Below are 72089 nucleotides of genomic sequence, written 5' to 3'. Positions count from 1 at the left end.
CCCTGTTTCATTGTGTAATCACCTTAAGGCGTGTGAGGAAATATACCCTTTAGAGCATCTAAAATAAGAGTGACAGAGAAATATATATATATATAATAATTGTAAGAATACTATCGTGAGTATCCACTGCTACGTTACTCTGTGTCAATATTTCATTCCGGTAAGCGGGGTATTCTACATCTGCTAGTTAGCAGTGGATACTCACGATAGTATTCTTACAATTATATATATATATACATATATATATATATATTTCTCTGTCACTCTTATTTTAGATGCTCTAAAGGGTATATTTCCTCACATGCCTTAAGGTGATTAACCGATGAAACAGGCAGTGAAACTAAATAATTGAAGAAACAAACTCTATCATACTTAAATACGGACTTTTGGGTATATATCATTCCACGAGTGCATTGGTTTTTGGAATTATGCCAGAATACCCATACTAAAAAAATACATCCACCTTCAGTCTCTTATGCTGCTTTTAACCTTAGAGACTCCTTCAGCACATTGGAGATTTGTTGTGCAATGTCTGAAATCCGAAGCTGAGCTCATCTGTGCACTTGACACAGATTTATTAGTCTCATTTGTAGGTTGTGAACCATTATATCACCCGGTAATGCTTGGACACTAGGACCCAGATTTTCAAACGCCTTGCTCTGGGTTTAAAGAAATGACACAAACCTGGTGCAAAGTTTTGTAGAGGGTATTATTTTCTAATGCCAATCACGATTTGTTTTTAGAAAGTTGTCTAAAGCAAAGCAAAGGAGTGCATACTGCTACTTTACATCTAGACGGTGTTCCATGGGTGGTCCTTTGGCATTCCAATGGAACCAACCATAGGCTTTGAGGCAAATCACTACCTATTATCATTAATAGACAGAGATTTGTGCCAAAACATGACACTTCTTTGAGGAAGTTGCAACAGTTGAGCAACTATTAAAAGTTCCTACATTTTTCTAACTTTGCATGTGTGCTCCAATATACAGCACACAAACAAAATGGGAAAAGTATTAAAGCTAATTTTTATACACTGATAGAATGATCTTCTCATACAAAACCTATGCTTGGCAAAACTCACACACCTCTGAACTACAGTGTTAAAGTGTATACGTTGGTGACGTGGTATATGCAATGTATTTGTGTGCCTTCAGGCCTACAATTTGGTATTTTAATTGGTATGCATAGTATGTAATTATTTAATATGGATGTCATATGGTTAGTTGTTGCATGACTAGTATGGATGAAGTGTGATATGACTGAGTAAGAGTGATTTTTAACAAATGAGGGGTGGGATTGTGAATGATAAGGGAGTAATGTGTTATGAAAACATTTTGGTTTTGATTAGTTCTGTGGCCAATTTCATTGTTCTAAAAATATACATGTATGGAAATTGATGTATATGTTAAAATAAATGAGGTATCAAAAGATACACCAATTAAATATTTTTTTCAGAAAACTTTATTCAGTTCTATGGGTTATTTTATGTGGTGGCTCAGATAAGAGAACCTAAGTATTAATATTGATAAGTTGTACCACTATTGAATTATGAAGTTGGCAGAATATTCCTTTGTACTCCTAGTTTGGATGTGACCAGAGCTCCAAATGTGTACAAAGTACATAGGGACCATTCACATTTCGACCAAAATAACTATCATATGGATCACACAGAATTTTGAACATTTTAATGTGAGATTTAACACTGAATAAAAGTCAGTTCCATTACCAGTATTTAATATGAGTTGTTGTTGCAGGAGGAGGATTTAGGGGGGGTGGGTTGGGCCCACAGCACTCAATTATAGGAAACAGCATTAATTTTTCCTCAACAACCTTTGATACAGAGCAACAGAAAGCAAAACACAAAAGGGGGAACAAAGGAGGAAGAGGAAGATGAAACAAGCATTTGCAATGGAAGGGGTCTCACATTTTCTCCAGTTAGAGCTATTGGCCTTGTAACTTGCCAACTGGACTTTTCTTGCCACGTAAATTGAAAATTAAAAGTAAAACTTTAGTCGATATAAGTGAGCGGCTTCAAAGCGCCAGGGCTGCCATGAGCATGAGTGCATAGGAGAGACACAAAAGGAAAAAGAAGCTCGCTCCCAGTCAAACATATTGTCAACATGCAATTATCCATGTAACAGGGTCAGTCTGCAAGATGAGAACAAATCCTCTTAAAGGAGGTGCAAATGTAAAGAATTTACCAATGATGACAAAGGATTTTCGAAAGGCAGGCCCACGAATGAGTGAAAGTGATGGGCATGAGGTGGGCATGGTAAAAGCCTGCAATACTCAAAACAAGTCAATGCACTAGCGCACTGACCTAAAAATGACATTATGTAACGTAACTGGTGCTCTTGTAAAGCGCTCCAATAACTTTGTGTTAAGTTTTCGCTATATAAAACTGTAAAAAAAAAAAACACACACAAGTAGCAACTTTCAAAAACTTAGGTCAGACTTAATTTTACCATTCTTCACAAGGTTAGAAGGCGGGTAACTTGTTGAAATCTAATGAGGAGGTTCATATTACAACTAAACTTAAAGAGGCACTCCTGAAATCAGGTACCAGAGTCGAACTTATTTCAGTGATCTGGAACAAACTATAGAAACATACAGTGCTGTGTCTATAGTATAACACTGAAAACTATGAGCCATTGTAAATCAATGGCCACATCAGACCCCAGCCGCACCAGCCCAGGTTTTCCAGGCGTTTGTAGCATGAAGTTTACAAAATGGTTTTCATTTTAACTATGGGGCTGAAGTACTTGATTGAAAAACTGGCACCAGCCATGGTGGTGTGCAGAAGTTTCTCCTGAAAGTTCCAATGCACATATTCCTTCTTCAGATATAATTTACACTAATATGCAGGTGAACTGCACAATAAATGCAGAACAAAGGATCTGTTGACAAATAATTACTGTTTTCTTGCATAGAGATCACCTCTGGGAGCTGGCCTTCTTTATCCATAAACCAGGTTTCAGCCCTACAGCTCCTTTAAACAACCGTCCCTAAAACTTGTTCTGACGTGTGCCACCTCAGATGGAGATGGATGTGCAGAGGAGCGCTACGTCTGTGACTGGCACCAGGTAATTAAATCAGAGGCAAGGTCCTGAGCAGATTTAGTGGACACCGGTTCACCCCTGGTACCTTCACCAGTGTTATGAAGCCCCATTAATGCAGTAGCATGTCTGGACTCCACAATGCAACAGTTTGCTTGTTTATTCAAACACTAGGATAGGTTCAGTAAACACCGGGTTCAGCTGCATGTTACAAGAATACATCTACAGGATACCCCACCAAGAGCATGGGACTTCCCCGCTCAGCCTCTGGTCTCGTCTGGTATAAACAGTCATGACAACACTCCCAAACACATAGCAACATTCCATGGAGCATCAAACTTGTGGAGCAATGACACACAGAACACAGGAAAGCAAGACACAACAACCTACTTGCATCTTCGACTCTAGGGGGTCATTCCAACTTTTGCGGGCGGCAGAGGCCGTCCGCCAAAGTTCCCCCGCCAGAAGACTGTACCGCGGTCAAAAGACCGCTGCGGTCATTCTGAGTTTCCCGCTGGGCTGGCGGGCGACCGCCAGAAGGACGCCCGCCCGCCCAGCGGGAAACCCCCTTCCACGAGGATGCCGGCTCCGAATGGAGCCGGAGGAGTGGAAGGGGTGAGACGGGTGCAGTTGCACCCGTCGCGATTTTCAGTGTCTGCCAAGCAGACACTGAAAATCAATGTGGGGCCCTGCAGTGCCCATGCCAGTGGCCCCACGACACCTGTTACCGCCATCCTGTTCCTGGCGGTGAAAACCGCCAGGAACAGGATGGCGGTAAGGGGTTCGGAATCCCCATGGCATGGAGGATTCCCTGGGGCAGCGGGAAACCGGCGGGACACCGCCGGTTTCCCGTTTCTGACCGCGGTCAGAATGCCCCCGGAAGCACCGCCAGCCTGTTGGCGGTGCTTCCTCCGTCACCTACCCTGGCGGTCTATGACCGCCAGGGTAGGAATGACCCCCTAGTGTACATTTCTGAGCATCTTTCATCAGAGAAACTGACCACCGGCTACAAGAGACGTAAACCATGGTGCTCGGGGCTTTGTTATGGGGACATTCAAGTCCCCTTCATTCCCTTTCTCTTCGTTCCGGTTTTCACTTCACCTCCCAAAAATTCGCTGCATAAGCAAAATCTACATTATTGTGCCATACAGCCACAAATCACCTACATAAAATTCCGTTTGGGACTCTATAGATATGAAACAACGAAGCCGAATGTATCCATACATGGCACATTTTACTTTTCACATCCTACAATATCACCCACTTCAATGTACGTTTTGAACTCACAATCATATCTTTGAGTGTGTGCCACACAGCAGTGTTTTGCAAAGGGACAGTTCGAAACTCGATCTAAGTCATTTCTTGAGTCACTGGGTAGAGGAGGTGGGATAAAAATGCTTTCCAAAGTATCACCCGCAACCGCTTTTCTAATTTGGCTTTCGACAAGAGCTACATGTCACCTATATTCTCGAAAAAATCTCTGATTAAGTAAAGGGCCCATAATCTAACATGGTCTCCACTTTCTCTGCAAAACGTTATCTATAATCTTAACCCTAGCGTTCGAATGGCAAGTGAGATGAATACTCTGCTCTCTCAGAAATGCAATTTAGAAGCAATCTGGGATTTTTAACCAGGACGAAGCAGAAAACATGTTAACCTATAACCAACTAGAGTTGCTGCCACAGCCAGAGATCACAGACCCTAAAAGAATGCTGGTACGATGCTTGGGCAGAAAACTGATGATGTTACCTACCGCAAGTCTGCAACTTTAGTCCAACTGACCTGCAGTGCCAGTGTCTCTCGTGAGAAAAGTGCACACCGGACTCCTGTCTTACAGTGGGGCACTTTACCTCATACCAGTCTTTCGCTGCATAATGCAATTTCCAGGCAACCTGTTCCCCCGCTAGGCATTTACATGCCTTCCTGCAGAGCACCCGGTGCATGTGGCATTGAGCAGGGTTTTTCCCTTTGCTGTGACTTCTTCACTGATAACCTGAAAGGACCAAACGTGTCACTGCACCCCTGCTAGCTAATCCTTTCTACATGCAACTACTGGAAGCAGCAGTTCACAAAGGAAATAGGTCTCGCATATTTTGAACAAGTTAATTGTCATCTTTTGACAACAGCGCCTGCAAGCAAAAACAAACAAAAAAACTAGTGGAAACAAAGAAAAGACGATGTAGCAAAATAAAATAAAGTTAGCTTTAAAAAATAAAACTTTGCAGTTTTGTTTGTCCTGCTGGGCAGGTTTTTGCCAGTCACAAGCCTTCTGTTTGCGGGGCACTGGAAGTTAGAACAAAATAGTGTCTTGATCACGTTGGGAGTAGCGTGTCACTAATTAAGTGGAGATCAATTAGTGCTTGATTCCTGCTCCACAACAGAGGATAGGAAATAATGCCAGACATGCCTTGACAAATTACGAGGCAGTAAAGAGGAGTGCCATGCAAACCAACAAATGGTGAGCGACAGGCAGGATCCACGCCCTTAACTGAACACAACAGCGTCTCGCATGCGCAAGCACATGCACTCGCAGACTTGACCCTACAAAACTGTCACAAACGGCAGAGAGCAGGGATGAAAAATAATCTGCCAGATTGAGGTAAACGGCAGGAGTGTCTGCTAGTGGATTAAAGAAGAATGAGGTGGTATCAAGAGTACGCAGCCTTTAGTTTTGAACACAACCACATTTGACAGAGGCTGACTGTGGGCATTGAACAATAACTGTCTATTACAGTTAGAATTATTAACAAATTCCCTTAAATTATTTTCAATAATTCCAAGCAGCAGGTTCAAGCACCCAGTTTATGGTTGTCTTAAAAATATCACAACAATAATAATTTGGTATGTGGGCCCTTTGTCTATTTTCACCCTGTGCTTGATATCGAAAGAAAAGTTACATTATCTACTTATTTATTCGGAATGCCATGCCTACTTTGATAACATATTGTCGAAAATGTAAGCGCAAAATTGGAACAAAATAGACTTCTTTACAGGTTGCTGCCAGTCCCTTGTAAATATATTAGGAAAATATGGGATTTTCTCTTCAGTGAAACAACATTTTGCAACGTCCGTTCCTTCATATGAACAGCACTAGTTAAATCCCAAGGAGCTGATTTTATTTTTAATCATTTACTGTACTGTGTACTCGCTCTGTCATATCGAAGATGAGAAATTAAGAACGAAAATGGAATGTTCCGATTTTTAAAGTTTTTTTTTTCTTCCCTAGAACTAAACAGCCAGCATTCCACTCCATGCAGATTTGCCACCCCGCCCCGAACAAAAGAATACATTAAAGACCGAGGGCTAAGCAGCTCATCAGGATCGCTAATAGTTTGGTGTCAACCACTGTCTCTAAAACGGCGCTCATGAGCAACCTTACTCAGCAGGCCTAATATATCATTAAATTAAAGAACCTGGAATGTTTTCCCTGCTGGGCCTACCTTGCAAGGAGCACAGAGAAGGTCGATTCTGGCAGAGGAAAGTGCTTTAAAGTCGAGGTTAACACGTACACTAATTAAAGGAGGATTTAAGGAAATTTGTATCAAATTAAGCGCTGTTTATTTGAACGTGCCAACTGCCTATTGGCGTAAATACAGTGTAGATAGTAAAGTCATTTTCTTACCTTGTACACTCTTTCTCAACTGGTAACAAAATTTGATTTTATTAATCAAAAGAATAAAAAAATAAGGGCCATATTTATACTTTTTGATGCAAAGCTGCGCCGGCGCAGTTTTGCGTAATTTTTTTTACCGCCGGCTAATGCCATTTCGATGCGCCATGCGGGCGTCAAATTTATACTTTGACGCACGGCGGCGCAACCAACAGGTGGGAGTCATTATTTCGTGACGCACACAGCGGCGTCAAGTCATAAAGGAAACCAACGTTAACGCGACGCAATTGACTGTGGGTCGATTTACGACAGCGCAACCCGGAAAGCGCCGTTTGTTTTGACGCAATAGCGTCAAATTTACCCGCAAACATTCCCCTTTCAGCAGAGGAGAGCCAAAATGGATCCCAGAAGCCACAACAGACCCCAGGAAGATGACAGCAGACCAGGAACCAGCCAGGATGATCCATACAGGAACCAAGACATATATACAGTAGAAAAAAAAGAAAGTGTCGCTTCAGTGCAGAGGAGAAGGAAATCCTGGTTAAAGAGGTGACGGAACACCAGCACCAACTGTTCATCACCTCTAAGTTGCCAATCAGCAGGAGAGAGGCCATATGGCAACAAATTGTGGACAAGATCAACAGTGTGGCTGAAGAACGCAGAACAGTCACCAAGTGTAAGAAACGCTGGCATGACTGCAAACGTAGGACAAAGGAAAAAATGGCCAGGAACAGGAAGGCAGCACTGCAGACTGGAGGTGGGAGTCCAGCACACCAGGAGGCCCTGGACCACATGGAGGAAATGGTCGCAGCCGTCATCCCTGAGGAGATCGTCACAGGGATTCAAGGACAGGACAGCGCAGACTACCACGAGACAACGCACATGCAGGGTAAGTCGCATGGGAAATTATAATGCAATAATGATAACTTCAACCGGGGTGGGAAATACCTACTACACAATGCATGTAAGTCAGCATATATATGAAGTGGCATAGGTAAAGGGGCACGGCAGGGGGGCATGCCCAGCATAGACAGAAGCTGAGGCACGACAAAACACAGCACCAACAACAGTCCCATGGGGCCATCCTGTCATGACAACAATGGAGCTAAGGGAAAGCCGCGACAGGTGGGAAGGCCACTACGTCAAACTTACATCCAGGCACTCGTCAGTCAAAATGTATCCTACATCAACTAGGTCCCTATCAGTAATCCAGTAGCCAAAACAACAACTGCAATGTAACTGTGACAACAGTTGACACTAACACCTCTGATCTCTGTGCAGCTATAGTAGCTAATGGCAGGAACCTCCCCATGGAACATACATACCTAAATTAGGGGGTGAGGATGACATCTGCAACTATTTCCAGAAATAAGACAAAGGAACCAGTACACTCAAATGCCAAAGCCCATAGTTGACACATACATCAGCCAAAGTAAACAGCAATAGGAGCCACACAGCACTAAGGACACACACATGCTGCATACATCAGGGTCCCTCACGTGCCTGGCTAACAAGGCAACATCACTAATGTCATACTGCTCAGACAACAACATTGAGGAGGGGACACATGCAACTGGTCACAGAAACACACCTGCACAGTCTGAGAACCAAATAGGACATTCATACGATAAACAGGGCAATCCAATTAAACACACATTACCCAACATCAGCTGGAAACATCAACAATGTCTACATCCATATCACATCGTAACATTGCCATGCATAGGATATGCCACATAACAATTACATTTAGGTCAATGTGAATAAAAAGATTTTGGGGCAGGTCCTGAGAGGCAAGTGTGCTGCCAGGGCAATCACAACACCCACAGCCAGTGAAAGTGTAGTGTGGTTACTTTTACGTATCCTTTGCGCATTAGCTTCAGGCTTTAGGCCTTTGTGCACTTTGCCCTGAATGTATTTTATTCATTTGCTGACAGCTTAGAGCCTCTCTGCACTTTGCTCTAAATGCTTTTTATTAGGCTTCGTACTGTTATTTTTCAAATAGCCAGTTCTATGGTGTTGTTTTTTGTTCATATCACACTGTTTTGCCTACTTCAGCACTGGAGTTCTCCATAACATATTCACTCTGTGCTTCAGTCAAGGATACAGTCTGGTACATTGCTGATAGACGTGGTAGGAGTTTAGATTTGGCATTCCTGCGTAGGGACATTTTGTGATCACGATGACATGTTAGTTATAAAATCACTTCCTTGTCCCATTACATGCAAGAGGGAGATTCCGACCAGAGAACCACAACTAGACGCTGACTGCCTCGTTGCAGATGCTGAACCAGATCACAGGCCTTTGCTCAGGTATGAGGGCTGATGTCTCCCCAGTGATTCGGAAAGGCAAGCTAGAAGCTTAACATGCTGTGCTCTAAATAGAACAAGCAGAGGGAGAGTAGAAACTGTTAGGCACTATGATAGCTTTGTTCTTATGTTTCACTCTACTGGTGACTATTTCAATCCTACTATGTTGTATTGTTCTGGTTATTGCGGCTCACGCCTTATTATCTAAAATACAGTCGTTTTATGAAAACATTATATAAAATTTATACTGTCTTTGTCATTTGTATATGAGATCATATTGTAAATGAGAGAGTTGGTTTGGATCTGAGTGACCACGACTTCCCTGAGAAGTTCTAAAAATGTCATGCGCTCGGCTGCCTAATCATTTTTTCCCCGTGGGAGAAATGAGGCACTGCTAGTTAGCCGGAGCAAAAACCGGATTTAGGGTGACAGAGTTCTTTACAAGTGGGTCAGACTCAGTCCCCCACACCGTTATCGATCCTGCTGCCTAGAAATCCAGTAGTCTCATTTAGGATAATGAGAGCCCACGCGACAAAAGGTCTCACCATAAGAATAGATATACACGGAGGGACGAGTAGGACAAAAAGATGGCTATTCCCTAATTGGTACAAAGCAACACCTAGAGGCGATTAGGCAGACAAGTCTGATAACTCTATATCATACATGTGACACACAGGTGGGCCATAGGCCTATAACAATGCCCATATTAAGGACAGCAGATACCAATACCAAACCAGAGCACAAAGTAAAGTCATCAAAAGGCTTGCATGTTATGGCAAAATTGTCACAACACAGACACACTAATTGTACCCTGTTTCATTGCAGAGGAACATGGATCTCCTGCTGATATGCCTGTCCCTGATTTCCCTGAAGACATGGATGACGAGCCCATAAACATTTCCCAGGAGACCATCCAAAAGGTCCTTGAAAGCCTCCAGACCCCACCTTCAGTCACAAGGAGGAGCACAGAACAAGCAGCCATCACAGAAGACCCACCCACCACCCCAATTGTAAGACCTGCCAGCTCCAACACAGCTGAGGACTCTGACGACACTGGCACCAGCTTTGAAAGAACTGTAGTTGGTGTACAGCGGGAGCTGGCCAAGGAGGTGCGGGTGGGGATGCAAAATATAGCAGCCAGCCTTGAGGGGGTGCGTTCGTGCATGACGTCATTTGCAGATCAGGCAGCTGCTATGCAAGCCCTAACATCTCTCTTGCAGGAACTTGCGAAAACACAGAAGGAAATCAGCACAGCTGTAATACAGTTGACACAACACCTACAACTGCAAGCCAGTCAACGCGTGCACGAATGCAACATTGAACCCCTCAGGGCTGACCTGGCTGCCTACCATCGTGATGTGGCTGCTATTCTCAAAAACCAGCAGGCCGTCCTTGCAGCAGTACTGCCCTTAAGAACTTCACAGGGAGCAGCCCCCGGGATGTCTGACTCCACGTCTTCTAACACTGAGGTGTGTGTTGCCCCTTCACAATCAACAACAACAAGGACAAACCAGGTAACACACACATCAGAAGAAGAAGACATGGAACAGATCACATTCTCACGGAAGAGTACCCGGAAGCACTAGTCCCTGCACCATGGCCTACTTTGACCAAGGTCCTAAATTTTGTCAAATGCCAGTCTCACTACAACTACACTCAATGACTGTTCTGCTAACCACTGTATTACTTGTCACCATTGCCAGTGAATGTCTCTCTCCTACTATTCGCCAAATCCTGTCCCTCTGCACTGTCTGTGACATCACCCCAGCATGTCAGGAGCATCATCCACACCCCTTCTGTTGGATCACCATGTAAGAATGCACCAGAACGGACTCAGCAAACATGGACAATGGACATTTTGCACTACAGCACCTATCAATAAATAGCACTTGCACACCTAATATGTCTCTGTGTTATTTGACACATCAACTGTGCAGTAGATAACTCTAAAGTGCCTTTGTGACAACCATGTAGCTTGTCAATACAACTGTCCTGACATCATGTAGTCTGATACATCTGTGCAGTGGCCAGGATTGCATCATAGCCTTACCATTCTGAGGAGAATAACTGATGAAGGGACAAACCACACACAATCCTGCTGTGTTGGACAGAATAATGCTCCATCTATAGCAATTCAAGTCAACTAATGGTGGCTGATAAATGTAGGCACCATGCAATACTAAAACATGAAATTATGCAGCATAATCTAAGCAAACACAAATAAACACTGCATCAATCACCCTTTCTGAGTATACTTCCATGAAGGGAAGTCATGCTGAATTATTACACACATGATCTATATCAGCAATGAAGGCAACAAGACAAGAGTGTTAACAACACCTCATCTACAAAGATCTCCCTGAACATCACACTGCAGTCCGACCTAATAAATTACCCACAATACCAAGTCTGGAAGCACACTTTGTGATGTAAAATACCTACTCATCAACACAAATCCTTGGTGATCGATGTAAACTACCAATGGTGGGTCTCCCAAATGGTGGATACTTACCAAGTTAGCACAGGGGTAGCTGCCATGTTAAACCTCCATTTTCTGTGGTGGGTAGCATAGGACACAAATGTCATAGAAAAACATTCACCTACACTGATGTCAAGGCCATGATAAAGTAGCAGTTAACACATAATGCAAAGGGTTAACTATATGTTTATTCCTATGTATTCACACCAGAGGCAACTAAGGGAAAAGTCATACCTACACTAATCTAACCTGACTACTCCTAACCCACAACTGTACCTAACTAACCTAAGCTAAACTTACTCTACACATATAACGAATCGATCTAAACATCAACCCCCCACCCACCATTATGAGACAGGACACATGCAGGACAACACATACTAACCTACACACATGCTATACTATCCTAAACAATCATATATTTTTTTGGTGTTTTATTTTTTATTTTATTTTATTTTATTTTTATTTTTGTTTTTTTTAATAACAAACAGGAATCCCAACATTGACCCCCATCCCCCCACCCAAAAAAGAAAAATAGAAAGAATAAGGACCCCCCACCCTCCTCCCTAACACTAACTAAGCTAACAACCTACACTAACCTAACACTAATCCCCAAAACCCAACTATCAGTACAAAAAGGAAAGAGGAGAGAGGGTAGGGATAAATGTAAAACATGCAAAAAGTCCTAGAGGTTGGCCCTCCGTAGGGTCCGCGTGATGGACCGAACCCTTTTCTTAATATATGCCACATGCTGGCTTAGCTTGTCCACCTTTGAAATAACTTTATCCATTTTACGACTTAATGCCAGGAATGCCGCTGGGTCTACAGGAGGGGCTGCTGCAGTCTGTGTGCTGGCCGAGGCGGACGGTGTGGCAGTAGTTGTATGCCCACTGGACTGTCCTGCGTGTTGGAAATGGCTGGGTCCAGGTCGTGCTGACGAGGCAGGGTCAACTGTCCCCGCCGTTGCTGGGGCCACTTGGGGAGACCTGGTGGATGTGGTGGTGGTGGCTGTTGTGGGCAATGTAGGACCACCCTGTGGTGAGGCTCACCATGCCCCGGAGGCCCGATCGGCTTGGTATTTGCGGGCCATCCTCCTGAACCGCGACTGCACCTGCAGGATGTGCCGGTATCGAATTGCACGCCGTTCAAACTGGTGTCTCTCTGCGGCACTCATGTTTGCAGCTGTGAAGAGATATGGCAACTATTTACCATAGGAAATGCATTGGGTGGAATAGCACAATGGGTCAATTGCACATTACTTGTACTGTATTTGTTACAGCGATTGTCACAACATAGTTCATTGAAAGTCTCAGAGGAAGTACATGTGAAGCCTGCATACAAAAGGCCATCTCACACCTAGCATATCCATGTCTCTACATGATGGGTGACATCTGCCTAAACTTCCCATCCAAATAATGGCTAATGCAGCTGACATTATGGCTGAACCTCTTCCGCATACTGACTTCACTACATATGTCACTCTATGTGATAACTATCACAACCCTCACTCAATGCCATTTGTAAATTGTTGTTTGCAAATATTGAACTCATGTGCCATAACCGAATGTGTACACTAGGTTCTAAACAAAGTTGCAAAAGGTCACAAGTATGTGTAACATACTGGTTGCTACAGTCCTAGGTACCCTATTCCCAATCACATGGCAGTCTTTGAGGGTGGGGTGGGAAGAACAACCAACAATCCCAGATTCAATGCACACCCAGGAGTGTATAGAAAGGTCAACAAGTATTTGCCTCCACACACAACACCAATGAAGGGCTAGCAACAATTTGGAGTCAGCCAAACATTGTCCTATCCAAGGTCCACACATGTCAAAATGCACTGACTTAGGCCAACATCACATACTACCAGTGAGGCATATTTAAACACACACACAGAGGAGCAAGAACACCCATGATCATGAGTAGAATGAACACCTAGGCCATTGCACTCTAGTCCCACACACTTCTAGTTCAACTTGTGGAAGTACATGCCCCCGGAAGATCCAACCTACAGTGTACTCAGTCCATCCTCAAACAGGAAGCTGCATATTTAAGACAAGCCTTTTGCAGAAGCTATCTGGGAGAATGTCAGTCTGAAATGCAGACTCAGTCCAAGCCAAGTCCCAGAGCAACTCTTACATTAACCAGTGTATTCCACATGACTCATCCCACTCCCCATAGTGGGGCCGACTGGAATGACCTACAGCCCCTAAATCTGAGAGATGGATAAGCATTGGTCTACAGAAACTGAAGTGATATTTGAAATCCCACTAATGCAACAATACCAATGAACGGGCAGCGCATCAAACCTTGAATTCTGTTGAACACCCAGTATTCCATCATGCATCACTAGCAAACAATAAAAATAGCACTCATGCCACACTCACTGTAGGTGTCGGGGTCCTCAAAATGAGCCACCTCTCCCACGGTGTACGGTGCAGGTCCACCTGTAAAGCATGGAAGGAAGAATATACTCAGACTCTGTGCACTGACAAACAATTGCAGTTACAATGACAATGTGAGAATATGACATGCGTAATGAAACACTTTGACACATGCTCATACTGCATGGAAGATTTCTTAATCAACATTTACATTGGAGGAGTCTCCTGCTACAGTTACACACCATACTACACACATGCAGTGACCAGGACAGTCATGTGGTGTCAAAGATACACCTCCATTAGTATGCCCCAACAATATGGGGGTGCATTCATCTCATCATGTGCATCCCAGAGAGACATCCAAAAGCTGGTTACTTGAGGACTGCATGACCCCTCAAACTCAAACAGGCTATGTGGTCATTTTCCACACACACCAACCAGACACACATGTGACATATGTGTGGACAACATAGCTAACTTCAATTGACGTGAAGACACCACTCATTTACAGCATCATATTGTTTTTACAAAATTCTGTCTAGCTATGGCGTCTACATATGTAGGTATGATGTTTCAACATCCCTTTTTCACTGGCAATTATGACCTGTAGAGTTCAAATAGAGGCATTAACGTGTCGCTTGTCTGACACAAAGGCAACACTACATTACATACAGCTACAGGCATCCGGTATGTGTTGAAAACATGAACTATCTGACTGTTAGCATTTGTCTTCCTACACATTGTGCAACAATTACCCAGTAGGTTTCCCTAGCATTACACACAGTCAGCTACTTATCTAGCAGATTGGTTAACACTCATCACATGTCCCCACACAGCTTTCAATTATTCACATGTAATTGATTTGTACTCACCAACATGGCCACCAATCCTGATTCCCAGGTGGTCCAGCAGATCCTGCTCCCTGGATATCAGATCAGCCCAGCGGTGCTTGAGTTGATGGTCATTCCTCATGCTACCGTAGACCCGGACCAAGTGATGGCGCACCTTCCCCCACCGGACTTTACGTGCCTCCGTGTGATACCCCTGTATCACTCGGCCCCCAGCCTTCAGCATGAGTGGGAGGAAATGGCAAACAAGCCAAATAAATCCCCCCAATTCCTCCTCACCCATCCTGGAAAGCCGTGGCCTACCTGACATCTTTACAATTACAAAGGTGAAAAATGTTGAACAAAAAGGAAAAGGGGGAAATGGGGAAAGGTAGAGTAGTGAAGGAAAAAGAAAACTTATGAAAAATAGCCCAACTAACCCCAAATTTAAACTACCCAGAACAGACTCCCACAGACAAAAAAAAGAAACACTGGATTTGACAAAAGTATACAAAACAGACTCAGACAATATTAGACAACAAGACAATGATCACAAAAGCACAATAGAGAAGGTACACTGGACACAAAAGCACTAAAACACAGGACAACACTTTTCACACAGCCACACAGTCTAGAATAATCTGAGACTGCAAAGTGAAAGTGAAAGTACACTCACAGTACAGATTCTGTAAACAGGATATCCTATTACATCACATCCTGCATAAAATGCCCGCCGTTTTTATTTTACCGTTATGCGTCATATTTTCACGCATACAGATTGTGCGTCATATTTTTTGACGCATAACAGTGCACATAATGCAGAGTCAAAAATAATTTCTACATTGTTCCCTTACATTTGTGTGAGGCTGAGTTTACAGTTCTAGAGTTGAAATGTAATTCCCTGGCAAATATGAGAACCAAATATGAAAATTATTTTTGACTCTGCATTCTGTGCACTCCTGTACGTCAAAAAATGATGACGCCCATGCTGTATGCGTGGAAATATGACGCATCATAGAAAATATGGTGGCCATGTAATGCAGCTTATTAATCTATTGTTTTTAATATGATATTTTTTGACTCTGCATTCTGTGTACTCCTGTACGTAAAAAAATTATGACGCCCATGCTGTATGCGTGGAAATACGACGCATCATAGAAAATATGGTGGCAATGTAATGCAGCTTATTAATCTATTGTTTTTAATATGATATTTTTTGACTCTGCATTCTGTGCACTCCTGTACGTCAAAAAATTATGACGCCCATGCTGTATGCGTGGAAATATGACGCATCATAGAAAATATGGTGGCCATGTAATGCAGCTTATTAATCTATTTTTTTTAATATGATATTTTTTGACTCTGCATTCTGTGCACTCCTGTACGTCAAAAAATTATGACGCCCATGCTGTATGCGTGGAAATATGACGCATCATAGAAAATATGGTGGCCATGTAATGCAGCTTATTAATCTATTGTTTTTAATATGATATTTTTTGACTCTGCATTCTGTGCACTCCTGTACGTCAAAAAATTATGACGCCCATGCTGTATGCGTGGAAATATGACGCATTTTGACAAAAATGTCTTAATTTTGTCGAATTGTGAAAGGAATTTTGTCATGACCAAACGGTGCTAAGTGATACACATTTGTGGTTAGCTATGACACATGTCCCTTATTGGATGTATAGAAGGCATTCACAGTGTAATATTAATGATTGCTCAAAATGGTTATTACCCATATTTGTACACATATTTTGGGTAATTGCTGATGGCTAATTTCAAATGATGAATGGGATACCAGGATGGATTCCTTAGCAACAATGTGTCCACAATTATCACGGTAATCCATTTATCTATAGTCCAAACAGGTAGTGCAATTGTCACTTACACTTTTTATGGGGCTAACCATGTCCTAATAATGATTTTGTGTATCTTATATGTGTTTTACATTTGACATGTAGGCCACACATGCGCCTTATGCATGTGTTTACTTCACATGTACATAATTCTTGTGTATTAGGGGGCGGTAGAGGTGGACTTCGGCCCCCAGCACCCTAGGGTTTGCCCTTCCAGATTTGCTAATTTATCCACGGCTTTCATTTATTCTGTTATGCTAAACCTGCAGCAGCTGGTTCATGGAAGGCCATAGGGTATGATTCACTGTTAGCCATTCAATAATCCCATTTGCCCATTTGACGTTTGCCCTATTGATTATTTGGAGCAATCTGACATACCATTTTGCACTGATTTTTTTTTGCTAAATCTCGGCATTCCTCATGTGCTGATGACAAATAGGTTGTTGATGTATGTGGCCCTTTATGCATTACCTGGTTTAGTGGCATGTTTCATTCTTCCTGCTAGGTTCGAACTGGGACACTACTGTGATCGTCTGCTTGCAAATATTTGGTTGGATGGCATATGTTTATATGTGTGGTCCAATGTAGATCCACTATCAACTGTCTGGGTGTATGTTGTCACTGTAACTTCAAGGTCTCCTCATGAGTTAGTGGCAGCTAATCTTGTTCCAATTGGGCATTGTTTGTAGCAAAAATTGATAGAAGCCATTGAGGACATGGTCACGTACACATGGATGGTCCCACCCTGTCACTGAACACGTGTAATGAGACTTTCAAATGAGCTACATTTTTGTGCTGAGTGAGAGAATGTCTCAGGTGTCTGGATCAGGCATGTGTCATTGCCACATTTGTACTCCTGTTGGCCTCTGTGGATGGTAATGTATCATGAAACATCATAGCCTCTATGCAGACATTTGTGGTGTATATTATTTGTGTGATGAGTGTTATGTCATTATTGCTCAATGAGACGACATTCTTCTTCAGCAATTTCAAACTAAAGGTGGGCAGAAATGAATAGGCCAAAACCATGATGTGGTGTTTGTTATCTGTGTTTATTTACAATTGTGCAATAAGTGGTGATATAAGAAATTATGAAAAGAAATTATTTACAATCTGTTGGCGCCTACGCACTCCAGCAGCCGTGTTTGGTTGTTCCCCCTCCTGTTGCAGGCCAGCATCCTCCTCTTCGTCGTCTTCAGGCATGTCTGGGTCTGGTTCGAGGAGGGGAATGTTCCTTTTTACACAAATATTGTGCAATATGGCACAAGTGAGTATGATCCTACAGACCATCTCTGGGGAATATAGGAGGCTACCGCCAGTGTTGTCAAGGCAGCGGAACCTTGACTTGAGGATCCCAAAGGTCCGCTCAACAATGCTGCGTGTCCTCTTCTGGGCATCGTTGTATGCCCGCTCTGCAGCAGTAGTCGGGTTCCCAAATGGTGTCATTAGCCAAGGCTGGATGCCATACCCCTGATCAGCTGAAAGAAAAACACAGAATGGGATCATGTAGATGTAGGAGGCACTCTTGTACAGACCTTTGATGGCAGTAGTTGTCTTGTGTTGTCTGTGACTCTTTTGTGTACTAATGTGACAACCTATACTTGTAGGCTAAAACTTTTGCATAGAGTTTTTTCCTTGGCTGAGCAAGTGTTTGTTAGCTAACCGTTTGTCAGCAGTATGTTTTGGGATTTTCAGTACAGTGTGCCCTCCCTAGCATTGTGACTTGTGATACAGGTGTCTGTGTGTCTTCACTGGGGGTGAGATGATAGTTCCATGCAGAGTTAAAAATGAAAGTGTAGTTAACACGTTCATATGAAAGTACCCTGGACATCCCATACCTTAAGACTTATGCAATGTATTAATGTACAGGTTATTGTGACACTTACAATTTGCAAGGTGACATTTAGGCAACCACTCTCATTAATGTCTTCACATTAAGCTGTACAGTAAATTCCAATGTGTGACAGGTTCAATGGTGACTTCAGAAACATGGCTAGTGATGTGAGGACCTCAGTGTGTTCCTGGCTAGGTGCTGCTATTGTGGTGTATGTGTTGTGTGTCCTAGAGGGTTGCTGTGCAGTGTGTATATAAGTTGGATTTTTGTACTTACTAACAAGTAGTCCATTGCCATACCGTCCATCCTGGAAGTGTTGGTTGATGGTAGAGTGACGGAAGATGAATGCGTCATGTACACTCCCAGGATATTTAGCCACAATGTTGCTGATCAATCATTGGTGATCGACTATTGCCTGCACGTTGATTGAATGTGTGTGCTTCCTGTTGCGGTAGAGGTGTTCTGTTGCAGCAGGTGGCACAAGGCGTACGTGTGTGCAGTCGATTGCACCAAGGACGTGTGGGAAGCCACTGATGGCGTAGAACCCCTGTTTTGTTTCCTGCTGCTTCTGCAGTGTGTTAGGGAAGCAGATGTGGAGGGGTGTCAGGCGAATGATGGCATCCAGTACTTTTGGCAGAAATGCGGAGAATGATGGTTGTGATATTCCACCAACCAGGGCACCAGTTGTTTGAAACGAGCCACTTGCCAGCAGGTGAAGTACGGCAAGCAGCTTTGTTTCTGTTGGGATGGTGTGGGGTGTCACCAAAGTGGGGGCCAACTGCTGTTCAATATTTATCAGGAGCTGCTGAATGGCCTGCCAGTTCAACCGGTACCTCTGTATGATGTCGTGTTCCCTGAGGCCATGCAGGGTTGTTCTTGGGCGGAATATCCTCTCCTGCCTTCTGCGCTGCCTTTGAGGTCCCTGCTGTTGTTGTTGTAGCTGCTGTTGTTGCTGCAGGGCTCTGCGTCTACGTGCACGCTGGATAAAAATCACCTCCATGTCTCCCTGTTGATGCTCTGCTGCTCTGCTGCTCTGTTGTATGTTCTGTGTGTTCTGATTAAATACAGGTGTGTTTGCCCCATTTTAACGCCTGCCCTGACCCAGGCGTTAAATTTTGACACACATCGGGCTTTGCGTCATTTTTTTGCTCCGCCTCCCGGCCGAGAGTCATTTTTGCCCGGAAGCATAAATACGACGCACGGCTGTGTGCGTCGTTTTTGGGACGGGAACGCCTACCCTGCATATCATTAACGCAGGGCGGGTTGCCGCATCCAGAAAATGGCGCAAATTGCGTATTTTTATCGTCCGCGGGCTCGGGCGTCAGGGTTTCAATATGGGGCAACGTTTGCGCTGATTGTGCGTCAAAAATTTTGACGCACATTCGGCGTAAACGGAGTATAAATATGCCCCTAAACCTCTACTTAATTGATCTAATTTACGTTCTGTTTTCTTGTTTTGAAAGCTGTTCAATTATTTGTTTACGTTTTGTAGAAAGCTAAGAGACTCATTTGACAACAGACAGACACGATCATAGAAGATTAATTGAAAAGACACTAAATAAAAAACTATTTCACCCAAAAATGCAAAACAATATAAATACCCAAGGTGCTGTTCGTAGTTTTGTACTATTATTCAGTCTCTTCAGTTGGAGCCAGATTTACCAAGGTTTTGCGTCGCCCTTGCACCGCCAAAGGGGGCGCAAGGGTGATGTAAAACCTAAATGAGATTTATCAAGCCACGCAAGGCCACCTTGTGGTACCCTGTGTGGCCTTGCGTGGCTTGATAAATGTAGCAGAATGCAATTCTGCCTTGCATTATCCTGTGGGAGGGAGGCATTCCATGGGTGACGCATGCGTGTTCCCAAGCATTAACCCATGGATTCTGACACATTCCTAGATTTGCCAACACTGGTAGACGTGGGAAGGTGTCAGAATTGTATGCTTCCCCACCAGAGGCACCACAAGGAGAAATATCTTTATTTCTTCTCATTGTTTCCTATTTTTAAGTATGCTGCATTTTGCAGCACGCTTAGAAAGAGGAAAGTGCTTCTAAGGATTATTTCCATGCTGCAAGGTGTCCCTTCTTGCACAAAAACAATCCTGCCTACAAAGCAGGCAGCCTTGAAAAATGACACAAGGGTGCCTGCATTGGCACTAGAAAGCCAAAAGTGTGCCAGCGCTAGGAAATTAAAAAAATGCTGTATATTATGGTAAATATGGCACATTACTGCTGTTTTACGCACCCAGGTGGCTTGCTTCGTAATGCTGCATGCCAAATTGGAAAATATGACCCTCATTTTATTATTGTTGAATGCATGGTAACAAAAACATGGTCAGGACAAAGATACTTTGGGCCTGATTTATACTTTTTTTGTGCCGCACTTGCGTAATTTTTTTGACGCAAAAGTGGTGCAAACTTACAAAATTCAATTATATTTTGTAAGTTTGCGCTGCTTTTGTGTCAAAAAATGACACAAATGCGGCGCTAAAAAAGTATAAATCAGGCCCTTCATATTGTGCTGTAGCTTATGGGCTACTGCTGACAGGTCACAACGTATAGCTCGAAACTATATGGTGGCAGTTGTTCTGTTGGTGAAATCTGCACAAAATAAATCCTGGCTGATGGGAAGATGCGAGGAAGATCAAAACTTTGCAAATCTACCATACATGGGTAACTCATCTGGCCTAATACCATAAACTAAGCATTGGCATCTCTAATTTAAGACACGCCCTGACAAAGGTCTTGGCTGACTTGTCTCTTACAGGTGGATGAGCTGGAGTGGGGATATTTTATCGCCTTACTGCAACGTCTAGAGAATACGCTGCGAATTACTGGAAGTCCATGAGGTTTCGGATGCATATTTAAGGTATGTATATTAATTGACAATAGAAAGTAAAATAACAATATGGTAAAAACATGCCAGAGCACAACAGAATAAAACAGTCAAAACAGAATCCAACACAATAATCACAGCTCATCACACAACTTCATATTCCAACTGTGCTGCACAAAAGCCAACTTAACACATCACCACCACAAGTGCCACAGAACAAATATGCATATGCATTCTTGTCACAGATTACCATCTCCAGAGACCTGCTGACATAATATGGTGGTAAAACGTGTTTGCATTAACCACTGTCTTAAATTATCAGAAAGAAATGAATTAGCTCTTAGGGTCTAGGCTCTGAGGAAATTTGTCAGGCTTGTGGCAATTAATTTCTATCAGTACCTGTTGTCAGACTGTGTCCCTGTGGGTTTCTCCTATTTACTTGTTTTGTCTACTCAGATCACTCAACTTGCTAATTAAATAAAGGAAATACAAAATGTGCCTCATAAAAACATTTTATTTGAGTATATCTTCAGATTTGTATAACAGCTAAGAGAGGAAGACGCCTCATTAGTCAGATAATACCTTGCAGGTGTGTCTATATAATAAAGCAAATCATAATACACTCTGAGTGCATGTAATGTAGGTAGGAAAAGCACAGACATGGGAATGTTGTCAAAATAAAAACATGTTTTTATTGTTACAGTAAGCTAGATATTTTCAAAATCAGGCTTAAAACCAGTGGGTGCCTTTCCTCTGCTTCATTTCAATTTACGATCAGCATCTGAAATAGATGTTTTTAAACACCTTGCTTCTTTATTTCTATGAAACAAATGGAACTGTACCATAACACAGGATAGAAAACATTCAAACCAATCAGTACAGGTATGGCATAAGGACCAGTTCGCAAACAAAGACAATAAAGGCAGAGTTGAAGGGCATACAGTTAGCAGCGGTCAGGTTGCAGTTAGTTAATGATAAAAATTAACCATGCTGAATCTGGTTTGCCATAACCCTAGAAGAGTCTCATATGAGATATTAATGAAAACACTGAGGGCTTGATCTATAGTTTGGCGGGTGATACTCAATCAGTCAGGTTGACGTAGGATATATATTTAGCCAAATTTAGAGTTGACCTCCTCCCAGCCCATTGGTCATCTCTGTACATTGATATCCATCACTGTCATGGCAGTTTCTTTCAGGGCACAAAATGTTTGGTGGATTTCCGTTGCTAGTTGCAACAGTCATTCAATAACCATTTTTAAAAACTTCGTTTTTCAGAAACAAACACAAAGCAGAGTTGGTTCCTGAAAAACAAAATGATCCTTACACCCTGGGCGTTTTCTTCCCAAGTTGCAAGGGTTATTATGTTTTTTTCTGTCCATTACTGCCAGGTTTTTCCTGGCCATGACAAACAGAAAAAAAGGACATAACACTGTCCACTCTAAATATGGTGAACAGTCTGAAACCTTTCCTCAAACAGCCCTAACCCCGTTGTGCCATTGGAGGAAGCTTCCTGTCAAGGGAGACAACAGGAGCTCCATCCTTAGAAAACGTGAGGCCTGACCATCTCTAAATGAGTCGGCTCAAGCGCTGCACAGACAGGATACTCGTTGCTTTTACAATGGAGCATTCTGTCTGCCAAAGTCTAAATCAGGCCCTTCGTTATTTCTTAGTCAGTGATATATACCTAGGAGAACAACAGATTAGTAGAGGCATTGTGTTGGCTGAGTAGAGCAAGCAACTACCATACATTCTCCAGTCAGGTAAATCCTCCATTGGATTCTCATGTGATCTGGTCTTATTATGGCCATAGCCCAAGCCTTCATCTACATAGACATATCCTAGGCCATTTTTCGACCTATGGTACAGATCTATCTATCTATCTATCTATCTATCTATCTATCTATCTATCTATCTATCTATCTATCTATCTATCTATCTATCTATCTATCTATCTATCTATCTATCTATCTATCTATCTATCTATCGATCTATCTGTCTAAGTCATTCACCTCTGAGCCGCCTGGACCAGTGCTAACTTCTTTAGAGCCAGGAGATATTTCCAGCAGGCACAACATAAGACTATAAGATGCAGCCACACACTATATACTTAAAACTGTATTTGTGCCTGTTCCCCATTACTTAGCTTCCTAAAGATATTTCCAGGTGAAATGGAAAACAATGGTCATCTGAACACCACACTTGTGCCCCCACAATTTTTTGGACAAAATATACCTTAAGATTCATGGGTACAATTACTTAAGTGTGTGGTCACATCTGACAATAAACAAGATCTAATTAACTCAGATGCATGCCTTTGCCTGTTCCTTATTCTTGATGTTTTCTAATCTCTCATCACCCTTTAGCCCTATGAGCATGGCATTACTGCTCCAATATCCACTTCCATATTATAGAGAGACAGTTCTGCAGTCGTTCATCAACACAACAGGGTCACCAATATTTTGGATCCTTGGGAGGTCATTGAAAAGACGTTACAGGTGTCCGCAACATAGTCTACTGTACTTTAGAAACATATCAGTACCCAGCTCAATGCATTACCGTCCTCGGTGGATGTCATGCATTTCCTATTCAGGAAGAGTTCCACCACCTTAGAAAAATATCCAACTAACCACTTGCCAAATATCATGTTCTTTCATATTTTTCTGAACTCATGTAGTTCACATAAAAGAGCATGCAACACAAACGGTGCAGCTTATCACATTTTCTGGATAGCACATTGCCACAGGTGGCGGATCAACCTGATTAACTACAAGTATAAGGGGAGTGCCCCAGTACTTAAAAAGACAACAATTGTGGTAATCTGTCCATCAGCCTGGTAAAGGTGTGGCCTATGTTATACGCTCTCAGAGAACCAAGCTTTAATGTATTGGAATTAGGTTGCAGTATAGTACCTTTCCAACTCAGGCAGATGCAAGTCACCATCCTCGTACCTATGTTTAATTGTCTTGAACTTCAGCTTATGATGTTAACCCTCTACTTTAGTTTGATTATTAACCTATCTAGGGGCCTGATTTAGAGTTCAGTGGATGACCTAAACCATCACAATGTGATAAATATTCTGTCTGCCAAATTACAAGTGCATTATATCCAATTACACTTGTAATGTGGTGGATGAGACACCTGGTATGTTTGTGATGCAGTAACCCATCCACTGAACTCTGAATCAGTCCATCAATCTAGAAACAGGGTGTGTTATACAAAGACACCTGCAGCATTGAAAACAAATGAACACCTCAGGAAGATCACCATTATTAGTGGTAGACTAGTCTTTCGGGCAGTCTGAAATTCTGGAACTGCCAGATGGGCTAGCTTGGAAGGGCCAGTGGATGGGTTGTTTTCTGTTTTAATTTTGTCCTATCACAGCCTGTGAGACCAGAAGAATAATGGCACAATCAGCTTGTCCTCCATGGCACAATCAGCTTGCCCTCCATGACTCGATTGTTGGTGAGTGTGGGGGCTGGTGGGGAGGCGGACCTTGCTGAACGCGCAGCTGGGTGCGAGACTTACGCGGACCTGTTGCTCCAAAGTCGTGGAGGAGAAGATGGGCTGCCCAGGGACCAAGAAGGGCTGCGGGTGACCTGCCGAGATTCCGGCATGCCGCGGCTGCAGAGGGCCCCACCTACTAAGCAGACAGGTGCCGGTGACGAGGGATGGCTGTGACCCTCTGTGCGGGTGCCTGACCTGCGGCCTTTTGTTGATCGGGCCTGGGGGCTGTACAGAGCGGAGGTAACACACTGAGGCTGTGTGGGCCTGATGCGCCTTGTGGTTGCGTCCTGAGGCCGGTTGGTGGAGGAGGCTGGTGCAGGCCTGCTTCGGGGGCCAGGATGGCAGATCCACCGCAGTGCTGCTGACGTCATGGGAGACATCGAGGTGAGCCACGGGGACTTCAGGGACGACACAGGATTGGCAGACGACGAGGAGCCCTCCAGCAATCCCCAAGTTCAACATGTGATGCTGGGCCTTCCTGAGCTGCGAATCGGGCCTGGTCCTGGCCCTGGGCCACAAGGGTGACTACCCATGGGTGGTGATGGAGCCAGGGGGCCGGTGGGGCCCTGAAGGAGGTTCAGAAGTGAAGGTGTGGACAACGCCTGGACGTTCCCTTCTTGATTGGGAGCACTGAGTCAGATGATGGAGCTGGCTGAGTTCTGAGGGAGGGAGGGGAGACAGTGGGTGGGTTCGGCCCAGCACAACAAGGGATACTTCCAAGCAGAGACCTGGGGCCTACTATGCTTACCCCGCAGAGTGCCCGGACTGGGGTCGCACAGCACCTGGGTGGATCCCCCACCATACCGCAGCAGAGGAGGGAGCACATGGGAAGATGAATGACAGAGATGCTCTTGCCGGCTTTGCACGGGGTCACCTAGGCCCTAAACAGATCCTTCCTTACCCCAGCTGGGGGCATTATGGCACTCCGGATGGTGTCAGCTCTTCTGAGCTACATTGGACTGACCGAGACAGGAATGCAGGTGACTCTAATATAATCTGAGCTTACCTCAGGTTACGAGATATACAATCTTCCTGGATCCCCTCACATCACTCTAAGCCTAATCGGAGTGGGTAGGAGGCCTGGGATTTGGTGAAATACCCCACGGGCAAGACCATACCTCAGCCCCTCTGCGTGGGTGTTTAGTTTTACTATAACAGATTGGATCATGATGGAGGTCAGTTTAGTGAACTTTCTGGCCTTACAGAGCGGGCAGCTGAAAGACAGGATCCGAATTGAAGCGAACACTGGTGGACACCTGCCACTCCTGGGACCATGGCCACCACAAAACACAAAAAGGAGCAGTCTGTTCAAAAGATGCTGATTAGATCTACACCGGCACAACACAAGACCCTTGGCAGTCTCCCCCAGCCCTAGCTAAAGGCCACCAATGAGGGAATAACAGACGAGGAGCTTGCCCCTGTCAGAAGGGGCTTCCTCACATCATTGTTTGACTCACTAAAGATAGATCTCCAAGAACTTAGGAAAGGCTTCTCCCAGGAAATGCATGATCTTCACTCAGATCTTACCTCAGTTGGGGAACAGGTCTCAGGCCTGGAATACAACGAGATAGCGAGAGACGAGGATGTCGAGGAACTACGAATAGCGATTGGGGAACAGCAAGACCAGCTGCAGCTTATGTCTGAGGATCTCTAAAGTCGCTCCCGTTGCCACAACATCCAATTCAGAGGTGATCCTACTTGAGCTGAAGAAGAGGACATTAAAGGATACATCACAGCTCAATTCTGCTCAGTCCTCGGCTGGGAGGACAGCAAAGAGATCTTGTTAGATTGCGTACATAGAGCTGGTCACCCGGGGCGACCTGGTTCAAGACCTCCAGACATCTTGGTGTGTGTTCACAACTTCTTGATTAAAGAGAACATTCTCCGATTTGCAAGAAGCAAGCAGCATCTTAAATTCAGAAGTCACATGCTGTATCTATTCCAGGACATATTCCTGCTTACACTGCAATGGCGCAGGGTGTTGAAACTTATTACGGACCTCCTTCGATCACGCAACATCTCGTATGGCTGGGGACATCCATTCTGACTTATATTCTGCTGGGAGGGAGAGTTACACCAACTGAAGACAGTCAAGGAAGCCTAACAGGTTTTTGAGATGGCAGAGGATACTTCAGACACTGAGGCCCGGGCCTCTGGGGAGACTTCCCCTGGGGGCCGGCCCTGATGGAAACGAGCAGCCCAGGGGTGAAAACACAACAGATCATCATCCCAGGAGGGAGCACAGGAATGACAGGCGGTCCTGGACAGCATTACTTCCGGAACCAGCAAATAGTTGTTGAGACAGTGTCTTCACCCTGACTGTGCCCTGCCCCTGTCTGCAGGGTCCCCGGACTGCTATGCTGTGGTAATCGGGCCTGAGGCGACGTGGCCCTCATTCCAGTAACACTATCAAACGCCCTTGAGTCAGGATGGAGGCCCTCTTTTGGATCTCCTCATATTGGGGACTTTGGGCCAGATTATGAAAGGGTTTTACCCATTCTGTGTCTATGGGAAAATGCTTTAGTACATATGGCCCTTTGTTTTATGTTTGGTTTCGCACATGTTGTACCATGCAGTTGTTTGGTCAATTTTCCTCCTCCTCTCTACACAGAACGAAACTGCAATCTGACGAGCTCGAACACCTGCATAATACTTGGCATCACACCCAACACACCCCTCTTCGAAGTACACAGGCAACATATGCTCTTTCTCCCTACCAACACACCTAACACTTACATTTTTGAGCCTCAACGACCCTTCAAGCGGTTGGTGATTCTCTCCCTACTTAAGCACACTGACAGCCATATTTGCTTATTTAGAAAACCCATCTCCTTGTGAAAGATGTCTTCCACATGTGCTCTAAAAGATTCCCTCAACAGTGCTGGTCCTCTGCACACACGAAACATGGGAGGTTCGCGATCCTTGTGTCTAGATCTTTACCAGGGGAATTTCCCTCTAAGATAAGCGATACAAAGGGTAGATATCTAGCATATAGAGTATGAGTAGGTACATTCCACTTCACGCTTGTCACAATCTATGCCCCAATACGAAACAGACAGCATTCATTACGGAAGCCCTTACCCAGACACTGACAACTCCTGACACAGCGCTTCTCATAGGGGGTGCCTTTCACCTAGTTATGGACAACGTTCTAGACCGGTCAGGCCAACAGTGTGGCCAGATCAGTGCTTTTTCACTGGCAGGACTACATTGGCTTAAGGGCTGTGAACTGATGGAAACATGGAGAGAGGTAAACCCCAAAACTCGAGATTACACCTTCTATTTGGTGGTGACAAAACGTATACCTGAATAGACTACTTCTTATGCCCCACTTCTCTAACAGGCTAATTTGATTTAACTCACTTTCGCCCTTCTAACTGGAGATTTTGTGACTCCATACCCCAGTCACACAGCTCGGTAGAGGCCCTACGGCAGTCTATTAACGACTACCCAAGCATAAATGATAATGAGGTCTCATCCATCTCGTCTATTTGGGACTCCCTTAAAGCAGTAGAGAGAGGATGGGTGATATCCATGTCTGCCGCAGAGAATAAAGCTCAAAGAGAACTGTGGTTGCAGCTCAAGCAGAAAGTGGCGGAATGGGTACAAATCCACAAACGCACAGAGTCCCCAAGACTTTGGAGAGAGTTAGAAAAAAGCTGCCTCCAACTGAAGTGTCTGGATCTAGACCAAGCGGAATATGCCATTGTACGACTAAAGCATAAATATTACATGGGGTAAATCGCTGTGGGAGGCTGTCAGCCCATAAATTGCGACCATGAACGCAAGCCGCTAATATTAAAATGGTGCAATCCCCCCATTTGGGAGTGGTACAAACGGACCCCCAAATTGTGCCCAAATTTTGAAAACTCTACCAAACTCTCTAGGGGCTGACACAAGCATAACCACCGACCCCCTCCTACTATCTAGATGAATGTGCCCTCACATCTCTCCCCCAGGCCGACATAGATTCCCTGGACAAACCAATTCGAGTGGTTTAAATTTTTTAGGCTATCTCCCGACTGAAATCGGGAAAGTAGCCGGGCCAGGATGGCTTCCTGCCAATCTTTTATAAAATCTTTTGCCTGGAGCTAGCGCTGATACTCACAGGACTCTTCAACTCGTTCTCTGAGTCTAATTTCCTTCCAGACTGTATGCTTGACACAACCATAACGGTGATCCTGAAGCAGGAAAAAGACCCAGAGGATTGTGAGTCCTATTGGCCCATTTTGCTCCTTAACATAGACACCAAACTGTTTTCAGGCATTTTAGTATACCACCTTAACCCTCTCATGCCTGGGCTGGTGCATCCAGATCAAGGAGGTTTCATTCCACATAGGCAATTTGGAGACAATACGAAACTCCTCCTGCATCTTATAGATAAGACAAACAGATCGTAGTGGGAGGCGTTGCTGTTATTTATTGATGCTGAGAAAGCGTTCAATAGAGTCCACTGGCCATACCTTGTTGAGGTGTTAGCTTGTTTCGGCTTCAGCCCCAGACTACTGCGTTGGATAAAATTGGTCTATAGGGAGTCCAGGGCCTCTGTCTGGGGGAATCGCATGTCTTCTCTGCCTTTCCCGACTAGGTGGGGCATGAGGCAGGGATGCCCCTCTCCCTGCTCCTTTTTGCCCTATATATGGAACCCCTGGCCCAACACATAAGTATGAATCCCAATATAACAGGTATCAAATTTGTGGGTGACCATCATCTTAGCCTACATGCGGACAATGTGATACTAGCCCTGTCCGACCATCTGATCTCACTACCGGCCCTAACTGCATCCCTACAAGAGTTCAGGACTATCTCAGGACTTTAAGTGAATATGCAAAAATCTTCAAATTCTGAACCTCACGGTCCCCCTGGCCCATGAAGCAGAGCTCCGCTCCCAATTCTCCTTCCTTTGATTCTCCTCCCACATCCCATAACTAGGCATCGAAGTTGCTAGTGCCACCTTCTGAACCATTCACAGAAATTACGCTGCCCTACATAAACTCCTGCTGGCAGACTTGGGGGCATGGAGCAAACATAAACTAACATGGCGTTTGCCGGGTAGCGGAGACTAAAATGACAATCCTACCTTGTATTCTACATATATTTCAAATGCTTCCCCTTTCCCCCCCACCGGGCAAGACACTAAAAACACTGAAATCCGCAATTCTCAAATTTATATGGAACGAGAGGCCCCCATGCTTATTACGGCAGATCCTTTTTGTCTCTAAGAGACAAAGGGACTGGCAGTCCCATGCCTTACAAGATACTTCCAGGCAGTGCCCTTGCACTTCCTAATAGAATGGAGCCATCCATATACTGAAAAACATTGGAGCTTCATGGACCAAGCTGATGTGCGGTCCCATGTATGGATAGAACCATGGCTTCCATGCAAACATAGGGCTAAAGGACTATATATTTCCCCCATCACTAGCATGACGTTCCAGGTCTGGGACACAGTTGCTACTAAAGCTGGACTGACATTTTTCCCATCACCTCTGATGCCAATATGCTCTAACCCAGACTTCACCCCTTGCATGAACCCTGATAGCTTTCGCAGATGGCACGCAGAGGATGCAAGAGAATAGGCAGTTTATTTGACATACATGGCATTATTCCTTTTGCTTGCCTAACAGAAGACTATGCGCTAACGGAGGCAGGCAGATTGATATACCTACAGGTTAGGCACTGGGTACTTCAACCTTCGGTCCGACCCCTTGCTGCGAGACCTCTCACACCATTTGAAAAATGGATAACACTTAAACAAGACGACAAACAACTGATATCTGAGATTTACACGCACATAACCACTGAGACACAGGTCCCCAAAACCAAGCAGAGACGAAGATGGGAGTCTGCAAAGGGAGGGACCTGTCAGATGCAGAATGGGGAGACATTTACTATTGACCCACCACACCGCACACAGTGCAGCGGGCACGGAGACAGCATACAAAATTGCTTTGTACTGGTGCTATACCCCAGCCCTGATACACTCCTGGGACCATACCAAACTGGATACTTGCTGGAGAGGTTGCAGTGATGCAGGCACACTTCTACACCTGATATGACATTGCCACAAGCTGAACCGATACTGGAATGGAATTTTAGATGAAATAGACAAGGCATTCCAAACAGACATCCCTAGACTACCCTACGTACACTGCTAGGCCTTTTTAACCCACTAACATTTCCTCTGCACTCTATAAAAGGTCAACAGATGGCTGGCTCTGGCCATCAATGTAGCTCATCAGACTATCTTGTCCTTTGGAGCACAGACAGAATTCCCAATCACACATCCTGGTTTCATAAACTCTGGTACCTGCGGAAGATGGAGAAGCTCTCACTTGCGCCAGAGCAAAAATCTGCAGACTTTATAACTCTGTGGGTGCACTTCATTCGGATTCTGTGTTCTGAGTTTAATGTAATCACATGCCCCACATACTTAAACTCTTACATTTACTAGGGTAGGGAGATGAAGTAGCTCTACATGCCCAAAACCACACCTCTCGTCACAGGGTAAGTGAGGGGAAATGGCAAGTCTTCCATTAGCACCGGGGGGTGCAAATGGTAGGGGTGAGCCAGAATAGGTATAAAGAGAGAAGGGGACTTGTTCTTGTTTGTGTTATTATACTGTTTATACAGCTTTCATCCTGACTAATTACGCTGCCGGCCTCTAGGTTGTGGCATCAAAGCTATGTCATACATTCCTTACGTGCTACTTCTGGTGCAAGATTGTAGACATAAAGCTGTGTTTCTTTTCTGTTTTTCTTTTCAAACCATAATAAATATAATTGATCTATAAAATAACTTACCCTAGCCTAGTCAAAGTTGACAAGTTAATTCATCACCACTTCCCAAGAGGTTTTGAAAGAAGAATGTTCCCTTCTGGAAACTCCACCATCTGTCAAATCATCTGTCAAATCATATTTTTTTAAAAACTTTGTTTATTGGTATTTTGTGCAAATATGACATGAGTCCAAAATCGTTATGTTTCAGTGCAGGAGAGGTATACAAAGGTATACGGAATAACTGGTGTGCTGTCAGCAACATTTTTAGAGCGTAACCTTTCCATTTATATCGCTTGCATTCAACATATTCAGTGCACGATTTCTAATTGCGTAGTCTCGCAGTCCCTCTCCTGACATGCCTGGATGATATTTGTGACCATTGTTGTTGGTATCTTTCAAACTATGAACATTTTAACTAAACATTTATAATAGTGCGCTGCAAAGACATTTCAGTATCATGTCATGGCTGGGGCAGTCGGGTCGTCCGACCTGGTTTTGCGGGAGGGTCGGTGTCCCCACTGCAGTCCCTCCTCAGCACCGGGTAGGCAGCAAGACTCCCCCACACCTCGTCGTGCCTCCGCTCCCCTTTGTGGGAATCCAAAGTCTATTGCAAGCTGGACGTGTCATCGCCCATCCCTAGGACCCCATCCATCTCTCGTCTCTGCGCCTCCCAGGCTTCCAATAACCTCCACCCACAGTGGGGCAATGGGATGAGCTTGTATCCCCGTGCCTCCTCCCTGCATAGCGCGTATAATTCAGCCTGTGCCCAAGTTGACACGTCTCTTTTCCAGTCTGCTAGAGCCGGGCCGATGGGGGACTTCAATGTCATAGCAATCCGACGTCTGAGTAACACTAAAGACAGGTCCAGGAACCTGCTGCCCAGCTTTTTGGAGGCAGGTCTAGTATGTAAACCCAATAGGCATAAGGAGGGTCCAGGTTCAATTGCGTATCAAGGGTTCCTCCTAATGACTCAAGTGATCCCCGTCAGTACCCCTGTATCTCGGGGCACTCTCACAACATGTGGTCCAGGTCCGGGTCTAGGGCTTTGCACCTGGGGCATTTCCTGGGTTTGCCTCTATAAATCACCCTGAGCCTGTGAGGGGTAAGGTATGTTCTATGTCCATAATTGTATTGGATTAAGCAGTTACGTGTGTTGCGCGATAGCCTACAAGGTTGTGTCAGCACTTTCTGCCACTCTGTGTCCATCAATTCCTTGCCTAGTGCCTCCTCCCATTTCACTCTCAATGCTTGTAGAGATTCCAGCGTAACCTCGGTTAGGGCCCTAGGGAGCCTAGCAATCAAGTGGGTGTCACCTCCTATTGTCAGTAAAAGATGAAGTATTCCATGTGTTTCTGGTTCTGCATTCACCGTGGACCATAGTTCACATATAGCATGTGTTAATGTTTGGCATAAAAGAAATTGCCCCCGCTCTCCTCCATCAGAGATGCGAATAGTCACAATACCCCTTCGCGGAAACAGTCTCCTAAGGTCAACACTTGTGCCTGCGTCCATGCCCTCATCTGTTTTTTGATAGGGTGCAGCTGGATGTCCCCATGGGTATCCCTGACAATTGAATTTCAGGAGAGTAGGCCACAGTTGCGCCCATGCGTTTTAAACATCTCCAACAGGACAATTCCACCATCAGCATCACATTCCATGCCGGGAGACGCCCAAGGGATCCCTGATATACTATCCCTCAGGTAAATTAACAGGTCGTCCGCATAAAGCGAGACCACATGCTCAGACGTGCCCCAACGTATCCCCCTGCTCTGCCCCTCCATTCGAAACTGGGCAGCGAGGGGCTCGATAGCCAGAGCGTACAGTAAGGGAGAGAGCAGGCATCCTTGCCTGGTGCCCTGGATTATGGGATAAACATCTGACACGGTTCTGCAAGTTCGGACCCTTGACACTGGGAGACAATACAGCAGTTCCACCCAGCGCACCCATTTATCTCCCAATCCCATGCGTACCATTACTGCCCTTAGGCAGTCCCATCGTAAGGAGTCAAATGTCTTCTCGAGATCCACCGAGAGGAGCACGGCATTGATCGGTGTCATTCATCGGGTGGCAGATGTAACAGTGAAAATAATCTCCTAAGATTCAGGGAGTTGCTACGCGCAGGAATAAAACCATTCTGGTCCTCATGTGCGAGGTGGGGAACATGTCGGAGCAGCCTGTCAGCTAGAGCCTTGCTCAAGATCTTGAAGTCACAGTTCAGCATGGATAAGAGCCTGAAGTTGGTCACCGAGGCGTCGCATGATTTGGTCTTGGGTAAGGGGACCACCAGTGCCTCCCTCAGTGTCTCAGGATGCGTGCCCGTTTCGAATGCTTCAGTATAGAGCTCAACTAATGGGGGGGACAAGGATATCTGCATATGTTTTATAGAACTCCATAAGAAGTCTATCCTTGCCCGGGGTCTTGCCAGCCTCGAGCTGTGAAATGGCAGTTTTGATCTTATCTAAAGTTATCAGTTACCCCAGGGGGTCCCAGTCCTCCAGCACCAAGATTCTTAGTGGAACTGCCTGTAGGTGCTGTCCCAACAAGTGCAGTAGATTTTCCTCGGGTGGCCGATAGAGGAACATGTAGTATGTTTTGAATGCCTCATTTATTTCGGATGGCGCGTAAACATGTCCCCCATCTGTTCCTCAGGCGCTCAAGATCGGTACAGCCTCTCCATTGGGCCACACCAACCAGGCTAGCATTTTACCGGATCTACCCTTCTCAGCTTGCAGAGATGCTAGATGTGTCTGATAATTGTGGCAGCGCAGCCTTTCTAGTGTGTGATTGTGTGGTTTTTTTGTATTAAGGAGTCGTTCCCATGCCGTCTGGTCCCCACCCTGCTTGTTATCCCTGTTATGAATCTCCTTTTCTAGGCAAATTAATTCCAGTTCAAGGGTTCACCTAATCCCCACCGACTGCCCCATACAGTGGCCTCGTGTCGTGACCTTTAGGGTTTCCCACTCTATATGGTGCGATGCGGTGGATCCCCTATTAATGCTAAGCTGTTCCAGGAAGTGGGACATAAGAGCCTCCCTGTATGCTGGGTGTTCCAGTGCCATCGCCTGAAACCTCCACGTCGGGATAGGGCCCCTAACTCAGGAGCAGCACCAAGTAATAAATAACGGGCTGTGGTCCAATATGGTACGGCCCAAATACTCAGAGTGAGTAATCTCCGGAGTCAGGGTCCCCATGCATAATACCTGGTCTATTCTACTATGCAGTTGATGGAGGCCTGAGTAGTATGAATAATCTTTGTCAAGAGGATGCTGGACCGGTCAGACGTCCTCAAGCCCCCAGTGTGTCACCCACTCATTCAGGTCTTTTGTTGTCCTATGTGGCATCGCCCCGGGCAATAGAGGAAGAGAGCGATCCATCACTGCATCCAGTACACAATTAAAGTCTCCTTTGATCAGTAACTGGCCTCCCAAGTGTCTGGCCAGTCGTCCAGAAAGAGTTTGTAGGAAGGGGATCTGCTCTTGGTTGGGTGCGTACACGCAACTCAGCACTACACTCAGCCTGTGTAATCTGCCCTCTACTATGACATATCGACCTTCCTGGTCTATGTCTGTGGATACAGCTTCGAATGGGACCCCAGCCCTCACCCATATCAGTGCACCCTGTGTGAATGCCAAGTATGTGGTAGCAAATAACTGCTCTCTCCACCTACGTCGCAGTCTATCCACCTCTCGGGAAGTAATGTGCATTTCTTCGAGTAATGCGATGTGCACCCCTCTCCTTTTCAAGTATATTAGGATCTTGTGGCACTTGACAACTTTCCCCATCCCTCGGAAGTTCCAGGTCACTAGTTTATAGTCCGCCGTTGAGTAGTGTCATGCTCTAGGGAGAACACCCACCCCTCCCGGTAGCAGTCACTCTTCAACTCTCCCTCTTGGTCCCCCATTGCCACTAACAGCCTCAGTTCTGTAATGTCGAATAGTCTGCGCGCAACAAAAACATGCAACTTTTAACCCCAACCCCCAGGGCAACATTGCAACCAGCAGTTGCCCAGCATATAGAAAGGAAACTCAATAAGAACATTAGATCATGTAGTGCTCTCGCCAGATGTGTAGTATCTGTCGAGGAACTGGGCGGTCCGTGGCCGTCCAGGCCCCTAAGTTAAGCATGAGCCCTCATCGGGTTGTCGGTGACACCAGGATAGCATCACCCCAAGTCATCGGCTATCTGGGGGTTCACCTTCGGGCCTCATCTGATGGATGTGAGTCTTAGTCCGTGGAGTGGGTATGATGGTCCGAGTCCCCTCCACAGTGGTCCCCCTCAGGTTCCACACCCGCAGCGATGCCGCTGGCTCCAGTGCCGCTCTTCTGTTCAATGCATTTTGTGCTGTGTCGGACCAGTGCTCAGTCAGATCCTGGATCATGGCCTCTTCATTCTCCTACATCCACACTATGTCGCTATCCCCTTTTTAGTTTGAGGTTCGCCTCCCTTCTTGTAGGAATCCAGCCGTTCCCACACTTCCTCAGGGGTTTGGAAGAAGACAGTATGCCCTTCCCTGATCACTCTCAGCTTGGCTGGAAACAGGAGTGAATACTGAATACCCTCATCACGGAGTGCTCTCTTTATAGCTGTTTAAGAGGCCTGCTTGGCCTGTACCTCTGCCATGAAGTCTGGGAAGAGGGTTACCGTACCATTGTCGACACAGAATTGTCCGGCCTCTCTAACCCGCTGCAACAGTGCGTCCCGGTCCCTGTAATGTAACAGTTGAGCCACCACCACCCGTGGGGGTCGGCCCGGAGCCAGAGGCCTCACCGGCACCCGATGTTCCCTTTCCAATGCAAAGAAGGGGGTGAATTGCTCCAGGGCAACCTTCGACCTTAGCCACTCCTCCAGGTAGGACACCATGCCAGTGCCCTCGACGCCTTCAGGGAGACCAATAATTTGGATGTTATTCCTTCTGCTCAGGCCTTCAGCGTCCTTGGCTCGTCATTCCAGTCTTTGAATACGGTCAGTCAGCTGTAAGACGGTAACTTTAATCTCCTGGTGCGCTGGGGTCAATTCCGTGAGCGTGATCTCGGTGCATTGAACGCTGTCCGCAAGTTTCTGGTGGTCTGCTCTCAACAGGCCCAGATCTACAGACACACGGCCAATCTCCTGTTGGAGCGCAGTTTCGGATACCTCTATGGCCCCCAGGATCCTATCCAGCGTGGCCTGCTGTCTACTTGGGCCATGTCACACATGCGGCACTGCCCTTGTGTCTTAGCTCTATTCCGGCCTTTGGTCGACATTCATCGGGGCAGGTGGCGGATTCAAGGGGGTCCAGCGGGGGCTGCCGCGACACCGCTCAAAATCTTCTCTACATTCCTCGCAGCCAGGCTGGCCCATGGAGGTTGGACCGTCTCCTGCAGAACCCTTTCCTAATGTGGCAGTGACCCTCACCGATGCGTCTGCCAACATCCCAGGGGTGCAGGTGCGTCTGATCACTGCCAAAACCAGTAGCTCTTTCTAGAGCCCCACGAAGGAGACGGAAGGTCAGTCTGAGGGCACACCCCACCCACAACCCTTCCGGGCACCCAATATGCTCCCCCTCAGTGTGTCCAGGTGTCCAGCCCTTCAAGGGTGTCCCCTTCTGTGCTGTGCTTTACATCAGGAGTGTAGGATAGCCCAGACCAGCCTCTCCTTCCATAGGTGTTGCCCTTCCGAGCCTGTTGTTAATCCACGTTGTGGCCGGTGGGGGGTCAGTTTCACCTCTCCACTGCGGCACTGCAGGGCCTCAGGTCACCAGTGCCACCCTGTCACCAAGTCCCCCACTGCCTCCACCTCACTGTGCGGGGGCCTCCAAGTCTTTAGAGACGCTCAGGGTCAGCATGGTCCAGCTGCCCCGCCGGGCCCAAGCCGTCCTCAGGTACCGTCCTGTGCGCCGTCGCTGCCACTCACCCCCAGTTCACTGCCGTGAATCGTCAATGAGGGCCCCCAGGCTGCCAACCCTGCCCCGCAGCTTGATCCTGGATGCCCAGCTCCCCGCTGTCTCCTTCCCACCACGCGGGTGCCTCCAGATCTGCCGAGCCATAAACGCTCCTCATGGCCCGGCCGCCTCACCGAGCACCCACCGTCCGTGGCCCTCCAATCCGCAGGGGGCCCGTTTCACCACCACAGTGCATCGGTTTAGAACCAGCAGCCCACAACGCCATCCCGCTGCCTGGTCTCAGCCACCTGGGCCCCAGCTATCCCCCTCTCACCGCGGGAGGTGCCTCCAGGCCGCAGTGTCACTCCATGCCCCCGCGGTCCAGCCGATCCTTCTGGCATACGTGTGCTGCAAATGCCACTCCCCCAGCTGCAGCCTGCCCCAGACACAGGCCCCCAGAGTGGATCTCAGTCACCTCCTGCAGTCAGTGGCACTTTTGGGTCCCCGATGGAGCAAGATTGGTAGAATACTTGCTGGGCCTGTGCGGAGCGGAGCTATCACGTGTCTGCCATTACACCATCTGTCAAATCATAGCACAGGTTTTTAAAGGACGCTGTCGAGAAGGAAGACGGTCATTTAATTTACATGCACTGACTGGGCACAAGTAGGGTCATTTACTAGAGACTTACAAGTAAATGAAATGTATTAATGAGGCAGATGCCAATTTGAGCATGTTTTAGGTGGACAGCACATGCACTTTAACACAGGTTAGCAGGGAAAGAGTGCACAGAGTTCTAATGCCAACAAAATTGAGTTCAGCAAAAGACAGCAAAAATCTGAGGGTGTGTTGGGTTCCATGGGGTAAGAAAGATGAATCCTCAGAGTTCAGCAGGTAATAAACCAAATGAAGTTTAATTGTAAGATATTATAAGACAGCACTATGACGCTCCCCCACCGCTGCTCCAAGCATCAGCTACCAATTGACAAAGGCTGCAATCCTCCAAGAGAGAACCTCTGTGCCGTTATTCTAAACTTCTATATTTAAACAAACATAACATTGGATATAACATACCTTCCCCATACAAATTCCCCCCAAATAAATGTAAAGCCAAGGAAAAACAAATCACAAACCAAAGATAACCCTACTTGTAGCCCCAGGAAGGATGCTTCCCTGAGGGAATATCATGCCACCAGTTGCCCACCTCAAATAATCACTCCAACACCCAATCCTTTAAGTATTCATGTACATGTCTTCTGACCACCGTTGAAGGCATGAAATGCTCCATCTCTCTAGCAAATAGACTCTCCACACGTACCCTAACATCAACATCCTTGCCCACATCTCCTTCTCCCAAAGTAGACATCTGGCCACCAGCAACAAATCATTTCCTTCATCCAGTGGTCTACTCTCCTCCCCAAACCACCTGCACTCTGTCTGAGCAGGTTCCCGCCTATTGACATCTTCCTCCTCACCTTTTTCCTGACCAACACCACACTTCTCTTGCTCAACAATTTAATATTTTCTACTAAAATAGCAAGTTTGGTCACCTTCACAATGGGCATCTTGGGAAAAAACTTTGAATTGTTCTTCCTTGTGCTCTTTGGCCTTTGTTCTTCCTGGTGCACATTGGCCTCTTTATTTTCACCACATCATCCACCTAAAAATGCACCTCCTTCACTTTCATGTTTTTGTCTTAATTCTGTTTACTTTTGAACTGAGCATTCTCTACCTTTTTGCGCACCCCTGCCAAATCAGGTAGACTGTCCTCACCTCCTTTTTGTTCAAACACTCAATTTATGCTCAATTTACAGCAAGCACATCTACCTTTCACAAAACAAAAGAAGGAACTCATGGAATGTGGAGTGTTGGGGTTAACCCCACAATCTCTCCTGTACTGTTACTGATATGTCCTCAGTCACAGTGACAGCCAACTGTATGTTGCTTTCAGCATTCTGGTCACCCTTTTCACCATTCCGTGTCTTGTGGACTGTACAATGTCACAAAAAGATGACTGAGCTCAAATGACTTCAATAATGATACCATGGTCTACTACTTGAAGTGAACACTATTGCATGTGACCAGCACCCTAGGCCCCCCCTTTGCTGCAAAACAGATTCTTCATAAAGTTAATAATAGCACAAATGGTGTCACGTAGGCTCTCATTATCCTACTGGATTTTTGGGCAGCAAGATCGTTCACGGTGTGGGGGGCTAAGTCAGACCCACGGTGAAGGACCCTTGTTGCCCCAAATCCGGTTTTTGCTCCGGCTAACTAGCAGTGCCTCATCTCTCCAAAAGGGAAGAGACCATAGGGCAGCCGAGCGAATGACATCTTAGTGCTTCCCAGGGAAGTCGTGGTCACTCAGGTCACAACCAGTTCTCTCGTACACAGTGGGGTCTCATATATAAATGACAAAGGCAGTTTGAGTTTTAAAGATTGGTTTAATAAAACGACTGCATTTTAGATAACAAAGCGTGAGCTGCAATAACCGGAACTATACAACACAGTAGGATTGAAATAGTAACGAGGAGAGTGAAACATAAGAATAAGGCTATCATATTGCAACTGAATTATGTTCTCTCTAAGTTCTATTTGAGCACAGCATGTGAAGCTCTGAGCCTGCCTTTCAGGTTCCCCCGGGAGGACATCAACCCTCATACCTGAGCAAAAGACTGTGATCTGGATCAGCATCTGCAACAGGGCAGTCAGCATCTCGTTGTGGGTTCCTGGTCGGAATCTCCCTCTTACGTGTACAAGGACTAGAAAGTGTTTTTATAACTAACACGCCAGTGTTCAAGGAAACATCCCTACGTAAGGATGTGTACTTTCTACGAACCATAAAGACTAAACTTCTACCACGGCTATCGGCAATGTCCCAGACTGTATCCTTGACTGAAGCACAGAGCGAGCAGGAATGTATTGTTTGAGAACACAGTGCTAAAGTAAGCTAAACAGTGTGATAGAATGAAATAAAAACAAGAACGTGAAACTGGTTATTGTAAAATAACAGTGCGAGCCTAAATAAAATGCATCTAGGGCAAAGTGCACAGAGGCCTAATACGTTAAGCAAACACGCAGAAAGCTACATTAAAAATGGCTACACTACACCCTCCCCTTGTTGGTAGAAAGTGGTTTAAATCAAAGCTAAAAATGCCCTAAGCTAAAAGATGATTAAAACCCTACCAAATTTCAACAAGTTAAGAGGACACCAAAGCATATTAATCCTCAATTAAAAAAATGAGCATGCGGCAAAATGCTGAATTCATATGACAATGTCAATTTAGAACAAATTCAGTTCAAACAGTGGTCATGGAAAGCAGGAGATTCTCCACTTCGGCAGATGACAAAACCGGAAAATCCACGCCAAAGACTATCAGTGAGCAGGTGTGTTCCAAAGCCCCAGTGTCAACCAAGGCGAAATCCCGTGCAGAGCCTGTGAACGAGTTAATATCAACTTCCTCCAGGAAGGGTATCTCGTAATCAGCCTCTCGGAGCAAACGCAGCCGCAGCACGCATGTCTGGTAATGAGCCCTCATCGGGAACATCAACAGATCAGCATCAACCACTGGGGGGTGGTGCTGTGAGAGACAGACGTCTAGTGCATGTTCAAAAGAGCACCAATGGCACCGAAACACAGGCTGCACACAATCCAAAACTGGCCTGAATGACAAAGACCAGTCACACTCCAAATGTTCCAAAAGTGCTGCTCCAAAGTGCTGCATCATGTGTTCACGACACAGCTGCGCTGCTGGGAGCGCCCATATACGTCCTTGTTGCGGCAGGACAGTCATTGCGGAAAAACAACAGCAACAGCAAAATGCCGGCTAATAAAGCCAAAGTTATCAGAAATCCCCCAAAAATGCTTCCGAAAAGTGAATGAATAGCCGAAGGTATTAAACCGAATATGGAAGAGAAGGTGTGAACGAAACCAACACCTATGGCTTTGAAAAAATGTGCTAATCCAGCCCTGCTGGACGCATTAGATATACGTCCCACGAGTTCACCAAAGTGGCTCGGAAAGTTGGAATTCAACAGGGACTGTATTTCTGCTGATGACCTTGCCACCTGAAGTGCATAGGTCTCGCGCGCAGATTTAAGGGCCACATGCTTCTGAAACAATAAAGCCTTCAGTCTACTTAACTTGTTGAAATTCACCTTGGAAGTAGCAATGTGAGGCCAAATATCCGCTACCTCCCTAATTTTAGTGGGGGGAAACAACACACTCCCGCAGCAAGTAACGACCTTAGTGACCGAAACAACGTAAACTATTCCGGCCCGCATGCCACAACAGTCTTCACTATTGAGTAGGACGTAGCTGCCGTTTGAAAGCACCTGGAATGTGCATTTAATCAAGGGGACCGGAACTCCCTTCAGATAGCAAGCCAAGTTCGCCACCGAGGCATTACATGCCCCATGCAAGGACAGCTGCTTACAAATCATCGAATGGCTGACTGAAGTCTCGCATTCACTACCGCTAAGAAAGACCTCTTTCATGCCATTGAGGCATTTGTACAAGAAGGGAAGCTCTGACACCTCATGGATGTAACTATCTCCCAACTTTTCGTATCTGCCTAACAGGACATGTTTCAAACAAGAAGTGAATTGTAATGTAGAAATAGGCAGATTAATAACCCCATGTATTAACCACTCTGCAGAGGGAATCTCGGCCACGGTAAAAGGCAATCGTTCTAACTTTTCAATGTTGAGCATGACATAAGTTGCCTCCTTCTTAGCCATTAGTTGTTGTTGTCACGTTAAATTAAAGGAAAAAAATATTTCCCGGGCACTGATGTGTTGCCACGGAAAGCGACCCTCCTTCAATGTCTGAAGCGTACAACCCAGCTGCATAATGGACCTGGTCTGACTCTGTCCATGAAATAAAGACGACATACCAGATCGTATAATGTCTATAGCAGAAGAAACAATGTTGTTAATTGAATATATCCGGTCGGACAAGGTGTGAATTCCATTATCCACAACAGCTAACGCCTTTTTCAAATTTTCCTGACCTATCTGCCTTAACCGGGCTGCAGCCTCTTGTTGGGAAAGTTTCCATATTTCATTGTATACTTCATACAAGAAACGCTTCCTACGTGGTGTCTTCGGGCCTGACAAAAAATCTTGTAAGTCAGTCTTATTAGACAAGAGAGTGATATGTGTCTTAACTGCATCTAGCGAGGATGATTTTAACCATTGCTGGCACAATTTTCCCACACTATATGTCGTAATTATTTCAGCATGTTCTGGTGATATATAGCGAGGGTCTGACCTACTCGTCCAGAAAACCCCCGAGGAGGTGACAAAACGTTGATGACACCTGTTGGTGTCTATGGGCCACAATAACCACCCGCCTGGACGTGTCAATGAAGTGTTAAATGTACCATTCTGGACCCATTCTGTAAGCTCACTAAAAGAGGCATTTATGTATTTCTGCCAATTATAAATTTTTGCATGGGCAGGTATACTAGGCATGTTCAGTTCTCTGATTGTGGCTAAGCCTAAACAGCTAGTCTGTTGTACTGTTTCATTAAAAAAAATCATTTGAACAGGAATAAGACATGCTCTAAACAATGTTTCTCAACCCTTTGTTTGCCAATGTTTTGTTCCCCAAACACTTTTCAAATCAATATTTTTTTACCAATATTCATAACCTTCAATTGACAGTCGGGAAACAAAGGAATCCGAATATATGAATTTTGTGTTGGTCAACAACATTTGTTTATCTTTAGACGGAGTTAACCTAAAATAATATGACTTAGCATTCATTTGATGATGCCCAGAAATATCCGTAAATTTATCAAAATAAGTTTTGGAACTCCCTTGTGGGGGAGTTGGGCAATGTTCCCATTGCGTATAGTCAAATGTTGTTTTTGGACTACTTGCTTTGTGTATGAAATGGTGCCCATAGTAATTATAGCGAAACATGTCACCATAATTATCTCTAAACTGGTAAACATCTTCATTTTCATAGACAGTGTAATATTGCAATTCTGTCATCATTGAATCAACTGTCTTGACATCCCAATCATCAGATACAATGCCTGGTATTACTATATCATTCATAGATAACTTTAGGACATACAGTATTTGAATTATCTCAGTGGGACCATATATATCAAACATTACTTTATCCCACACAATCCCATCCAGAATTGGTACTGCAGAAATGTTCACAAAGGACAAGTCTCTTCGAACCCTACGTGATGAAAAATGTGGTTTCAACACCTCCTCCACCTGTTCAACCGCTGATCTCTCAGGAAGAAAATTACCATGTATCAACAGAAAAAAGGTAATGACAAACCCAATCCAAAGAAAAAGTGCTAGCATCGTCAATAAGAGCCACAGATAATTCCATGGAAAAACAAGATGCGTATCTTTAAGCCAACGCATCAGCTTACGTGGACCTGACAGGTCAGTAGTCGAAGAGGCAAACGAGTCCAATAGACCATCGTTGTTGTCTGCAAAGTAACCAGAGGCAGTTTGTGCAAAAGGCGTCGCCGTGAGCTGGTGTTTCTCGTGGTGGTACACTGTAGATAGCACCATCCGTCACATCAGTAGTCATGGTGACTTGATCAAATGTTTCTAAGTTATTTGTTGTTAGTGGAAGATCATCATCCACCCTCCCCAAGCTCGGAGAGGCAACAGTGTTGGTATAGATAACTTGAAGCGGAACATCTTCCCCAGCAGTGAGAGGGATTCGGGAACTACTGGACGTTCCTCTTGGTCTGCTGTGTAGAATCGGCCACCTGTTGTAACTTGACATTGTCAATAAAAACAAAGCGATTTTCTTTTGCATTGGTGGTAAAATAACAGTTCTCGTTCCGTGTATCCCCAACACAGGGACTGATACTCGATAAGAAGGGCCAAATTCTTTTTTCACCGCAACCTTTTCACGGACAAGATCCCCAACCCTGGGAATCCAGCCGGTAGGTGTTACCGGCGTATCCTTAATTCCTGTGGAGGCGGCACTTTTAGAAGAGTTATCTTCACAGAACTGCTATAATTCCTGTAAAACAGCGACACAATCATTTATGTCAAAAGGTGTTTCCGCCGCCTCCACACCAGGACCATCAAGATCCGGAACAAACATTTGTGTTCCGAACAGGCACTTATATGAAGTACGACCCCCCCAGGGACCTTCTAGGCAGGTTATTAAGTGCTCTCTGAACTCCATATAGGTGGGTTAGCCAACTACGACCCGTACCTAAGACCCTGGCCGTTAAGGATTGCTTTAAATTGCGGTTTAATCGCTCCACAACAGAATTTCCCTCGGGATGAAATGGAGACGAGTACTGAAGCTGGACCCCCAACTAAGCCATGGTGTCACTGAATGCCCTTGAGGCAAAAGCAGGGCCCTGGTCCGAATGGAATGGCGCAACTGCATATGTACCGACAAAGACTTGAAAATCTTTGATAACAGTCCGAGCGTCAGCCGAGCGTTGTGGCCACACCCACACAAATCTGGAGCAGGAATCAACAGCGACTAGTATATACTGATATGCACTATCTGGTGTCAGTTGACCGCAATGATCCAAGTACACACATTGTAATGGTCTGTTAGATATTAAGAGGGGTGTCTGCGGCGGGCGCTTAGCTGTAGAAACTTTAATTTGTTGACGGATATCAAAACAAAGAACATACTGCTTAGTCTCTTTATAGAGACCAGGCCACCAGTAACGGGCCTGCAATAGTGAAATTGTAGCTGCCACGCCAGCATGTGCAGATGCCACTCCATCATGCACTGCTTTAATCAATTGTGGTCTTACAACTTTATTGGGGATGTCACGTATGCCTACGTTAGGAATTTTAACTTCAGCGTTCAGCATACTTCCCATGAAGTATTGATATTTATTTGGAAATCCTTTTGGATAAGGCGTGCCATCAACCGTAGCTTTTATGGCAGCCATAATCTCTGTGTCTGGTTTGGAACTCGAACGAGTCACTGCAGCTACAGTGGCAACTGCCACTGCCGACTTTGCAGCTTCATCAGCCAAAGTATTTCCAGCAACGTGTATTCCAACGCGCTGGTGTCCAAGTGTATGCACAACATGGACTTTGGGTAGCGTCTCTTTTAGGTCTGCTACCTTCCCCCACAGTAGTCTGTGTTTTATAGTGTTGCCTTTTGAATCTCTGAACCCATTCAACCGCCAGTAATGTAGATATTCATTAAAAGACTGGACGCAATAATACGAATCACAAACAAAAAGTGTGAACTGCGTTGGATCCGTATGTTCTAGTAAAGCAAAACACAAACGCTGTGGGATAGCGTGAATGGATGGACGGAATGCGGAACCAATCAAACATTCACCCCCAGTCACAGATCTGGGTTTAATCCATCCATTATTTTGCTCACCATGCCACCCCAGTTTGAACCCAGCCATATGCAAATCAGTCTTGACCCTGTTCCACATGGGAACAGTCCAGCCCGAACTGCCAGGCCAGGTTCTCCCTGGACCGGAAACAAGCATCCTGGGACCGGTTTCGGGGTTTCACCCCTCCTCAGCCAGGCTAGCTTGAATCCAGTGGCACAGTGAGCCCGGGACCCACGTCTGGGCATACCCGGCGCACTTAGGGCGGCAAAAGCAAAGCAAAACACAAACGCTGTGGGATAGCGTAACTGGATGGACGGAATGCGGAACCAATTAAACATTCACCCCCAGTCACAGATCTGCGTTTAATCCATCCATTATTTTGCTCACCATGCCACCCAAGTTTGAACCCAGCCATATGCAAATCAGTCTTGACCCTGTTCCACATGGGAACAGTCCAGCCCGAACTGCCAGGCCAGGTTCTCCCTGGACCGGAAACAAGCATCCTGGGACCGGTTTTGGGGTTTCACCCCTCCTCAGCCAGGCTAGCTTGAATCCAGTGGCACAGTGAGCCCGGGACCCACGTCTGGGCATACCCGGCGGACTTAGGGCGGCAAAAGTAAAGCAAAACACAAACGCTGTGGGATAGCGTAACTGGATGGACGGAATGCGGAACCAATCAAACATTCACCCCCAGTCACAGATCTGGGTTTAATCCATCCATTATTTTGCTCACCATGCCACCCCAGTTTGAACCCAGCCATATGCAAATCAGTCTTGACCCTGTTCCACATGGGAACAGTCCAGCCCGAACTGCCAGGCCAGATTCTCCCTGGACCGGAAACAAGCATCCTGGGACCGGTTTCGGGGTTTCACCCCTCCTCAGCCAGGCTAGCTTGAATCCAGTGGCACAGTGAGCCCGGGACCCACGTCTGGGCATACCCGGCGCACTTAGGGCGGCAAAAGCAAAGCAAAACACAAACGCTGTGGGATAGCGTAACTGGATGGACGGAATGCGGAACCAATCAAACATTCACCCCCAGTCACAGATCTGGATTTAATCCATCCATTATTTTGCTCACCATGCCACCCCAGTTTGAACCCAGCCATATGCAAATCAGTCTTGACCCTGTTCCACATGGGAACAGTCCAGCCCGAACTGCCAGGCCAGGTTCTCCCTGGACCGGAAACAAGCATCCTGGGACCGGTTTCGGGGTTTCACCCCTCCTCAGCCAGGCTAGCTTGAATCCAGTGGCACAGTGAGCCCGGGACCCATGTCTGGGCATACCCGGCGCACTTAGGGCGGCAAAAGCAAAGCAAAACATAAACGCTGTGGGATAGCGTAACTGGATGGACGGAATGCGGAACCAATAAAACATTCACCCCCAGTCACAGATCTGGGTTTAATCCATCCATTATTTTGCTCACCATGCCACCCCAGTTTGAACCCAGCCATAGGCAAATCAGTCTTGACCCTGTTCCACATGGGAACAGTCCAGCCCGAACTGCCAGGCCAGGTTCTCCCTGGACCGGAAACAAGCATCCTGGGACCGGTTTCGGGGTTTCACCCCTCCTCAGCCAGGCTAGCTTGAATCCAGTGGCACAGTGAGCCCGGGACCCACGTCTGGGCATACCCGGCGCACTTAGGGCGGCAAAAGCAAAGCAAAACACAAACGGTGTGGGATAGCGTAAGATAGTTGTTTTTGCTCCGTATGTTCTAGTGCCATCAGTAGAGCCTTTAGCTCAGCCAATTGTGCCGTACAATCCCCTAGAGTTTGCGTATAGGTATGTTGGGGGCAGAATTTCTCCCCCTCCATAGAGCCGCTCACTACCGCACATGCAGCTGAATATTGGTGTTTTGTTCCAATCGCCGGCTGCGCAGAGCCATTGGTGTACATGACTACTTGATATTGATCAATAGGCAACTTATCAGCAGGAACTGGATATTCAACTTCACATTGCAGAAATTCCAGAGTTTGTAACTTTGGGTCAAAAATGTAGTCTACATCAGTGGCTGTTAAGGACATAGCCCATTGTATCCATCGCGGGTGAAGTGCTTTTGCGTTTGGAAAGCTAGCTTTTGTAACAGCCTCGAGGGTCGGAATAGGGGAAACAACAATGATGCGTTTTCCCTGGGCAAGAGGTCTTTCTTTAATAACAGCCATCTGTACAGCAGTGAGAATTTTGTCTGTGGGTGCAAATCGTTGTTCAGCAGCCGAATACAAGTGAGACTTGAATCCAATCGGGACTGCCTCACCTTCATTAAATGTGACATAAGTAAACCCAATGGCCCCAGCTATCACCCTGATGACCAAATGCGTCTTATTGTCCCGTGTGTGTAAATGTTTTGCGGCTAGTAGATCTGCTTGTAACTCCTGAAGAGTATGTGTATGTTCAATTGTCCAGAATTTACTCAAAAAATCAAGACGTATCAATTCATATAATGGTTTTATGCGTGTAGCATGCTCAGGAATGTATGTTCTGCCAAAATTTAGAAAGCCCAACAATGATTGCAGTTTCTTAATCATATTCAGTGGTTGCAATTGTGCACACTTTTCTAAAAATTGTGGCGCTAGGCTCTTACCCTCATTCGACAGCTCATATCCCAGGAATATGATGCTGAGGAAGGCAATTTTTGATTTTTTGAAGTTAAATTTGTAGCCAATTTTGGCAAACCCTACAACAATGCTGGCTACCCGTCTTAAATGTTGTAGCAATTCGTCATCCGTGAGATATATATCATCCACATATGACAACGCTTCAGGGTCTAACTCGTGTAAAATAGCAGTCACACGAGCTGCAAACAGTCCTGGGCTGTGCTTATACCCTTGAGGCAAACAACAGAATTGTTTCTGAGAGCCTAGCGCGCTAAAGCTTGTTAAATCTCTGCTTTCTGGTGCTATATTCTGGCAGAAGAATCCATTCAAGATATCCAAAGTCGTTTTATATTTTTTCCACATAATGTTGCTCATCAGTGCAGCGCTATGTGAATTCTGTATAGCATATGTACGTGTATGTCCGTTCAAATGTCTGTAGTCTAAGACTATTCTATATGAATGGTCCGGTTTAGCTACAGGGAATAAGGGATTATTCATCAGTGAGACACAGGGTTCAATTACCCCTTGGTATTCTAATTGTGTAAGTATTTCTCTCACCGGTGCCCTTGCTTCATGTTTTATGGAATACTGCGGTTGTGGCTGAGGTTCACCTTTAACGAGAATTACATGATATGGAGAATCCCGGTCCCACCCTACGTGATTTCTATATAAGACAGGTGCTTGTGCTAGAGCCCATTTGATGCAATAGGACTCTGCGAGTTCCTCTGGAACAAGGGGCGAGAAGGAAGGTTTAATAACCTCCTCCCCAACTGGGTAGGTGCGGACAAAATCAGGCGGCCAATCTTGTTCGGCCAGCAAGATGTAATATATCTTAACTACACGATCCCAAAATATTGCGTGTATAGTGCGTTCAATGTCTCCTTCCAATTGTAAAGTCACTGTATACACGCTATCGGGTTCGGAGACACGCATATCTGCTGTTTCTACTTGTATGAAGTCATCAGTTGCTTTCACCTCCAGATGCTCTAGAAGATTCAGGCGAACTATTGGTACCTCTGTCGCGCTGTCTAGCAGTGCGAGTGCCCATGTCTTGTTCTTCAAGAGAACTCTCTTCCTGAGCGGCATGTCTAACCGAGACCGCTGCCACTGTTTTCTTTTTAACCTGTTGTTTTTGTTGTACTGGTTTCTTTTCCTTCTTGACAGAAACCTCCAAAGAGCATTGTGATTCCTGTCTCGGTTTCACGTACTCTGTTCTCCGCTCTGACCGCCCACCTCTCTCATTTCTCTTTTCCGATGAGTCCTGAAAGGAACGAGATTGACGTGTCAGTATATTGATATCTATCAGGCGTTTTTCTATTATCTCTATTTCTGAGATTATACCTATTCTGCGTGGTCTCCGTACGTGGAGATTCTCCCCTTTCTTTTTTAGGTGTTTGTTGTTTTTTCTCCCAGCGCTTCTTATTACCCTCAGGTTGTTGTTTAGCATTTTCTTTATTAATCTTTCCCTGAAATTGAGGTTTTTGTGGTCTAGCCCCCAGGCTATCTCGACCGATACTGGAATATGTTTCCGCTATTATTTTAGGCAGTTCCCGCTCCTGATCTTGTTGCGGGACGTCACGAAGACGCATGCGCACTGCAAGTGCAACTGCTTCCCCTTTAAGATTGCTTAGGATTATTGAAGAAACCGTGCCAAAGTTGCCCATCAGCTGCATTCCTAAATCTAAGGCTGGGGCAGCCCCGTATTCATCCTGAATTTGTTTAAGCACTTCCGGTAGGTTGGCCAATGTCGGTGTACCGTGTGCCGTTGTATAGAGCGCAGCAAACACAGTGCCCCATGTATTACAATGTTCCACTGTGGGAACCAGAACCAAAGGGTAAACACATTGTTAGTATTCTATGTTTGTCCTGAGGTCCCGTATGGGGAAATACCGCCTCCAGCGTATTGATTTTCTGTGCCAGCCAAAATGGAGTTTCCTCCCGTTTTGATGGGACTTTACCCATAATAAAGTGTACAGTCACCGGGTTTATACCTGGTGTTACTGCATGTGGTTGTGCTGGAGCAGCACGAGCTGGGTTTGTATTTTGGTGTCTGCATCACAAATTGTACTAAGCGTCTATATGTAGCCGTTAAGTCTGTATATAAACGTCGAACTTCAGCCACCACCATATTTGCAACCGCAGGATGTGGTGTATATGTGGCCAATAAAGGCCAGGTAGGTCCATCATTACTCGGTGGACCTAACTGTACTGGTAATATTGTATGGAGTAGGGCGCCATCAAGCCAATTATTATGTTGTTGATAAGATAGAGGTATCTCTAGGTATGCGTGCGCCCTGTACTGTCCAGGTGCGTTCGCAATTGTATATGTGTGAAATGTATTTGTGTTCACATCAACTGTTGGAAATGTGACCCAAGAGTAAAAAAGTTCTGTTCTATAGGCTGCGTGGGCGGCCACCACAAACGTGACTGGACCACCCTGGGCCGTAAGGCCATTAGCTAGCAAATGTGCTGTGAGCGGTTGTCTCATGTTAAGAGCTATTTGTATTACTTGGGGATTCACCATTAGAAAAACAGTGAGAATTCAGAGAAGGCACACCAAAACTGGGTCTATCATTTTAAGGTTCAAGCTTGAACAACCATCCGCTGTAATTAGGATTACCTATACCGCGGTGGTGGAAATCCTCAGTGCCACCGACGTCTCCACTAAAGGAACTGAGGGATCATTATATTATATGAGACCGAGATAAACTGGTGGACCCGAAAATTAGAGCAAGACCAAACGTTGGCGGCGCCATGTCGCGTAGGCTCTCATTATCCTAATGAGACTACTGGATCTTTGGGCAGCAAGATCGTTCATGGTGTGTGGGACTAAGTCTGACCCACGGTGAAGGACCCTTGTTGCCCCAAATCCTGTTTTTGCTCCTGCTAACTCGCAGTGCCTCATCTCTCCAAAAGGGAAGAGACAATTGGGCAGCCGAGCGCATGACATCTTAGTGCTTCCCAGGGAAGTCGTGGTCACTCAGGTCACAACCAGTTCTCTCGTACACAGTGCGGTCTCATATATAAATGACAAAGGCAGTTTGAGTTTTAAAGATTGGTTTAATAAAACGACTGCATTTTAGATAACAAAGCATGAGCTGCAATAACCAGAACTATACAACACAGTTGGATTGAAATAGTACCAAGGAGAGTGAAACATAAGAATAAGGCTATCATATTGCAACTGAATTATGTTCTCTCTAAGTTATATTTTGAGCACAGCATGTGAAGCTCTAAGCCTGCCTTTCAGGTTCCCCCGGGAGGACATCAACCCTCATACCTGAGCAAAAGCCTGTGATCTGGATCAGCATCTGCAACAGGGCAGTCAGCATCTAGTTGTGGGTTCCTGGTCGGAATCTCCCTCTTACGTGTACCAGGACTAGAAAGTGTTTTTATAATTAACACGCCAGTGTTCTAAGAAACATCCCTACGTAAGGATGTGTACTTTCTACGAACCATAAAGACTAAACTTCTACCACGTCTATCGGCAATGTCCCAGACTGTATCCTTGACTGAAGCACAGAGCGAGCAAGAATGTATTGTTTGAGAACACAGTGCTAAAGTAAGCTAAACAGTGTGATAGAATGAAATAAAAACAAGGCCGTGAAACTGGTTATTGTAAAATAACAGTGCAAGGCTAAATAAAATGCATCTAGGGCAAAGTGCACAGAGGCCTAATATGTTAAGCAAATGTGCAGAAAGCTACATTAAAAATGCCTGCACTACAATGGTAGGTTCTCACAAAAGCTTGCAAACAACCCACTTCAAGTAATAATCTCCAACCACCAAGGCACCTCTTTGCTGTGCACAGATTATACATAGGTCCAATAAAATAATTTCGAACTTCTCCCATGGACCGTTGGGAAATTCCACCAGGTGAAGGGGAGTGTTACACACACAAACAGATTTATCTCCATCCTGATAACTCACACTTCTACCTATGTGTGTCTCTACTTCTGTGTCAATTCTTGGCCACCTATAGAAGAAACAAATGCTCCTCTTGGTATCAGTCATCCCAGCATGTCCTTGACAAGAAAAGACATTTAACCTAGCCCTCAACTTCACTGGCAGAACCAAAAGATTTCACCTCAGAATCACATCGCCTTGGATAGTCAGATTATCCTTTATTTTATGAAATAGATGAATACCATGGCTCACATTCACCTTTTCAGACCATACTTTTATGATAAAATCCTTAACTCTTTTTTGACATTCGACCCATTATGAACATTGTTACCGTTCCTGCAAGCTGATTGCTCCCTCCACTACAACCAACCCATCCACCAGCCCCACAACACCAGCACACACCACCCCCTGTCAGGTTGTTAATGAGGCACCTGGAGAGAAAGTCAGCACAGGAGTGTTGTACAGTGAAGTTGAATTCATACATTATAGACCAGTGGTTCCCAACCTGCGGTCCCCAGGGGTCTGTGACACATTCCCAAGGGGTCCACAGGCCTTGGCAGGCAGGAAGGCAGAAACATGTGTGTTTTTTGAATTTATTACTGCATTTGTGCAGCAGTTTTCAAAGCACTGAAAAGTTCCTTGTTCTTCCAGCAACTCTTGGGCAAAAATAAAAGCATCAAGATTGACAAATCTGTTAGAGAGAGATTGGAGTTTTGTCCAATGGCAGTTTAGACTTATCTAAGGTACACAGATGGTTAATTTACCTGCTGCAAAGTGTATCATGCAAATAATAGGATTATTTGTGCATAGCACAGTGGGTTACTCTTTTTAATTTGTTAGTGTGGAGCTCATAATTTACAATTTTAATCTAGGACAGAGAGCTAAAAACTGCCATCAGAGAGATGCACGCAAACTGCATGGCACAAATTAGGAAGTCATGTTTTTTCTATCAGTTACATGTGACAGAGAGGCTATGGAGAGATAAGAGGCCCTTATAATCTTTCCCCACTACATTTTATGTGAAAAAGCTTTCTCCGATCTTATGTACAAGAAATCGCTTGGGAAAAGCAGGATCTGACCCTAGGATTCAGTTTTCCCCCCAAAAAAAAAAATAATAATTATATTTTTAGTAATTCGAGTATTTGTTTGGTGTGTATCCGTGTCTGTGTATTTTGGGAATAACTGTTTTAATGTTTGAAATTTATATCCTACAAAATTGCTTGGGGGTCCCCGACTTCCAGTAATAATTCAGTGGGGGTCCTCAAAAGGTTGGGAACCGCTGTTCTAGACATCAATCTCACTAATCTCTGGCTGACCTTGTTAAGAGCATTCTTAGACATCAGATAAACAAAAGGTTTATGATCAGTTACAAGGATGAATTTCTTTCCCCACAAAAAGGTTGCAAAATGCTTAGTCACCCAAATATAGGCCAACAACTCCCTTTCAACCGTACTGTAGTGACGCTCAGGTTTGGATAGGTATCTTGAAGCAAAAACAATTGTGTATTCTTTTTTCTCAACAAAGTGAGTAAGAACAGCTCCTAGGCCTACACTACTTGCATCTACCATAACTGCAGAATGTCCATCATGTCTGAAGGCATGCAGAGCTGGAGCCTTGACAATCAGATCCTTTAGGTTTTCAAAAGCAACCTTTTCTGAGCTTTCCCAAAAACCTGCTCACCTTTCCATAATAATCAGCTAAAAGGCTCTGTTTGAAGAGCAAAATTGTCATTAAAGCGTGTACTCACATACGCCCCAGAAAAGATCTCGGCCTATATTTAAGAATAGTTGCACTTCACATAGTGAAGCGTCACTTTTCTTGCGCTCCCCTAGCGTCACCATGTGTGCACCATGGCGGTATTAGGAACAATAGCTAAACTATTTGGACGCTATTGTGGCGCTTTGCTCCACTAGCATAAAAAATTCTGACATTAGTGGAGCAAAGTGCAAGGAGGCCCATTGATTCCAATTGGTGCGTTCTTTTAACATCTGCTTTCAGCAGGCATTAAAAATTACACCAAAAATGGCTCAATTAAATACTTTAGATTTCATTGCGCCATTTGTGCGGGCCTCCTTGCGAATAATGCATAATGTGGCATTTAGGTTGCAAAGTGGAGCAATGTATGCATTGCTCCACTTTGTAGGTATGGCATTTTGGTTTTGGCAATCTAACGCCACATTAGCATCAGAACAATACCAACAAATTAGTAGGGCGAGATGAGTTAAGGGTCTGACTTGACTCTAGGAATTCGTACACAAGCCTGAAAATGTTTGTCATTTAAATCATACAAAAAACTTTGTGTAAAATATGATAAAGTCTGATCAAATTTTAAAGAAGTGAATTTCTTTAATGTATGGAAGCTTTGACATTAGTACTTCAAATTACAGTGTCGCACTGAGAAGTACTTAGTAAAATAATGTTGTTAAACATGTCGGTAGAACCATTCTTGCCCCCATCCCCACACTGGTGACAATGCCATCAGTAAACTAAGAGGTAAGAGAGTTGCCATGTGAACCCTGTATGCGCACCAGATCATCATCGAGCAACATTATTGTCTGTTAAATGAAATACAGTAGGTTTTTGTTGGGGCTGGTATTCTGAACTCACTTTTTTTAAAGTACTTGAACATGCCAATAGTAGGAAAATGGAGTTTTAGTGAATTACTATATATACCTAAGATCACACAATTTGCGCAAGGAAGTCATAATTTATCTAGGCTTTCTGGTTTCACTTTATAAAAATCAGCCACTCAGTTGGTATGTCTTTAGAGACCATCAGTAGCACATTTGTGTTTCCCTGCGGAGGGACTTCAGGTTCCAGCATTCCAGGGTCCCCAGAGGTGGTCCCTGCATTATTCACCACCTGTGCTTCATTCCGGAGCTGTATGGAGCATTTATCAGCTCCTTCATGCTGGGGATCTTTGGCACCAATTTTGTGTTTCCTAGGGGGGGACTTCAGATTCCAGCATTCCAGTGCCCTAAGAGGCAGACCCTGCATCATTCCCCACCTGTGCTTCATTCCAGTACTATGTAGAGTATTCATCAGTCCTGCTATGTAGGAGATCATCAGCAGCACTTTTGTGTTTCCCAGCGGGGGGACTTCAGGTTCCAGCATTTCAGGGCCCCAAGAGGCAGTCCCTGCATTATTCACCACCTGTGCTTCATTCCGGTGCTATGTAGCGTATTCATCAGCCCCACTATGCAGGACATCATCAGCAGCACTTTTGTGTTTTCCACCGGGAGGACACCAGGTTCCAGCATTCCAGGGCCCCAGGAACAGTCCTTGCATTATTCACCACCTTTGCTTCATTCCTGCACTATATAGCACATTCATCAGCGTGCCGTCCGGGAGATCATTGGCACCCTTTTTTGACTTTCCCAACAGGGGGACTTCAGGTTCCAGCATTTCAGGGCCCCAGGAGGCCATCCCTGCATTATTCACCAGGTGGTCTTCATTCCGGCGCTGCCTAGCGCAGTCGTCAGCTCCGATGTGTGGGACGCATGCAAGACGCAGCTGGGCCTGTCCTGCGCCCATCAGTTCCATTAAGAACTGGGGTGGGGCCTCCCCCTTGGTCATCTGGTTCATACTGTTGACTGCAAAGGGACTCCTTGACCCCCATCAATGTAGCTGTAGCCTAATTGTCCTGCCTAGTCCCTACCCAGTAAGAGCATTTAGTGAAAACCATTATCAGAGTTCTCCAACAAGACCCACTATTCCACAGGATCCTGTGATTGTGTGTTCCAATCGCTCTTTAACGTTTGATGTCTAGAGCACGGTCCCCTCGCGACCCAGGGACCCCTGTAGCCCCAGTCTCCCAATCAATAATGGCCAAGGTTACCAAAGGCAAGATTAAAGATTATGGGTGGTTATTGGATTTCTGACTGCCGAAATAAGGGTGTTACAGGTGAGGGTAAAGCTCTACTAAAGTCCCAGGGCCTTGGGTCTCAGCCTGCTGATCAGAAGGGGAGCTGCAGGCAGGCTGACACCCATGGATCATTTCTCTGTCCTGATACCACACAGAGTTAAAATAGACAAACTAATTCAGGCACAGAACTTCCTGAGGGCCCGTGCCTGGGACCCATGCCTGGAAATCCATATCTTTATCTAATGTTGGTAATCTCTAAAACACCACTAGTACTGTTATAATCCATCGTTCCACAACACAAAATATGGTCTGAAGGAAGAATGAGAGATTCTGTGTTAAATCCGGCGTATCTCCATACTTCTTATCCTCCTCCTCCAAAGTTAGCTCTTGTGCAAGAATTTCTCCCCACCCAAATATCAGTTTACACACCGATTAGCTGTAATAGCAATGTTTACTCCCATATAAGGAAGATTTACATGACGGGTGTTCCCAAGCTACCACAATTTGCTAAAGAAGATGAGGCCTCCCTGAAAAATAAATAAAGTGATCCATTGGATCAGGGATGTGAGCAAATGCCATAGTGTGATCCATTCAGACATAGTTGATGCACTCTGGTTAACCCATACAGACAACAGTGATTGTATCAGGCTTCAATTTTCTCATCCAGCATTTGTTGATGGTTTGCTATTCTCACAGGTGCAAACCCTTATTTCTATACACTCCCAGATACAGCTGAAATCCAGAATTCCATTAGCACAGAGAGCTGAATAAATTCAAGTATCATCTCCCCTTTCCTGAGTGGACTGACTGGGCTTCCCAGGGTTTCTAGCAATGTGCAACAGGTATCCCCGAAAGATTTCATCTGAACAAAGCATCACTTAAAGTTCTGGCAGTGTTCTTGCAGTGGCCCAGGGTGTCCCCTTTTACCACCTCTCCCATTACAGAAATACACAATGGATTTGCTGATAGTCATTGGAATTCTCCGCCAAAAACTCCTTTTCTTTCAACAAAAAGTATGCAAGTTTTTACTATGATTACCACTAGTAATGCTCCAACCTCATCTGTGGAGGCTCCAGCTGATCCATTCTTTTAATATAGAAATGCTCTTTTTGTCTACAAGTGTCCTCAGTGGAAAATTCCCCTCATTCCACCAAAGTGTATACCAGCCGAGACTATGCCTACTATTAGCAACGATCTTTCGCTGGTTTCATAAAATATAGCTGTGCTAGTAAATAAGCTTGCAGAGAGTGACTGTGGGGGTTAATATACTCATATTTCAGGGAACCTAGGAGATTGATCCTTCCTATAGACAAGGCTATACAACCTACCACATGCCAGCTCTCAAGTCAAAGGCTGGTAGACCCTTAGGGGGGCTCTATATTTGGCTTAACATCTCATTGGACTGCCATATGAAACAATTATTAATTGATTCCCCCAATTTGTTAGGTCTGGAGATACCTCTAGGGGAAAATGTAAATGCACTTCTCTTTAATGTATATTGTAGGAGTATTCCCAAGACAGCAGAGTCCCCGGTTCAAAATCTCTTGAATGATATTATTATTTTTAAGTCTAATAAAAAGGCAGTCATGATAGTGGCCAGAGATTACAACATGTGTTATAAATTCTCCACACTGTTGAAGGAAATCGCAGGGGATGCAGACGAATACTGGGCCATTCCCTAACTTTTTGGCCCCAGTTTGACGATTCCTTCTAGGGTAGCCCTGCAATTAATGGACCTCTGTATGAGATGTCAATTGAGAGCTTGCAATGGTAGACCTAAGTCGGATATAGTGAGACGACCCACCTTTAGAAAGAACTCTTACCGAAGCCTCATAGATTATATTTTGGTGGAACTCCAATTTTGGGAAAAGGTTATTGATATGAAAGTTCTAACTTTATTCAAGAGCAACTCTTTCTCTTTGATTCTTACCCTTCGTGGCAACTCAGTAAGGACAGGTAAGATGCAGTGATTAACCTGTAGTGACATGCAGGTTAGTAACAACCAAAGGAAGGTCAAATGGGAGAGTGAAGTGAAAGATAAGAATGTATTTGCTGAACTATACCAGAATCTGATCTCCATACTACCCCAAATTGCAGAGCCAGGGAAGGAGCCTAACTCCATTATGAATTTCCATATAAAATGGTTTCACTAAATGAAAATGCGTTTTTTTTTCCAAACCTTCTATTTTAAAAGGTTCTTTTCTCAAATTGGACCCTATGTGGTTTAATAGAGTCTGTAGGCTAGCAAAGAAACACCTTATTGATGCCCTCAAGAGCGGTCTCCAACCAGTAATGGAATCTGCTAGAGCCTCCTATAAACAAAGGCATGCATAATTACCTGGGACACTGATATTTGGAGTAACATTTTGGCAGCTGTGTGCTCAGGAAACCAGTCATCTTTTTGTCATGTGATCTTCCATGGCACAAAAACGTGAAGGATACAGCCAGAATCTCTCTCACCAAAGCAGGATTGGATATCTGATTTTGAATCACTGTACAGTAGTTCTCTACCTCACACTTCTACTGAAGTTCCCGCCAACCGTGGCCCCCTAACGACTGCTATATCATGATTAACCCCATATGAGTCTAATCTTTTAAAGTTGATGGGTTTTTTACTGTGACTGAAATTAGACTCACCATTAAGTCACAGAATGCTGGTAAGGCCCCTGGGATAGACCGTGTTCCGGTAGACCTTTTTATTTCTGAACATGACATCCAGGCTCACACTAAGAAGTACGGGGTTCTCTTGTAAATCAAGGAATAGACGTCAAGGGTACAATTTGTGCCCTTGGTTACTCGTGATCCTTTATTAGAGGGAAGAGGTCAGTATGAGGTCAGTGAGCTGCTGTGGAGTATTGAGAGGAAACGGGGGAATTTCCTTTACGGAATAGGTGGTCTCACACACTATATAGTGTCATGCTTCATCATCTTACCACCTAGCCCCACCCAGGTAGGGCAGTGCCACCTGGACAGACTCAACCTCGCTATTAAAAGAACAGGAGGGAGTGAGTAAATAAATTCTAGGTCTGGAAAGATCGGGATCCAGCTGATCTAGGGAAAATAAAAACACCTAAACCGTTTGGTGTGGTTAAAAGCATAGAGTGGGACACCTCCGTGAGAGCAAGAACTCACAGGGTCACCTATCTAAAGAACGGCAGCCAACATGTTTCTGCCCTTAGTAGTGAGCCAAGGAAGGTTTCGGGGCATTCATCAGGGCCTCGGATCCCTAAGACTCATTTTAAGAGTTAAAAAGAAACTCTTCTCAATTAGTGAAAAGTGTAAGGAATAAAGTAAACGGCCTACCTTACCCAAGGAAATACCTTGAGGTGGCCCTATGCCTAGAAGCTAATGGCCTCTGGTATCCAGGAGGGGGAGTGTCCCATTATTGTCAAGCATGCATCAAAGGGGGTGCTCGTTGTGTGCCTATGCCGTCCTCTCCTTGGACCACTTGATGACATCCTGGCTCCTTACCTCAGTCATGTGTCAAATGCACTAATGGCAGGAGCTGATATACCTAAATCCTGGAAAGGGGCTGAAGTTATTCCCATCCACAAAAAAGGTAGGGACCACAATCCTCATCAGGGTAAGTCACAACACAATCCAAAAATCCAAATTATCCTGTGCCCACGCCCTGGTAGCTTGGCACTGAGCAGTCAGGCTTAACTTAGAAGGCAATCTGTAAAGTTTTTGTGCAATAAATAATCAGTAACACAGTGAAAACACTACAAAAATACACCACATAGGTAAAAAAAAAAGATAATATTCATCTGAATAAAATAAGGTCAAAACAACAAAAAACCAATAAGAAGAAGTTGAAATATCACTTTTAGAAGGTTTAAAAGAGTGTCAATCCTTAGAAATTAAGTTATTTCTTTGTTACACAGAGTACCTGGGACGTGTCAAAAATAACGACGCACGGAGACCACAGAGGAGGAGATGCATGGAAAAATAAGGCGTTGCGCGGCACAGACGATGCATCATTTCTTTCCACGCTGCAAGGGTTTGCGTCATTTTTCAGCATGCAGGTTTGGTTCCTCACCGCAATGCAAGGATATTTTGACACCCAGTGACAATGCATTTAAAATCCATGACGTGCTGGAAGAAGGAGTGGGCGCTGCGTCGATCCGGTAGGCGATGCATCAAATTTGTGCTTAATTTCCAGTCGGGAAGTCAGTGCTGCCTCATTCAGGTCAGCTGTGGAGCGATTCTCAGCCGCAATGCAGGCTTTGCATCGATTTTTGCAGACGTTGCATCGATTTTCGAGGCACAAGGAGTTTCTTGAAGAGGTGAAGTCTTTGCTGGCCCTGAAACTTCATAAACAGGAGGAAAGCTCAATCCAAGCCCTTGGAGAACACTTCAGAGGGAAGACAGAGTCCTTCCAGCAGGATTAAAAGCCAGCAGGACAACAAGCAGGGCAGCAGTCCTTCTCAGCAAAGCAGTCCAGATGAGTCGTTCAGGCAGCTAGGCAGTTATCTGACAGAGTGCAGGTGTAGGTCCAGAAGTGTCTGACTTGGTGGGGTCAGAGACCCAGTTTATATACCCAAAAATGCCTTTGAAGCGGGGGAAATGTCAAAGAGTGGTTTTGAAGTGCTCAAGTTCCCCTTTCATCCCACTCCTGGCAGTAAGTGCCGAAAAATGCTCACTTTCTAAAAGTGTCAGTTTTAAAATAGTAATATTAAATCCAACTTCACCAGTAAGCAGGATTTTCTATTAGAATTCCGGCAATACAAAACATGATATGATACTCCTTCAGATCAGAATCTACCACTCAGAGGTGTATGAGGGTAGATCTAATGCTAATCTATGAAAGGAGCAGGCCTCACAGTAGTGGAAAACAAATGTATGGGTTTTTCTATACCAGGACATATCAAGCACATAAGTACATGCCATCCCTTTTACCTTCATAGCACCCAGCCCTATGGGTTACCTAGGGCCTACATTAAGGGTGACCTACATGTAAAAAAGGGGAGTTTAATGATTGGCAAGTAGTTTTTAAAGCCAAGTCGAAATGGCAGTGAAACCTGCACACACAGGACTTGCAATAGCAGGCATGAGACATGGTTGAGGGGCTACTTATGTGGGTCGCACAATCAGTGCTGCAGGCCCACTAGTAGCCCTGGGCACATGTAGTACACTTTACTAGGGACTTAAAGGTAAATTAAATGTACCAATTGGGTAGGAACCAATGTTACATGTTTAGGGGAGAGAGCATAAGCACTTTAGCACTGGTTAGTTGTGGTAAGGTATGCAGATTCTTAAAACCAGTAAGAAACATGGTCAGAAAAATGGAGGGTGACAGGCAAAACGTTGGGGGATAACCACCCTAAGACTGTCAGGTCTAACACACTGTGATACCTTTGCACAGGTCCATTGGAGTCTAAAAGGGGAAATCACTGACCCCATCAAGGTTGACAAGGCGTTAGGCAAGGATGTGTTCTTGCCTGTACATTGTTCCTGTTGTTTAATAAAAAATGGATAGATTATCTAATGGACTTCTCCACTCATACTGCCATGGCAGTATCAGCCGCCGGGCTGGAGATGTCCATCTCCAGCCCAGCGGCCAGCATAGTAGCACCGGCGGCATTATGAGCCTGCCTACTACCATAGTTTTTGTGGCGTTAGCAACACCACAAAAATCATGGCGGTAGGCCCTACCGGTGACAGGGAATTCACTGTCACTGGTAGGTGGCTCACCCACCCCCCAACACACACCTGACACCGCCCTCCATCCAAACTCCCCCAACCCCTCTGATCCTCACACTCACACTCACCCCCCCTCTGACCCTCAAACTCCCCCACCCCTCCAATCCTCACACTCACCCCCCCACTCCCCATACAAGCACACACCAGCAGACATGCACCACGCATACACCCTATCACTCACACTGGCGTACACGCATTCATACACGCATGCGTCCAGACATGGTCGTACATATTCTTACGCACAATTACACTGACATGGAGACATGCTCTCACTTCACCATTCTTACATGCATTCACTCATACGCATACACCCACGCAAACAACACAACACACACAGACGCATTCACAATCATTCTCACACATTCATGCACACACTCAGACACACACACAAAACACCCCCACCCTCCCACCCCCGCCCTCTCAGAAGCCTGACTTACCTTTGTCGAGGAGGTCTTCCGGCAGAGAAGGGGCACTGCTACTGCCAGCAATGCCCCGCCAGCAGAACACCACCAGGCCCTATCACAGGTCATGATACGGCTGGCTGCATTCTACTGGCATGGTGGTGCTAGTGGTAGCAGCACCAGCTTACCACCGTTCCCCAGTATGATCACTGCCAGATTTCGGCCCTTTTTTTGCAAAAGTCTGGCAGTGATCAGAATATGGCAGATGGATGGTAGCCGCGGTGATGGTAAGTTGGCGGCCGTGACCGCGGCAGTAGGCAGTTTTTCCCACCATTGGTATAATGACCACCATAATGTTTTAATGCAATTTCCCTTTTCTACGGAATGGTTTTAATGTTTTAATCTATGACTTAATTGTGTTGCTGCTATTAAAGATTGAAATATCTTAGAAAGATGTTCTTAATTATATTTTTATTTATTTGCATGTACTAATGATTTGTTGATCTGGTATGTATGTGTCTCCTATTTATATTAAGACTCTGTTTTACCTCTTTGTGTTTTCCTGCAGTTGTATTAGTGCAAACTCAACCTTAAAGGATTGGAGCACTTTACATCAACATCAGTTACATTACACAAGGTCACATTGGTTTAGCAAGGATAGGTTAAGTGATTTCTCCAAAACGACAGAATGTTGAGACAATGTTGAGATTTGACATTGGTTATCCAGTTTCAAAGTTCACAGCTCTGGCCATAACACCACATCATAGACTGAGCATAAGACGGCAGACAGAAGTCATAGGAAAGCTCAGCTTGTTATGGATTCAATGTTCCAACAGCTGAACAGCTGAACCAGAGCCAGGGATCAGGCTTGAGCCAGAGCCATGGCTCAGACTTAAGCCTGGCTTGAACTTTTTGTGGTTTACTGATCTCTAATTCAATCTGCAACAAATTGCATTGCAGGTCTCAAAAAATCTATTCGCCGACTCGCTATGGAGAGTCATGTTTTATCAGGTCGAGCTACTTTTAAGACCTATTTGTTCCTTCTAGAGAGTTGACAAAGAACACATGTTCTCTTCAGCCAGAAAATGAAAGAGCAATAAAGGCACATTTCAGTCTTGTTCCTATCTTGTCACATGTGTTCTGTGTCCAGCGACAGAGGTCAAAAGTCAGTTTATATTCTTACAAATACTTTTCCTTTTGACTGCAGGGTTCCAGGGCTTTGTAAGGCCAACTGTCTGACCCGTTGTACAAAGAATGTGAAATGAAAGGCTATAGGGTGTCAGATTTTCCCAACACACAACATTTAAATAACTAAAGGCCTGATTTAGAGTTTGGCGGATGGGTTACTCCATCACAGATGTGACGCATATCCTGTCCGGCGTATTGTGATTCCTATAGGATATAATGAGATCATAATACTGTGGACTGGATATCCGCCTCATTTGTGATGGAGTAACCCCTCACCAAACTCTAAATCAGGCCCTAAGTCAACTGTACAAACATTTCAAAATATATTTCATTAGGTGCAAAAGTCCACTTTTGGTACTTCTATGTAATGAACATTTTTTTTGTAGGATGAAAGGAAATTAGAACACTACTTGGTGATGTGCAAATGATTACTATGGTTTCTGAAACGCAATTTTCACAGATTATTGTTAATACACTAAGGGCCTTATTTATACTTTTTGGTGCAAAACTGCACTAAGGCAGTTTTGCCCCAAAAAGTTTTGCACCAGCTTGCACCATTTTTTAGCACCAGCTGGGCACCATATTTATGGAATGGTGCAATCCGGTGCAAAGGGTAGGCTAGCTTTAAAAAAAATGACGTTAGGCAGTTTTGTGTCAAAATAAATGAATCTGACCAGATTAGCATCATTTTTTGATGCTAAGGGGCATATTTATACTCTGTTTGCACTAAATTAGCGTCCGTTTTTTTTTTACTCTAATTCAGTGCAAAACGAACTCCATATTTATACTTTGGTGCTAGACCCGTCTAGCGCCAAATTTATGGAGTTAAAGTCATTTTTTGGAAGTGGAAACCTACCTTGCCTTAATAAGATGCAAGGTAGGCGTTCCCGTGCAAAAAAATGACTCTATGGCCTTAACACCATATTTATACTCCCATGTAAAAATGGAGGGAGGAGGGGTCAAAAAATGGGGCAAAGCAAGCTTTGCCCCATTTTTTAAGACCTGGGTCAGGGCAGGGATTAGGGGACCTGTGGGCCTATTTCCATGGTGGAACACCATGGAATAAGCTCAGAGGTGCCCTCCCCAGGCCCCAGGTGCACCTCCACCCACACCATAGGGACTGCGGAGGATGGGGGACCCTATCCCAGGTAAGTACAGGTAAGATTGTATTTAATTTTTTTTTTTTTGTTTAAGTGCCATAGGGGGCCCTGAAATGGGCATGGTAGGTTTAGCACCATAAAATGACGCTAATCTGGTTAGAGTCATTTTATTTTACTCTAACCTGCCTAAAGTCATTTTTTGGTGCTAAACCCTCTTCTTCTATACTGCCAGCCCCACCCGACTAAAGTCTTTTTTTTTTACTCTAGCCTACCCTTTGCACCGACTTGCACCATTCCATAAATATGGTGCCCGGCTGGTGCACAGAAATGGTGCAAGCCGGTGCTAAACATTTTGGTGCAAAACTGAGTCAGTGCAGTTCTGCAGCAAAAAGTATAAATAAGGGCCAATATTTTGTAAGTTTGTGCCACTTTTGCGTCATAAAATTACTTTAATGCGGTGCAAAAAAAGTTTAAATCAGGGCCTTGGTGCTAGATGGGTCTAGCACCAAAGTATAAATATAGAGTTAGATTTGCACCGAATTAGAGTAAAAAAAAATGACGCTAATTTGGTGCAAACAGAGTATAAATATGCCGCAGAGTATAAATATGCCCCTAAATATGGCGTTAAGGCCATAGAGTCATTTTTTGCACGGGAATACCTACCTTGCATCTCATTAAGGCAAAGTAGGTCTCCACTTTCAAAAAATGACTTTAACTCCATAAATTTGGTGCTAGAGGGGTCTAGCACCAAAGTATAAATATGGAGTTAGTTTTGCACCGAATTAGAGTTACAAAAAATGACACTAATGCGGTGCAAACAGAGTATAAATATGCCCCAAAGGGCCTGACCTTGTTGGATGGGATACTCCGTCACAAACATGACGGATATCCCGCCCGTCATTTTACAAGTTCCATAGGATACAATGGAACTTGTAATTTGGCCAATGGGATATCTGTCAAGTTTGTGATGGAGTGTTCCATCCATCAAGGTCATAATCAGGCCCTATATAGTTTTATCATTAAATCTGCAAGTCAGTGGGAAGGTTTTTGGACATTTCTTGGAAATTTACTGAATGTAAATGACTGTGCCCTACGAAATCATGCTTTATTAATATGTTTATCAAAAGTGAGTGTTTAAACAAACCGAAAAACACTTCTGCCCTGCTGGCAATGCTGTTAGTAAACTCAGAGGTAAGTTATGGATTATGTGTACTTTATGGGCCTCATTATGAACATGGCAGTCCAGACCGCCATGCCGGCGGCGGCAGAAATTATTTACACTGGCATGGCGGTCTGGTCTGCCATATAACAAACAAGGGAAGACCGCCACAGGCGGCCCACCGCCACTACCAGGCTTCCGCCGACAGGCAGCCTGACGATGGCAAATTTCTCTATCCGACAGGGCAGCGTTGCCCTCCGGATAGAGTACCCTTGTTCCTCCAGCCTTTCCCCCGTCAGAAAAAGGTTGGCGGAAGGAGTGCTCTGGGGCTTCCCTGGGGGCCCCTGCACTGCCCATGCACTTGGCATGGGCAGTGCAGGGGCCACTGTGCACAGCCCTGTGGTGCAGGTCACTGCCCGATTTACAGGGCAGTGATTTGCGGGACGGTTGCTGCTGCACACGCCGCACTGCAGCATTGACGACTGCTCCATGTGGAGCCATCAGCAATGTTCTGGCCCAGCATTCTTCTGAGCCGGCAGGCGGAAACACTGTTTCCACCTGACGGCCCAGTGGAATGTATTTTATAGGGCCGGCGGGGTCTTCTAGGGCCTGGAAGTCTATGTTTAGACCGCCAGCATGAACACGGCGAGAAATCCCACAGTGTTCATAATGAGCCCCTATATGTGGTCTAGATTCCTATTATATATGGCTCAAATGTTAGTCTATTTAATCAAACAAAAGTTTTTTTTGTACAGCAAAAATGCTGAACTCACATTATCAAATGTGAAAATGAAGAAAAGGGAGACTGTAACATAAAGTATTTGCCAAGAATCCTCCAATTTGAGACCCTTTTATGAATTAAAGTACATCACAGTTAGGTATAGTAGATTATTTAAGCTGCTTGACCAGCAGGTCTCATAACAATTTTATGAACTTCCGAGGTCTGCATTGTGGCACTTGTAGGCTTTTCTTTTAACCAGTGCTGAATATGGAAAAAATGACTAGAGGGCACCATACATTGTGGGTGAGATTATGACAGACTAATGGGCTGGAGTAGCCCTGCCATATTTCCCATGTTTATCCCATTATGAAACACGACTACAAATCTGAGAATTCAGAGGAAAACCTGGCCTGGAGCAGTTAGACACTTTTAGGAAGTTGCCATTTTCCTGCCTTAGCTATTAGGGTCTGTAACCTGTCGTGGGACCGCATGACTGGGTGTAACTGACAGTTGGGCTTTGTGGATTCCTCCTAGACAGCCACACACGGTAGAGAGCTTACATATGCCAGGATGGCCCATCACTGGCAGGATGGGAGGGTGAGCTGGACACAGCCCTACTTACTTGAATAGGCTGTATCCTGCCTCCACACAAACTACTACATACCTCCTGTAGTTAGTCTGGAGCTAGGCCAGGGAAGGAAGGATGCCTGGAAGCTTTAAAGGTAAACCTCTAGAAGCTCTTTCCCCACTTCAAAGGTGTCACTGGGTATAAATTCTGGACCTCAGACACCAGCTCTTCAGGACACTTCAGCACCTGTGGATTCTCTCCCAGGAAGAATGACTCTTGCCCTGCTGTGCTGACCTGGTGCCCTCTTGGCTGGGTGAGAAGTAATGGGCCCACATCTGTTGAACCGGGACCCTAAACTGACTCTAAGAGGTAGTTCACTGGCCTCCTGTCTGGACCTCCAGGGAGAGAAGGCTCAAACAATCTTGAACCCTGCACCTGGACTGCAACATCTGTGTGTCTACTCTACCATTGGAAGTGGGCCTGAGGTGCTCTGCTAGCCTCTGTGGAACTGATACATTTCCTCTGCTTTGCAGTGCAACACCGAGCAGAACCGATGCAGCATGGATCAGTACCGCTGCAAAGTCATGCATCGCATGGCAGCTCGTCATCTCTTCAGAACTGCTGATGCGTAACACATCATCTGTACAGGCCTTCCTGTCCCTCACTTACGGAAGCCTCAACGACCACCGTAAAGCTCCGTTTCACAGCCTTTCACCTCCTCAGAAATGACACATTGCCCCAACTGCCTGATCCAGGACCTCTCACCACAGCCTCATCACATCTCATAACTGGTGCATTGCTTCAGCTGGGCTACACATCTTCAACACACACCCACCCAATGTTCTGCAAACAAGGAAATAAGGTACTGTGTCCAGCAGACCTGTAGCTGACCCACACTCCATCATGTTTGGCCTGAACTTGTGACTTTCACAGTCTGGTGCAACCAGATATATACAGTTGGTGCTTTGTGCTTTTTGCACTATTTTTTACTGAAATCTAAAATCCTGCATATCTCCTGTTCTTTTAATTGGACTTTTGTTGATTTGGTCTCCTTTTATTTTTCTAAACTGGTGTGGGATCCTTTTGTGAAGTGTTTTCACTGTGTTACCCTTTGAAATATAGTACATGTACTTTACACATTGCCTCTGAGTTAAGCCTGACTGCTCAGTGCCAATTTATCCAAGGGTTGAGTGCAGGTTGGTTTAGGATCTGCTTGTCACTTCACCCTTAGAAGAATTATGGTTGGTGCTTGAGAAGCGTTTCACCCACTTCCCCCAACCAGTAACCCATTCTCTTAAAAGCTCCTTCTAAGGTGCTCTGCAGTCAACTGAACACCTGGCAAAAAATCTGTGGCATCAGAAGTGGGGATTAAATAGATGTTTTTTGAAGCAGAATCAAAGCTTGATCTGCCTTAGGTTACATTACTACCAGAATTCTATCCAGTTGACATTGAGACTCCTACCAAGCTGGTTTTGAAAATGAAATCTAGTTCTCTGCTAGACCCTTGCCCTCTCACAGTCGTCTAATGAATTTACTGATGCCATCTCTCAATCAAGGTAACTATTGGTCCTGGCCATCTCTGCAGGGTCACTCCCAAACCTTTTCCCTTCACCGGTCATGATTTCTTAATTTGATTTTGCTGGCATTAGGACTCTGTGCACTTTACCACTGCCAAACAGTGTTAAAACGCTTGTGCTTTTTCCCTAGAACATGATATAATTGATTTACACTTGATTGTTACATTTAATTTATTTTGAAATTCCTAGAATGTGGTAATACATGTACCCAGGACCTGTAAATTAAGGGGGAATGACATTTTCTAAGCCACACAAGATCACCTTGTGTGACTTGGTAAATCTGGAGTAACGCAAGGCAGCACGTCACTGCCTTGCGTAACTCTGCCTTAGGGTGATGTTCCATGAGTGGAGAGTGGGTGTTCCTGTGTTCCCACGCATTAATTTTTGCGCATTCCCAGATTTACTATGAATGGGAGACTTGGTACTACATCAAAATGCTATGCCTTCCCAGGGGAGGCGTCAGATGGAGAAATATCTTTATTTCTTCTAATATTTTTCTCTTTGTACATGTGCTGCATTTCTGTCCTCTCCCTGATATGCAGCACAGCAAGGTGTCTTGCTGCTCTGCACTGCATTGCATGTCATTTTGATAAATCTGGCCCTAAATGCTGTTAGTATGCCTGCACCACTTATTGTGCCACCCAACAAAGTGGCACTTGAAAACTTGTCACAGGCCTGCCATTGCAGCCTGTGGTGCAGTTTTAAACTGTCAGTCCAACCTGGTAAAATAAACCTTTTACCAGGCCTAAACCTTCTGTTTTAATACTTACATATCATCCCTTAGGTAGACCGTAAGAAGCCCATAGGACAGGGTGCATGTTAATTAGGAAGTAGGGCATGCGTTTTTAAGTTTTACATTTCCTGGTAGTCAAAAAGTCCTAAATTCATATTTCTCTAGTGTTAGGCATATCTCTCCCATTGGATAACATTGGGTTACCGTATTACATTTAATATGTGTTAACTTTTGATTGGACTCAAATGAATTGTGATCTTAAATGCTCTTTATTGGTGAAGTCAGATTTTAAGTCAAAATTCAGAAAATTGCAGTTTTAGAACGTTGGCATTTTCTTGTCCTAAAGATTTGGGGGCATATTTACAGAAAAGTGGCACATCATTCATGATGCACCACTTTTCTAGTGTCTCATTGTGCCCCACTAACGACACCATGTGTGTGCTGTATTTACAATATGACACACAATGGCAGTCGTGTCTACACTAGCATCATAATTTATGGCTCAAATGTGTGCTTTGCTGGATTAAAGCCATTAATTATGGTGCTAATGCAGCACATAGAGGCCCATTGTTTTCAAAGGGAGCATCTTTTTAACTTCTGCCTTAGGCGGGTGTTAATAATGACGCTAAAAATGGCACAGTGATATCTAGTCAATTCCACTGCACCATTTTTATGGGCCTCCCTATGGGGGAATGCCCCCTTGCATACATTATGCCTGACGCAGGAAAATGTGGTGCAAGGGTATACAAAGTGGCGCAAAGCTTGCATTGCGCCACTTTGTAAATATGGCACATTGTAAATGCCACCTTAACACCACATTAGGTTAAAAACAAATGATGCAAATGTGGCGCAGGGTGATGCTAGGGGCTTCATAAATATGCACCTTGGTATCTGCTGCCAGTGTCCTGGGTCACATGTAGTTTAGCTGTTGCGCTTCGGGTATAACTCCCAGTGAGATAAAGGGGGTTTGGTTTGGCAGGTTTGACCATCCTGCCAGGATAGCTGGGGGCAAAGCTGTTCCCTGCCTCATCTACATTTCAAAGGGCTGCCTCCAGAACTCACACTCAAAGGAACCTGACAGTTTTTTTACTTTTTTTTTTTTAAATATGTGTGTTATTTTTTGGGTGATGCATCTCACAGTGGTGCCAACATGCACCCATAACATTGAAAACTCAGAAGGAGTTAGGTACAGTGTCAATACAATAGTATAGAGGGCATTCAGCATAGTACCATTAAACAATACATTTCCAAGTATATTTAATAACTCTACTGTAGTATGTGGCACTAGGTAGTTTCGATTGTCAATGGGAGTTAAGCCTCCCTCCTTGACACCCCAGTGCATAACAATTTAGCCAGCTTCCCGACATCTTATGAAATTAACAGGGTCAGCCTTTGTAGGTAACTTTCTCTGCAGCCATGTAAATGTCCATTTCTTGCCTCCATTCTTGTAGGGTAGAGAACTCCTGTGCCTCCCATAGCCCAGCCAAGTCCCTCTTGGCCACTACCAAACTCAGGCCTCCCATTCTTTATCCTTTATCTCTCCCACATCTCTTTCCCATCCCTCCCTTAACCTACCCAGCATGTCTGACATATTATTGTTTGTAGTCTTGTACATGAGTGAAATTGCCCCTTTTCCCAGTTCCTCCATAAGCAACTGTTCTTCTAGGAGGGCATACTCTGGGATCTCCATTTCTCCCAATCTCTCTGCCTGGCAGGCATGCCATAGCATTTTGCAGTTGAGCATATTTCAGGAAACCCAGCAGGTTCTCCAGTTCACTGAACCAACCTCCTACCCACAGGGCACCTCTTTAGTAATTTGACAAGTGCAGCCAATATGCTTAGTGGCCTTTCACTGAGCGACTAGCGCCACTGGGGTTGCTTGCAGCAACAAGTGGGTCCCTTTCCCACCATACAGATAGTGTAGGTTCATGTGGGCCTGCAGCCTCTCCCTTTCCAGCCTAAAGGTCAAATGGTCCTGGGGGAGAAATTCCAGTTGTTAAAATGTATCAGGTGTGCCACCCAGTAACACGCCTCAATTTCTGGTTATCCCTTCAGTGTATTGTGGTGTGTCTGCAGGGCTATCCTAGGGTACTTTTTTTTCCAGAGTGGGGACCTCACCTCTCCATCCATTTTAGTGAACACATTTTGTGGATCATGGTAATATGTGTTCTGGAGGACATAGAGCAGCTTAGGGAGTGTAATTATTTGTATAAATGGCCACATGCCCCAGTAGGGTGAGGGGCAGCCCACATTGTTTCTCAGCATCTTCCTGGAAATGCATAACCACCTTTGCAAGGTTTCTATTGAGATAGAGCTCTGACAGGCGTGTCATGCATATTCCCAAATATCAAAACCCCTCTGGTGCCACAGTCAGTGGCTTTAGGAGCACTGCCATGTCCATCAATCCATTTGGCTGATAGAGTACTGACTTCTCCCAGTTTCTACGGCAGTTGGAGTGCTTGCCATAATCCTCAAACATTCATAAAAAGGTGGTGATCGTCAGGTTGGGTGATATAAAGAAGAATGTCATCTGCTTAAAGCAAGACCTTCTCTTCATCTTCACTGGTGGCTGAAATCCTGAATTCCATCACTTCTTCATGACCTCGCACTATACATGCCAGAGATTCTATTGTGTGTGCCAACAGAAGCAGAGACAGAGGGCAAATCTTTTGTGTCCCCCTCTCAATAGGAAACTCTGCTGACAGTGTCCTGGTCATCCTTATCTCAGCCGTCGGGGCCTTGCACAGCAGTTACACCCATTCCCTGTAGTGATGGCGGACCCCAAACCTTTTTGAGGTTGGCTGGTGGAATGCATCAAATGCCTTTACCGCATCAGGCACGAGAAAGACATGAGGCTCTGACCTTGCCTTCATCTCTTTGAGCCAATTGTGTGTCTGCCTTAAGTTATATTGTGTTGACCTGT

The sequence above is a fragment of the Pleurodeles waltl genome, chromosome 3_1 (genome assembly GCF_031143425.1).
Source record: "Pleurodeles waltl isolate 20211129_DDA chromosome 3_1, aPleWal1.hap1.20221129, whole genome shotgun sequence".
NCBI classification, from domain to species: Eukaryota; Metazoa; Chordata; class Amphibia; order Caudata; family Salamandridae; genus Pleurodeles; species Pleurodeles waltl.
This window is presented reverse-complemented; position numbering follows the sequence as displayed.